The sequence below is a fragment of the Sminthopsis crassicaudata genome, chromosome 1, assembly GCF_048593235.1.
Source record: "Sminthopsis crassicaudata isolate SCR6 chromosome 1, ASM4859323v1, whole genome shotgun sequence".
Taxonomy (NCBI): domain Eukaryota; kingdom Metazoa; phylum Chordata; class Mammalia; order Dasyuromorphia; family Dasyuridae; genus Sminthopsis; species Sminthopsis crassicaudata.
The window spans coordinates 202975174-203047262 of record NC_133617.1 but is presented as its reverse complement, the minus strand read 5'-3'; the positions used below and the strand labels follow the sequence as shown (position 1 = coordinate 203047262).

The 72089-nt window shown below is 33.8% G+C and overlaps 1 pseudogene; it reads right to left on the bottom strand.

The window, feature by feature from the left end:
* Nucleotides 1-1414: 1414 nt before the first annotated feature.
* On the bottom strand, nt 1415-1588 carry LOC141552414 (U2 spliceosomal RNA; annotated as a pseudogene).
* Nucleotides 1589-72089: the final 70501 nt, after the last annotated feature.

Genomic DNA, 72089 nt, shown 5'->3' with positions numbered 1-72089 from the left:
GCAGAAATTAGATATGGATCTACACTTAACACCATATACCAAGATAAGATCAAAATGGGTCCATGATTTAGGCATAAAGAGGGAGATAATAAATAGATTAGAGGAACAGAGGATAATCTACCTCTCAGACTTGTGGAAGAGGAAGGAATTTATGACCAGAGAACTAGAGATCATTATTGATCACAAAATAGAAGATTTTGATTACATTAAACTAAAAAGTTTCTGTACAAATAATACTAATGCAAACAAGATTAGAAGGGAAGTAACAAATTGGGAAAATATTTTTAAAAACAAAGGTTCTGACAAAGGTCTCATTTCCAAAATATATAGAGAACTGACCCTAATTTATAAGAAACTGAACCATTCTCCAATTGATAAATGGTCAAAGGATATGAACAGACAATTCTCAGAGGAAGAAATTGAAACTATATCCACTCACATGAAAGAGTGTTCCAAATCACTACTGATCAGAGAAATGCAAATTAAGACAACTCTGAGATACCACTACACACCTGTCAGATTGGCTAAGATGACAGGAGCAAATAATGATAAATGTTGGAGGGGATGTGGGGAAACTGGGACACTAATACATTGCTGGTGGAGTTGTGAAGGAATCCAGCCATTCTGGAGAGCAATCTGGAATTATGCCCAAAAAGTTATCAAACTGTGCATACCCTTTGACCCAGCAGCGCTACTACTGGGTTATATCCCAAAGAAATACTAAAGAGCGGAAAGAGACATATATGTGCCAAAATGTTTGTGGCAGCTCTTTTTGTAGTAGCTAGAAAATGGAAGATGAATGGATGTCCATCAGTTGGAGAATGGTTGGGTAAATTGTGGTATATGAAGGTTATGGAATATTATTGCTCTGTAAGAAATGACCAGCAGGAGGAATACAGAGAGGCCTGGAGAGACTTAAATCAACTGATGCTGAGTGAAATGAGCAGAACCAGAAGTCACTGTACACTTCAATAACAATACTGTATGAGGATGTATTCTGATGGAAGTGGAAATCTTCAACATAAAGAAGATCCAACTCACTTCCAGTTGATCAATGATGGACAGAGGTAGCTACACCCAGAGAAGAAACACTGGGAAGTGAATGTAAATTGTTAGCACTAATATCTGTCTGCCCAGGTTGCATGTACCTTCGGAATCTAATGTTTATTGTGCAACAAGAAAATGATATTCACACACATGTATTGTATCTAGACTATATTGTAACACAACACATGTAAAATGTATGGGATTGCCTGTCATCGGGGGGAGGGAATAGAGGGAGGGGGGGATAATTTGGAAAAATGAATACAAGGGATAATATTACAAAATATATATATATATATATATAATTAAAAAAATATATCATTATATGTACTTACTACTGCAAAGTGTTCTTGTGAGAGAAAAAAACTATAAACTTTACATCACTCAATAAATAAAAAATGTTATTATTGATCCATATGGACTATATCTGGAGCAAGTTCATTAATCCATTTTAGAATATAACAGAGTCATAATTAACATGAGACTCGAATGATTAGATAAAAATGTACTACACTTGATCTTAGCCAAAAGGCCGAGAAGCGATGATTAGATAAAAATGTGAAGGAAATACAATATTTCTACTAATGGCCTTTGCCTGCTAATTTCTCTTCCATTAAAAATTGTGAGAAAATTAAAAAAAAAAAAAAAAACAAAACTAACATTCTGTAAAGTGCTGAAACTTTGAATAGATGCACTGGAATCAGACAACTGAGCACGTAAGCTTAATTACCTATTGGACAATACTCTATTATGTTTGGAAAATAGTCTTTCCCACTATTCTGTGCTGGCTCTATCTTTTGGTGTATACAGATAATTGTAGGAGAATTTAGGGGGTGGAGTAAGAGAAGCCAGAGTCACTTTGGCAGTGAACAAGGAGAAGGGAGGTTGTGGAGAGCTTGTGGAGATTGTGTACATCCCCTTGACTTCTCCCCCTAAAGACCAAGAATAAAGACCAAAGACTTTTGCTTATCCTGACTGGCTGATTCTAAGGCATCTAGGATGCTAACCCGGACTTCACAATATTCAATAAAAATATTCCTCTATCACATCTAAAACATTAGTTTTTTTGTTTTTTTTTAAATAAAAAAAAGTACACAAACATAAATATTTCAGTTACAGGAATTTCTTTTTTTACCCATTGAAGTAAAAATCTTCTCAATATAATATTTAAGGTCATTTACAAAATGACTTTAAATCTATACTCCATATTTTTCTCACTACTATACCATAAAGCAAAAGTAAATTATGCACTGTCTTCCAAGTATACTTCATACTTTGTTGCCTTTAAAACTTAACTTATACTAGTCTTGTTAACAAGAATGTCTACCATCTGTATCTCTCAAAACATTACTCATGACCTTGGATACAACTCTAATATTAATTCCTTCATTAATCCTTTGATTAATTGTAAGAATTATCACATAAATATATTTGTGCATATGTATATATGTGTATATATACATATATATATATATATACACATGTATGATGTTTGCATATATATGTCTATATGTATGTATATGTATATATATATGAATCATTCCCTGATTTTGAAAAGGAAAACTTACCACATCAAAACAGGTTAAAAGTCCAACTTCATACACTTACCAGCTGCATGACTTTGAGCAAGTCATTTAATTTTGCTTTGCCTGAGTTCTTCACCTATAAAATGACCAGGAGGAGGAAAAGGCAAACCATGCCTTTTGCATATATCTTTGCCAAGAAAACCCTAAAGTGGACTATAAAGAGTTGGACATGACTGAAATAATTCATCAACAGAGTATTCTCTATTCTTTTAAAATTCTTCCTAAAAAAAAGAGAAAAGGAAATTTATAATGAAGAAATTATCTACATATATATGAAAAGTTTTATCTTACTGGAATTGCACTTTTTTTCTTGAGATTAAATATTTCCTTGCATTTATTGATGAAACAAATAGTTTTTATGCAATTGTTCATTAATAAATGCTTATAGCATTATTTATATACTACAGTGGATATAAAGTTGTTTCAGATATCATGTAAGCCAGTGCTCTAAAACTGAAATAGAAATTGAGAATGGGGGAGGCATCACTGATCATGTGAAAAGTATGCCATATACCACTTACTGGGCATCTGGCTGTCACAATGTATATATAGAGTGCGAGGCCTGGAATCATGAAGACTCATCTTCCTGAGTTCAAATCTGGTCTCAGACACTTACTATCTATTTTGTCTCAGCTTCTTCATTGATAAAATGAACTGGAGAAGCTGAGACAAAACAGGTAGTACATGTCTGAGATCAGTTCTTCTGCCAAGAAAAATCCATATAGATCATGGAGTGTTTGTTACACAAGACTAAAAAAATTTGTGGGAAAAAAACACAAGCAATACATTGACAAGTTTAAAATATAATATTCTCTATAGTTTGTGCTATGTTTCAAAAAATGAGACTTGGAAGTAACAGCAAAACCGAGATCTGAACAAAAGTCCCTAGTCATCCAAGATTTGTTTGAGAATTTACAAAGATATTTCCAGAAGAAAAAAGAGTGTGTGTGTGTGTGTGTGTGTGTGTGTGTGTGTGTGTGTGTGTGTGTGTATCTTTGGGCATTTTAATTATTAGAGGATTTTTTTTTTTTTTTGCTTGCACCTTTTAACATTGTATCAACATCATTTTTTATATGTTCTAGAATTGATCCATTATCCCTTGTTTGTTCCCTGGAGTAAGTAGATTGAGCCTACTATTTCTATTTGATATTCTTTCAAATGCTTGGAGAGTTCAATCATGTCTCTTTACCTCACCCTATATCTAATCTTATTTTAACTAAACATACCTGATTCCATTATTCCATTTTTATATCACAAAGTCTCATCCTCATTGCCACCATGCTAATTTGAATGCCTTCTGGTTTCTCACATTCTTGACTCCATAGTTGGTTTTCTCTTTCCATTCTCCCAAATTAACTGCTATATTATTACAGTATGAATACATAAGACCCACACAAACATAACCACAATAAAGTGAAGCATGTGATAAATATTTTAAATGCAGGCTAAAAATGTTATAAGACTTGAAAGTGGGTGGCTTAAGTGACAAGGGAAATCATTATTAAACACATAAAATGCAGTCCATCTTTTTCTTTAATCTTTGTCTTCATTCAAAAAATTTAATTAACAAATATTTATCTTTACCACAGATAAATAACTGTAAGATACTAAGCAAAATAGGAAAACAAAATAATCTTAGTCATAAAAGAACTGTCAAAAGAAAATTTAAGTTTTGCCACCATTTGCCTAAGACTGTAATTGTATCCTCAGCTACAAGAACTTAGCTTTCATTGAATTTTGGTCCCAAAGGTATATGAAAAGTGCTCTGACTGCAAAATTTTAGCTTGAAACACAGCTAAATCCCTTAGTATTTACTAGTCAATTTATTGTTTGTCTTTTGTAGATCTTCCTCTTTTTACCTTGGTTCTTTCATGTGTAAATATCTACCTTCCTTTTCATTGCTTGTAAAAATTCCTCTTCCAATTTTTTCCATCCTGCATTTTATCATGTAAGTTTTTTTTTGGTACCATTAGAATTTGCTCCAACAAATTGTTAAAATTTACCTGTGTATCGATAAGTATAATTGGTATTAGGATCAATCAATGAATCTCTATTTTTTATATCAAAGCATCTCTTATCCTGAGAAGACAAAAATTACAAAAAAAAAAATAGAACATACAAAAAATGAAACAATGTAAAGAAAATTTTAGATAGAAAGATTCCTCATAATTGAACAGCTCAAAATGTTCTCATTATTTCATATTATATTCTTTGAAGTAAGCTAGGTGTTTTACAAGGAAAACTGAAGAGAGAGCACAAAGCAAGTAAGAATATTTGGAACTAGGTATGGAAGAGTTAACAAACACATTTGACTAGAAGAAAAAGTCTGTGAAGAAAAACAAACAGTATGAAATAAGTCTAGAAAATTAGGTAGGAATTGGAATGTGAATGTTCAACTCAAGGTTGAATTTATTTTATTAGTAAAATGAAAATATTCAAATAAAAATCAAAACCTAGAATATCTAATTTTCCATATCTTCCTTAATAATAAAAATTATACTTCAAGTACTGAAGGGAAATGATGAAAATTTCAAATAAGTAAAGGAAATGTGAATATTATATATGTATTTGTACAATTATAGATGTGTATGTATACATAAAACACTGTGCATGTATATATAGTCATATAATTATATGTGTTCATATTTCACTATGCATATAAATATATATATATATATACAAAGAGAAATATATATGTATGTGTGCATATATCTATATATGAGAGTATAAGAGAGGTATATATTTATATACATATATATGGAGAGAGAGAAAGAACGAGAGAGAGAGAGAGAGAGTGTGTGTGTGTGTGTGTGTGTGTGTGTGTGTGTGTGTGTGTGTATGTGTGTATCATGGAAAGTGTTGGTGAGGTATATCTCTTACTAGAAGTTCTTGCAATGCCAAAAAAATTTATGTGAAACATGTCAAGTTTGGCAAACTATATATTACAAATGCAATTCCTAACACTGATGCTTTCCAGCTCTTTGTTTCCATAATAAAGACAGATCAGTTAAATAGTGATCATGTAGTGCTTGGCAAGGATGAGTTTATTAAGACAAAACTCTCAAGCCCAAAGTGTCTATTGGAAAAAAATAAGATAGATGAGTTTGCTCAGCAATTTGTATAGGAAAAGATTACTTAAACGAATATTACATATTTGAATTTGTGACAAGCCATGTAATGATTGTGAGTAAAAAACAAGATTTACACAGAATCTTAGAAGAAGTAGTAAAATATTTCATCAAGGAAATCTATAATAGGAAGACAAAATGCAGTAGAGCCAAGAAGGCAGAACAAAGTCAGGAAGCTGCTCCAGAACTCCCAATTTCCCTTGACAATGCCATGAAACTAAGCCTCTGACCAGAATCTGAGGGAATTAAACCATTCTCTAGCTCAAGATAGATTGAAAAAACTTCAAGAAAAGTCATTTTCACAGGGGTGAAAAGGGTGTTCAGACCAGGTCAGATAGACTCTGAAAAAAAAGTCAGTGAGAAGGTCTTAATCACAGTAAATCAGCCCCTGAGACCTTCAGTCCTGCAACAGCAGAGGAACACAGTAGGGGAACAGGTTCCAGTCGCAGCTCAGAAGGCAAACTCTGGGAAACCAGGCTGTTTTCTGAACAGACAGACAAAACTATCCTCTGCAAACACAAGGCGGCTCTATGCTCAAAACCAATGCTCAGAGCTGCACAGGAAGCTTGGGAGAGTGCCCCTTTTACCACTTGAGCAGAGTTCCATGCTAAAAGTAAAAATGAAGAAATAGCAAACAAACAAACAAACAAACAAACAAAAAATTAAAAGGAACAAGAAGCAAAAAAGAACCATGACCATAGAAAGCTACTATGGTGACAGGATAGACCAAAACACAAACTCAGAAGAAGACAGAATGTCTATAGAAGAAATCTCAAAGAGTAAAATAAATTCTTCTCAAGCTCAGAGAGGCTTCTTGCAATTGTTCATAAAAGACTTCAAAAGACAAATAAGAGAAGTAGAAGAAAAAGTGAGAAAAGAAATGAGAGACTCAACAGTTTGGAAAAGGAAGGGGAAAACATCTCCCTAAAAAATAAAATAAACCAAAAGAAAAAAAGAGATATAAAAGATAACTGAAGAAAATAATACAATAAAAACTAGAACAGGGCAATTGGAAGCTAATGACTTTGTGAGACAGCAAGAATCAATCAAACTAAAAAGAATTTAAAAATGGAAGATATGTGAAATACCCCATTTACATAAAAGAAGACCTGGAATATAGGTGCAGAAGAGACAATTTAAAAACAATTGGCCTACATGAAAGATATAACCAAAAAAAAGAGCTTGAATAACATTCTATGAGAGGTAATTAAGGAAAATTGCCTTTATATTCTAGAACCAGAGGGGAAAAGATTAATTGGAAGACTCTATTGATCACCTCTGCAAAGAGATCCCACAAGTAAAACCCCAAGGAATATTGTTGTAAAACTCCAGAACTATAGTCTCAAGGAAAAATACTGTAATTTTCCAAACAAAAAACAATTCAAATATCAAGGAGCAACAGGTAGGATTACCCAAGATCTGGCATCTTCTGAAATTTAAAAAAAAAAAAAAAATCAGAGAACCTGGAATACCATATTCTAGAAGGCAAAGAACCTAGGGTTACAAACAAGAATTAACTAACCAGCAAGACAGAGTTTCATCTTCATCTTTTAGGGAAATTGATGGGGCTTCAATGAAGTAAGATACTTTAAAAAATTTCTATTGAAAAAAAAACAAAAAACAAAATAAACAGGGAATTTAACCTACAAACACAGAACTCAAGAGAACCTATAGAATGGTAGAGGGGAATATATATATACATATATATACACATACATATATATGTGTATATATATATATATATATATAAATATATGTGTATATATGTGTGTATATATATATATATATATATATATATATATATATATATATATATATATATATACCTAGATAGACATATATATGTGTGTGTGTGTGTGTGTGTGTGTGTGTATGTATATATATATATATATATATATATATATATATATATATATATATATATATATATATATATATATATATATATATATACCTAGATAGGAAGGCAATATCTGTAACTCTTTCAAATTGTATCAGACACTGGGGCAGATGAAGGGCGGTATCACTTGTTCTGAAGATGAACTTGAGAATGCACTCTGATGTGATGACTTCAAAGAAAAAGACATTAAGGTGTGGGGAAAAGTTTGTACTGGAAAAAGAGGAAAGGGGTTGTATGATGGGAAACTTTGTTCACATGAAGAAGTACAAAAGATCTGTTACAATTAAGAGAAAGAAGGGCAAGAGATGAGCATGCTCTGAAGCTTGATCTCATCGGTTTTATCTTTCAGAGGAAATAATTATTCAGTTGGGTATAGAAATGTATCTATCCCTATAATGAAGTAGGAGGAGAAAGAGGAAAAGACAAGGGAGGAACAGCTTAGAAGGGAGGGCAGAAAAAGTAGGGAAAAATAAGAAAAGGGAAGAAGAGTTGATAGACAATAAGGAAATGAGTAGAGTGGGTTTAAAAAAACAGTAGAAAGAGAAGGGGGTGGGGTGATGGAAGATAAGGTAATGGGTGGGGTAGGTAAAAAACATACAATTAAGGTCAGGGTGGAAAAGAGAAAACAAAAGTATATACAGGACCAAAAATAGGATGGTGGAACATACAGAACTTATTAATATGAATGGGATGAACTCTCCCATAAAACAGAAGCAAATAGAAGATAGATTTTTTCTTAATTCCCTCAGTATGTTGTTTAGAAGAAATACACTTGACACAGAGACACACATACAGAGTGAAAGTTAAAGCCTGGGACAGAATTTATTATGCTTCAGCTGAAGTAAAAAAATAAATAAAATAAAATAAAAAATCAGGGGTAGCAATTCTGATCTCAGATAAGGCAAAAGTAAAAATAGATCTTATTAAAATAGATAAAGAGGGAAAGTGCATCTTGATAATGAGTACCATAACTAATGAACTAGTTACAATACTAAATGTGTCTGCACCAAATACTAGAGTAGGCAACTTCTTAAAGAAGATTTTAAGCAAATTACAGGAAGAAATAGACTGCAAAGCTATTCTAGTGGGGGAACTCAGCCTTCCCCTCTTAGAATCAGAAAAATGTAAAAACAAAATACACAATTAAAAAAAAAAAAAAAAACTAGGGAGGTTAATAGGATCTTTGGAAATCTAGATATGATGGACCATTGGAGAAAACTGAATAGGGACAAAAAAGAATACATCTTTTCCTCAGAAGAAGAAATTAGCTGGTTACATAACAAGAATGAAGGATGATAAACAAACAGGTAGTTTGCCAGTTTTGTATTTTGGGTAGAAAGTAAGGTTTACAATGTGTTAAGTTAATGTCATATAATCAATATTGGAAAGGAAATGGAAAAGAATCACACTGGATAGGCAGACCAAGATGTGTTGAGAAAAGTATTGTTGGAAGCACTACCTGAATTGAATGATCACAGAACAATTTTGAATATTGAGATTTATTATAAGTAAATAATCTTTTCAACCTCAAGATGCCCTATAAATGTGAATTATTTATTATTACCTCTACAAAATCCTACTCAGATGACTCATTCTGCATTAGAAGTAAATATAATTTCTTAAAGGCTATGTCAGCTGAGCAAGTTGGAAAGGCCTTCACTAAGGTCCTGGCAGAAGACCAAGTCTTCTGACTTCTGACAAATTCAGCTAGCTAAAGAAATGCTTTTTTTTTCTTTTACCCCTACACTATTCTTTGGATAAAGAACTATATAACTTAATTTACAAATAAAAGACAAATAATATAAATATACAAATAATAATAAAAATGGTACTTTATGTTGTGAATCTCTTGATTCTAAAGTATCTATGACAGAGAGGCAGAAAATGTGATATAAACAATCATGCCAATTTTAAACTATCTTTAAATAAATCTAACTCTTGATACTCTTACAAGTGACATATTGTCCAATAATCAATTACTGGATATGCTACTGAAAGAACCAAAATTTATTGATTTGTATTCTCATTAGAAATGTATCCCCCCAAAAAATATGATTGAAAACAGACGAAATTATGAATCACAGGTTGTTCTGAGAGAGACTCATAAAGGTTTTAACTTTATCATCTATCCAATGGCAAAAAATAAACAATGGAACATATATTCATGGGATATATAATCATCACATATTTTGGAGTTCAGGATAATAAGTATTCTTATCACAAGTCTTCTATGAAAATGGTTACAATTTATTCATCAGCATTTTTTTTCTGAAGATGAAGAAATGGAGGAATCCCCCCCCTCAAAATTTAACAAGACCTTCTAAATTAAACTATCATGTATTATAGTATTTGGTGGTTATAATGCAAGCACAGATAGAGATCAAAATAGTGAAATGGAATCAAGGAGAACCAAGATTTTAACCTCATATCCACATATCATGAATTATTCCTTTGAGAAAGCAGGATAGGACTTGGACATATTATACACCAAATTTCATTAACCAAAAAAGTAAATATGCTAAGTTTTAATCAAGAGGATGTGAATCACTCCTTCTATGGGGTTTATTGCAAATTTGGAGGTCTGTGTCCATACACTCTTACCACTGGATTTTAGAGCAAAAATTCAAGTCATTACAAAGTAAAAGATTTAAAATGAGAAAAATATTTGTGCTGTGATTTAAATAACTTAAATTTGGCCTAAAGTTAAATAACTTACATAACTACTGACAATGAAAAATTGGATTTCCATTGAAGAAAAGACAAATGCTGTCTATGATTTTGTACATTCAACCAATTGTTAGAATGTGGTTGAAGTAGCCTAAAAAGTGATTGAGCAAACAATTAATGAACTTCCAAAATAGAGAAATATAAAAATAGTTAATGATTTTAAAATTTGTGAAGTTTGATTTTATTTTAATTTCATACCCTTCCAGTTGTGCTTCAGACTTTCCATTTTTCAGACTTCAGTATTATGCCCCAGCTGCCACCTCATCTTCAAATTTCCATCAGTGCCAAGGTCCTCTTCACTCTGGAATATCATTTTATTCTGCAGGGCACCCTTTCTCCCATTCTTCCTAATGCCCCTAATGCCAAAGGACAGCCTTTGGATAGTCAATCTTTGTTCCTCTTCCAACCTATGCTTATGGCATTGTTTTTTGTTTGTTTTGTTTTTTGTTTTTCCTTTCTCCAGGAAATCAATACCATTCTCCTGACCTTGTACCTTATTCACTACAACTCCCATCTCCATCTTTCCTATTGATTATGTTTTAGTTTCCTTTTTGAGTTGTCTTTTCCCATTCAGAACCTAGAGGCTGTTGAAATTGAGACTCCCCAGCCGGTTGATCTAGTGTTGGTGCTCTTCCGAATTGGTGATGTATTCTCTTCCCTTCTCTGCTATCTTAATCAGAATTCTCATTATTCTTTGTCTTTGATGTATTATTTGCTGTATTAGTTGTTATTGTAAGCAATCTATTCCATGCATTGTATAATTAAATCTTACTTTCACTTTAATTGAGTCTGAGAGCGTCGTTTATAGGAGCGAATCCAAACTTTTCTTTAAAATCACATAACAATCCCCTACTAGTATTGAACAATAATTATAATAACTACATTATTCTTATGAAGAAATATTAGCAGTCCTGTCCCAGAAGAGAAGATTTATTTAGCTTTGACTGACCTATACTAATATCAACATTGGTAGCTTTATTCCTTAAGACTCATGTATCAACAACGTGAAGAAGTGAGGGGAGGCACTGAAAGTCTTAGTTTAATTTTTCATGAAGTTGCATTACCTTTAACTTAAAATTTTTATGATGAAAAACATATAAAGTATTTATTTTGTGTGCAACTTGAATTTCTGTTAAGTCATTCACATTGTCATGGGGACATGGAATTCCAGAATGGCAACAACCAACACTCATTTCTTTTGCAAAAGATCAACTTAAGGGTGGTGTTAAAATATTATATTTCCTGAATTCATATCAGTCAATAACCATTTATTAAGTGCTTACCATGTACCAGACACTTTGCATACAGCATAATGAATCAGAATTGGATTGCAATAGGGCAACATGTTGCAGACTGGTCTAAAGTGTGCTTCTAGTCATTTATGTCTCTTTGTTGATGACAGAGGAACTGGCAGGTAACCATTTTGTAACTGCCAGTGGCCTCATGAAGTAAGAAAGTGAAGCTAGATATTTTTTTTTCTTTCTGCAATTGGATGTAATGCCTGCAGCTGTCTCATTTATGGTTTATCAATCATGTACAAGTTCCATGACAGTATAAATGGAAGTTTCTTTTCAATACACTTCCCATTCAATTTTACTCAGCAGGAGATTTTGCTATAAGGGGGCTTACTATTAGTATTTTTTTTTTTGTATGCAGTCTAGTCAGTAGCTACCTGAGTTCATGTCTAGATGGAATGAATAAGTGGAATGAAAAAGAAAAATAACACTTCTAGCCCTTCTTTTTGTATAATATGTATAATATGAAGGACATAGAAGCACACACACCAAAAAACAAACAAACAAACAAATACCTGCCAAATAAATCAAGTTTTTCTCTCTCCTGAACTCTAATCAGTTATCTCTATTTGCATACTGGCCATCCTGATGTCTCATCAATATATAAAACTCAACAGTCTTTAATTAGATTTGATCATTTTGTAGAACAAACCTCACTCTAATTCCCTAAAGTGTCTTCAATTCTATTCTGTTCTATTTTGTTGATTATTTTTTAACTTCAGAGCTAACTCAGATTCTTCATTTTCTCACATGTTCCTAGAATTTTCTAGTCCTAGTGCTTTAACATGTAACATTTCACTTATCCTTTACCTTTTTTCCAGCTAAAATTGTCACTATCTTATTTCAACCCTTCATCTATCTTCTCTCTTCTGCACTAATACAGCAATAGCATAATTTGTCTCCTTGCTTCATGATTCTTACCTTTCTAATATATATTTCCACAGATATTAAAATAATATCCCTAGGTAAAAAACATCATGATAGATTGGAAAGATTAAACTGAATTTGGAGTCAAAAGACTGAGGCCCAAACCACCATATTCCCAATTCTCCAGAATTGTAAAATGAAATTGTTGAACTAGTTAACTGCCAAGGACTTTTACATTTCAAATTCACTCTAAGATCTGAAAGAAATGATCTGTGTCAATATTCTGCCAAAAACATTATGATGTATCCTTATTACTTTTAATTTACAAGTCAGAAAAATGCTTTAAAACTTTTAACTTTAGGGGGAAGCTATAAACAAGCATGGAAAAATCTATAATATCAAATAAAGTTTCTGATAAAAGAGTTTTATGTAACATACATTAATAAAAATATTATGATTTTAAATATTTAATACAAATATAAGAAAAACAATTATTTTATGAATAAACCACTGATTAATAAATTGAATCAAATTGAATAATAATAAATTGAATAAATCTTTCTTGAGGTATTTATTAAGGATATAATTTGAAAGAAAAAATTTTTCTTGACAAAAATGGTGGTCTATATCCCATTTTTTTTCAAAAGGTAAATATAAGCTTTTGATCATTTGAACAACACACATAGAAAATGAAAAAATATTAAAACAAGTCAGAAGTGTCCCCAAAGTAGATGTTAATATTCCTTTATTGTATGCAAAATCTTATCCATCTTTGGAACAACATCAGGCTTCTATTGATTTACAAACTTTGCACACTGGTTTATTAAATTTCATAGAATGATCCTCACAGGAATTATGTGATATTCTTTAAGAAACAAAACACATGTTCTTTTATAAAAAATGCAAAATATACTCCTGGCATACAAATCAAACCTTAAAGTGAGAATTGAATTTTTACTGTAAGTTTCAGTTTTACAGATATATATAAATATATATTAATATATAAATATATAAATATATATATACATGTGCATGTCTCTATGTACACATATTATGGATAGACATCTATATGTGGTTTCAATTTATGTTCTCATCGCATACATGATACTTTAAAGCATTTAATATTTTATTCAATATTGTTACTAATACATTAGTAATAATCCTAAAAGAAACAAATAATCTGGCTATTTAGTAATAGGTAAAAAAATTCCAGTCTCATATCATTCCCCCAACCACTGTGTTTGTTCCAATCCCTGTGCTAATGAACAAAGCTGGAGATAATAATGAAGCCATGAGTTTAGAACCACTGCAAATTTATGTCACATGATCTCAATTGTGTTCTCACCTTAGCAAGGTGATTGCTTCAGAAGCTTCTTAATAGGCTATCTCACTTATCCCAGAAGCTTTTCCAAGTTTTATCACCTGTCTTCAAAATCCCATGGCTTCTCTTTATCAAATCATCTCAATTGAGAACTTTGCCTTATATTTCATTGAAAAAAAAAAATGAGGATATTAAACTAGATCTCAATCTTTTCACTGTCTCCTCCTCTCACATCTCTTATATGCTTATCTCTAGTAATTCCTGCTATATGTCTGCATCAAGTAAAGAACTGCCCTTTCTCCTTACCAAGGTAAATCTATCTACAAGCCCTAATGATCCCATTATTTCCTATCATTTGCAGCAGATCATTGTCCTTATGACCCCCTTTCTCACTATTCTCCTATCTCTCCATGACAATAGTTTTTCCTGTTGTATATAAACATATCACAGTTTCTCAATACTCAAAAAATGTTTACTTGTGCCATTTATTATTCCTCAGATTTTTCATATGTAAAGTCCTCGATAAAGCTGCCCTAATTTATGTTTCTTCTTTCTTTTCACTTTTCACTTTTTGCACTGTCTTCTGTCACTTCAAAGGTCCTTTTCCAAGGTACCAGTGATGTTTTTATTGCTCAATTAGCATTTTATTCATCTTCATACTTTTAACCCTTCTGCAGCCTTTGTACTACTGATCACCTTCTTCTCCCTAACATTCTCTTCTCTCTGGGTTTGTATGGTAGTTTTCCTTAATGGCTCTTCTCCGACTTAAATATCTCAGTCTTGTTCTCAATTTCTTTTTTCTGGATCTTAATCCATCTTATCTTCCATAAACAGCAGGAGATCACCTCCAAAGTATTGACTTGTGACCTCTTTTCTCTTCTCTGTATACTATTTTCTTTTTTTTTTTTTTTTTTTTTTAATTTTTTTTTATTATATATATATATATATATATTTTATAATATTATCCCTTGTATTCATTTTTCCAAATTACCCCCCCTCCCTTATTCCCTCCCCCCCGACGACAGGCAATACCATACATTTTACATGTGTTACAATATAGTCTAAGTACAATACATGTGTGTGAATATCATTTTCTTGTTGCACAATAAACATTAGAATCCGAAGGTACATGCAACCTGGGCAGACAGATATTAGTGCTAACAATTTACATTCACTTCCCAGTGTTTCTTCTCTGGGTGCAGCTACCTCTGTCCATCATTGATCAACTGGAAGTGAGTTGGATCTTCTTTATGTTGAAGATTTCCACTTCCATCAGAATACATCCTCATACAGTATCGTTGTTGAAGTATACAGTGATCTTCTGGTTCTGCTCATTTCACTCAGCATCAGTTGATTTAAGTCTCTCCAACCCTCTCTGTATTCCTCCTGCTGGTCATTTCTTACTGAGCAATAATATTCCATAACTTTCATATACCACAATTTACCCAACCATTCTCCAACTGATGGACATCCATTCATCTTCCAGTTTCTAGCTACAACAAAAAGAGCTGCCACAAACATTTTGGCACATATATGTCTCTTTCCGTTCTTTAGTATTTCTTTGGGATATAATCCCAGTAGTAGCGCTGCTGGGTCAAAGGGTATGCACAGTTTGATAACTTTTTGGGCATAATTCCAGATTGCTCTCCAGAATGGCTGGATTCTTTCACAACTCCACCAGCAATGTATTAGTGTCCCAATTTCCCCACATCCCCTCCAACATTTGTCATTATTTGTTCCTGTCATCTTAGCCAATCTGACAGGTGTGTAGTGGTATCTCAGAGTGGTCTTAATTTGCATTTCTCTGATCAGTAGTGATTTGGAACACTCTTTCATGTGAGTGGATATAGTTTCAATTTCTTCCTCTGAGAATTGTCTGTTCATATCCTTTGACCATTTATCAATTGGAGAATGGTTTGGTTTCTTATAAATTATGATCAGTTCTCTATATATTTTGGAAATGAGACCTTTGTCAGAACCTTTGTTTTTAAAAATATTTTCCCAATTTGTTACTTCCCTTCTAATCTTGTTTGCATTAGTATTATTTGTACAGAAACTTTTTAGTTTGATGTAATCAAAATCTTCTATTTTGTGATCAATAATGATCTCTAGTTCTCCTCTGGTCATAAATTCCTTCCTCCTCCACAAGTCTGAGAGGTAGATTATCCTCTGTTCCTCTAATCTATTTATTATCTCCCTCTTTATGCCTAAATCATGGACCCATTTTGATCTTATCTTGGTATATGGTGTTAAGTGTGGATCCATATCTAATTTCTGCCATACTAATTTCCAGTTTTCCCAACAGTTTTTTCCGAATAATGAATTTTTATCCCTAATGTTGGAATCTTTGGGTTTGTCAAAGATTAGATTGCTATAGATGTACCCTTTTTTGTCCTTTGTATCTAATCTGTTCCACTGATCTACCGGTCTATTTCTTAGCCAATACCAAATGGTTTTGGTGACTGCTGCTATATAATATAGCTTTAGATCAGGTACACTTAGACCACCTTCCTCTGAGTTTTTTTTCATTAGTTCCCTTGCAATTCTTGACCTTTTATTCTTCCATATGAATTTTGTTGTTATTTTTTCTAGGTCATTAAAATAGTTTCTTGGGAGTCTGATTGGTATAGCACTAAATAAATAGATTAGTTTGGGGAGTATTGTCATCTTTATTATATTCGCTCGGCCTATCCAAGAGCACTGAATGTCTTTCCAATTATTTAAATCTGATTTTATTTTTGTGGCAAGTGTTTTGTAATTTTTCTCATATAATTCTTGACTTTTCTTTGGTAGATGGATTCCCAAATATTTTATACTATCAACATTTGTTTGGAATGGAATTTCTCTTTGTATCTCTTGCTGTTGCATTTTGTTAGTGATATATAAAAATGCCGAGGATTTATGTGGATTTATTTTGTATCCTGCCACTTTGCTGAAATTTTGAATTATTTCTAGTAGCTTTTTAGCAGAGTCTTTGGGGTTCTCTAAGTATACCATCATGTCATCTGCAAAAAGTGATAGTTTAATTTCCTCATTTCCTACTCTAATTCCTTGAATCTCTTTCTCGGCTCTTATTGCCGAGGCTAGCGTTTCTAGTACTATATTGAATAGTAATGGTGATAGTGGGCAACCTTGTTTCACTCCTGATCTTACTGGGAAAGGTTGCAGTTTATTTCTATTGCATATTATGCTTACTGACGGTCTTAAATATATACTCCTGATTATTCTAAGGAATAATCCATTTATTCCTATACTCTCAAGAGTTTTTAGTAGGAATGGATGTTGGATTTTGTCAAATGCTTTTTCTGCATCTATTGAGATGATCATATGGTTCTTATTAATTTGATTATTAATATGGTCAATTATATTAATAGTTTTCCTAATATTAAACCAGCCCTGCATTCCTGGAATAAATCCTACTTGATCATAGTGTATTATCTTGGAGATGATTTTCTGAAGTCTTTTTGCTAATATCTTATTTAAGATTTTAGCATCAATATTCATTAAGGAGATTGGTCTATAATTTTCTTTCTCAGTTTTCGATCTACCAGGTTTAGGTATCAGTACCATGTCTGTGTCATAAAAGGAATTTGGTAGGACTCCTTCATCCCCTATTTTTTCAAATAATTTATATAACATTGGGGCTAATTGTTCTTTAAATGTTTGGTAGAATTCACATGTGAATCCATCTGGCCCTGGGGATTTTTTCCTGGGGAGTTGATTAATAGCTTGTTCTATTTCTTTTTCTGAAATGGGACTATTTAAGCAATTTATCTCCTCCTCTGTTAATCTAGGGAGCCTATATTTTTGGAGGAAGTCATCCATTTCACTTAAGTTATCAAATTTATTGGCATAAAGTTGGGCAAAGTAACTCCTTATTATTTCTCTAATTTCCTCTTCATTGGTGGAAAGATCCCCCTTTTCATTTGTAAGACTATCAATTTGATTTTCCTCTTTCTTTTTTTTGATCAAATTTACCAAAGGTTTATCTATTTTATTGGCTTTTTCATAAAACCAACTCTTGGTTTTATTTATTAATTCAATAGTTTTTTTACTTTCAATTTTATTGATTTCTCCTTTTAATTTTTGTATTTCGAGTTTAATTTTTGGTTGGGGGTTTATAATTTGGTCTTTTTCTAGCCTTTTAAGTTGTAAGCCCAATTCGTTAATCTTCTCTTTCTCAATTTTCTTCAAATAAGCCTCTAAAGATATAAAATTTCCCCTTATTACCGCTTTAGCTGCATCCCAAAGATTTTGATATGATGTCTCATCATTATCATTGTCTTGGGTGAAATTGTTAATTGTTTCTATAATTTGCTCTTTCACCCAGTCATTCTTTAAGATGAGATTATTCAGTTTCCAATTACTTTTTGGTCTATTTACCCCTAACTTTTTACTGAATGTAGCTTTTATTGCATTGTGATCTGAGAAGAAGGCATTTATTATTTCTGCCTTCCTACATTTAATTTTGAGATCTTTATGTCCTAGTATATGGTCAATTTTTGTATAGGATCCATGAACTGCTGAGAAGAAAGTATATTCCTTCCTATTGCCATTCAGTTTTCTCCAAAGGTCTATCATACCTAGTTTTTCTAATGTTCTATTTACTTTTTTAATTTCTTTCTTGTTTGTTTTGTGGTTTGATTTGTCTAAATCTGAGAGTGCAAGGTTGAGATCTCCCACTATTATAGTTTTACTGTCTATTTCTTCTTGCAGTTCTCTTAACTTTTCCTTTAGAAAGTTAGATGCTATACCACTTGGTGCATATATGTTTAGTATTGATATGGCTTCATTATTTATGCTACCTTTCAGCAGGATATAGTTTCCTTCCTTATCTTTTTTAACGAGATCTACTTCTGCTTTTGCTTGATCTGAGATAAGGATAGCTACCCCTGCTTTTTTGGCTTTACCTGAAGCATAATAGGCTCTGTTCCAACTTTTTACCTTTACTCTGTATGTATCTCCCTGCTTTAAGTGTGTTTCCTGTAGGCAACATATTGTAGGGTTCTGCTTTTTGATCCAATCTACTATCCGTCTCCGTTTGATGGCATCGTTCATCCCATTTACATTTACAGTTAAAATTACTAATTCTGTATTTCCTGCCATCGTATTATCCCCAGCTTATGCTTTTTTCCCTTGACCCCCCTGATCCCCCTCCCCGATATTTAATTTACAGACCCCCCTTGTGACGCGCAACCCTCCCTCTTTTTATTTTTTTTTTTTTTTAGGATCCCTCCCCCCTCCCTCCAAGTCCCTTCACTTATTCCCCTTTTCCTTTTCCCTTTTCCTCTCCCCCCTTTTAATGAGGTGAGAGAAAATTCTCTGAAAAACAAATATGTTAATTATTTACTCTTTGAGCCTCTTCTGATGAGAGTAAGATTCACACAATGATTCTCCCCCTCACTAAGTTCCCTCAGATATGGTGTATTTTCTATGTCTCTTCCTGGGATGTAGTTTCCCTCTTTTTATCACTCCTTCCCCTTTTTCTGAACCGACCTCCTTCCCTTTACTACACCCCCCTTTTTTTCTTTTATATCAGTAAAATCAAATTATCCTTGAGTATTTTTTATATACCCACAACAGGGTTACAGTTCTCAAGGGTTCTGTGTACCTTTTTCTGTTTCTCTTCAGTCTTGTGGATGTAGATCAAATTTTTTGTTTAAGTCTGGTTTTTTTCTTAGAAACATATAGAATTCCTCTGTTTCATTGAATGACCATCTTCTTCCGTGGAAAAAGATGCTAAACTTAGCTGGGTAGTTCATTCTTGGTTGCAGTCCTTGATCTTTTGCCTTACGGAATATCAGGTTCCAGGCCCTTCTATCTTTTAATGTGGAGGCAGCCAGATCTTGGGTGACCCTTATTGTGGCACCTTGGTATTTAAATTGTTTTTTTCTAGCTGCTTGCAGGATTTTCTCCTTTGTGTGGTAATTCTGCAGCTTAGCCACAATATTCCGTGGTGTTCTTTTTTTAGGGTCTATTTCAGAAGGAGTTCGATGAATTCTTTCCACATCTACTTTCCCTTCTGTTTCTATTATCTCTGGACAGTTCTCTTTGATAATTTCCTGTAAAATAGAATCTAGGCTCTTTTTTTGGTCATAGTTTTCTGGAAGTCCAATAATCCGCAGATTATCTCTCCTAGATCTATTTTCCAGGTCTATAGATTTTCCCAGTAAGTATTTGACGTTGTTCTCCAGCTTCTCATTTTTTTTGTTTTGTTTGACTGATTCTTGGGTTCTCTGTGAATCATTCATTTCTATTTGTTCCATCCTGACTTTTAAGGAGTTATTTTCTTCTTTCACAGTTTTTAGTTCTTTTTGTAAATGCCCAATTTCGTTTTTAAATGAATTATTTTGCTCTATTGAATTTTTTTCCATTTCCCTAATTTTTTTTTTTGAGAATTATTTTCTTTTTCCAATTCAGAAATTCTATTTTCTTGAGACTTTTTTATCTTTTCCAATTCAGAAATCCTACTTTCCTGTGTTTTTTTAACCTTTTCTAATTCACTAATTTTGTTTCCCTGCATCTCCTGTTAATTCTTTATTTTTTCCAACTCCAATTTCAGGACATTGTTATTCTCTATCATAACTTCCCTTTCCTTGCCCCATTTTTCTTCGATCTCCCTCAATTTCTTAAGAGCTTCTTCTAGGAGAGAGTTATGTGATGGGGGGCAGGAATCGTTCCCCTTTAGGTTGTTATCTTCTGAAACTTTGCTGTTAACTTCCTCGGGGTTGGGTACCCGCTCTTTCTCTGTATAGAAGGAATCTATAGTTTTTCTAGCTTTTTTGCTCATACTTAAAAAATGTTTTGGGGTCTGTCCCTGGGGTAGGAAATTATTTACTTCTTTACCAGCTTCCTCCCAGACCGGATGGATGCAGCGGCCCCTGCGCCCGCGCTAAGAGAGAGCTCCGGGAGAGAGTTCCCCACCCCCTCCCTGGAAGTGCCTCAGAGGTGATTAGCACTGCTGTGCTTCGAGGGCGTAGAATAGTGAAGACTGCAGGAAGCCCAGGCTATGTGTCCGGGTGGGGAGTGGATGTCTGCAGCAGGTGACGTGAGAAGCCCCTGCGCTCAAACTGGAAGTGTCTGCCAGAAACCGCGGTCCCTAGTTCAAAGGTTCCGCTTCTCTGGGACTTCCTGGAGCTGAGTTCCACTCCCTCCAGCTAAGCTAGGCAGTGTGTGTTGCCTTGGGCCGTATCCACCCACTTGTCAGTCTCTTAACTATTCTCAGGAGGTAGCTGAGGCCACACCCCCTGGTGCTGAGTCTGCCGAGTCACCCCCAGGGGGTGGGGGGGGGGATATCTAATCTGAGTTTTAAAATATTTTGGCTTTCTCTTCTGAACTGCTAAATAATTAGCAGAGAAGAGCTAACAGCCTGTGCCAGATTCCTTTACCTCAGTGGCTTCTCTGATCCCAGAGCCCCTCCCAGCGCAATGGGCGCAGTGTGCCCCTACCCCACCGTCTGTGCTGGTCTTTCTTATTCCTCCCCTGAGAACTGACCTTTCCTGTTGAAACTCCAGATTCTCTTCAGCTGGTAAGTCGTGCTTCCAGTCCTTGTGGTATCTATCAGTCCTGAGCTAATTTTGAGACTTAATTTATCTAATTGGTTGTGAGGGAGTGAGGACGTTCACTGAGTCGTGTGTTTCTTCTCCGCCATCTTGGCTCCGCCCCCTTACTATTTTCTTTAGTGATCTTATCAACTCACATTGATTCAATTATCATCTCTATGTAAATAATTTTCAGTTCTATTTATCCATCCCAAAATACCTTCCTTATCTCCAAACTGACATTTATAACTTTCTGTGTAATATCTCAAATTTGTTGCTACATAAACAGCATAATTTCCACATGTTTAAAACCAAAATCAGTGTATTTTTGTTTGTTTGTTTGTTTTCCCCTAGAATCCTCTCTTCTTTTTAACTTCTTATTTATGGTCAAAGTCATCTACTATTTTCTAATAGATCAAGTTTATAATCTCTGTGTCATTTTCCACTCCTCACTCTCCCTCAACACCCATATTTAATATGCTATCAATTCCTATGCATATTACCTTTATAACATCTCTCCTATATACAGCCTTCTCACTTAGGAAACTGCTACCACAGTAGTACAAGTTCTCATCACCTTATGCTTGGACTATTTATATAGCATTCTTATTTGCTCCCTACGTCATATCTCTCCCTGCTCCATTTCATCCTCCACTCAGTTGTCAGAGTTTGACCATTTAATTCCCCTAATCAATAAATTACAGTGGTTTTCTATCATTTTTAGGATCAAATATAGAATTCTCTGTTTTAAAATTATTTTATATCTTCCCCCTTCCTATATTCTAATATTCTTATACTTTTACACTTTTCACACTGTCAATAAGTTAGGTATACCAACTGCTTCGATGTTCTGTCCACATGACTCATCACTTAATTAATTTTACTAACTTTCCCCATATTTAGAATTGTCTCCCTCCTTGTCTTCATTTCCTAGATCCCCTGACTTCCTTTAATTCTCAGCTAAAATCCCCCTTTTTGCTTGTGCTCCTTCATACTAGAGCCTATCCTCTGTGGTTTTCTTTATTTTATCCAGTGTATAACTTGTTGTACATAGTTGTTTGCATTTTATCTCTCACATTATATTTTGATCTCTTTGAGGGCAGGAACCATTTTTGCTTTTCTCTGAATCATCAATGCTAAGCACAATACCTGCTTGTAACATAATAGGAATGAAAGTTTGTTGACTTGATAGCAGAATCACATTATGGGGAAAGATTTCCAATGGCTACAGAGTAGTCCTAACTTTACATACATTTCAAATATGTTAGTTAAAGAGCTTTATACTTTATCTGCCAACTAAAAGCTTAACTCCAAAAGATTGATTAGTATTTTGTTGCTTGGGTAACAGACTGAATCTAGGCAAACTGAAAAACTAGTCAAATAAAGCAAATAATTGGAATTGACACTAAAAAATATACTCTTATTGAAATGTATTTCATAAATCAAGAAATTCTCACCAGTCATTTTTTTATAAAGAAAACTTTGTGTAACTACCAAAGCTATAAGATTGGTGCTTTGCTTAATACGATCTAAATCTGTCTATGTCTCCTCAAAACTTTATATGGTTAAATTGTTGCAGTGAACAATTCTTCCTGACTCCATTTTGATGTATCCTTGGCAGAGATACAGGAATGATTTGCCATTTCCTTCTATAGATCATTTTACAGATGAGAAACTGAGAAAAACAGGATTAAGTAACTTGCCCAGGTTCTCAAGACTGGGATTATTAGTTTCCGATTACTTTTTGGTCTATTTATCTCTAACTTTTTGTTGAAGGTAGTTTTTATTGAAAAAAAAGCATTTACTATTTCTGCATTCCTGCATTTAATTTTGAGGTCTTTACCTCCTAATATATGGTCAATTTTTGTATAGGTTCTATGAACTGCTGTGAAGAAAGTATACTCCTTTCTGTCACCATTCAGTTTTCTCCAAAGATCTATCATATCTAATTTTTCTAGTATTCTATTTACCTCTTTAATTTATTTCTTATTTGTTTTGTGATTTGATTTATCTAATTCTGAGAGTGCAGGGTTGAGATCTCCCACATTATAGTTTTGCTGTCTATTTCTTCTTGCAACTCTCTTAACTTCTCCTTTAGGAAATTAAATGCTATACCACTTGGTGCATATATGTTTAGTATTGATATTGCTTCCTTATCTATGCTACCCTTTAGCAAGATATAGTTTCCTTCCTTACCTCTTTTAATTAGATCAATTTTTGCTTTTGCTTGATCTGAGATAAGGATGGCTATCCCTGCTTTTTTTTTTTAATTTCACCTGAAGCATAGTAGATTCTGCTCCAGACTTTTACCTTTACTCTTTATGTATCTCCCTGCTTCAAATGTGTTTCCTGTAAACAAGATATTGTAGGGTTCTGACTTTTGATCCAGTTTGCTATCTACCTCCGGAAAGTAGATAATTTGGATTAGAACTTAATCAAAAGATCAATTTACATTGATATCTACCTTCAGATTGATAATGAAGGATATGCTAGTAAATCTTTATTAATTGGGTCTCTGAAGGTTGAACCAAGATTGTAAGTTTTTGCCAGAAGTGTCCCCCAGACTCCTCCAAATACCTTTAAATCATGACTCTAAATAATTTTTACAGCATTGGAATGCACAGAAAGATAGAGTGAAACAATTTTCCAGCAGGAGAGATTTCTTGCATCATGGGAATCTGCAGCTCAATATCAGTGTTTGGCTCAGACCTCAGGAAGCCAAGAAGTGGCAGTGACCTCCAGACCTCTTAGCCCACAGAGGTTACTTAAAGAAAAAACATAATAATGTACTAGGATGTAAATGTAGCCTCACCTCAGCACCAAGCTATTGAATTAACAACAGAAGCAGGCATGCTGCATTAGGAGCAGCAACCAGGTTTTTAGTAGCTTCTGGAGATCTGGGATCACAGATAGGGGGAGCCAGACAGCTTTGTCAGAAGGAGATTGCAGGAGTCTTTTTGCTGAAATGGTGGCAGAACTCTGTTGCTTTGCCCATACTAAGCTTTGGGTAGCAATGCTGGCTTACAGTACAGGTTCCCTAGAAAGATATCTGAAAACAACTGCACAAAACCCCTGAAGCTTGGAGCATTGTGCCCTCTACTCTGGAAACAGAGCTTTTTTTTTTTTTTTTTTTTTTTTTTAATTAAAGAGTTAAAAGTAAAGTAATAGGCTGGTGAGATGAGTAAACCACAGAAAAGCATTCTGACCATAGATAGTTACCATAGTGATAAGGAAAATCAAAATACATACTCAGAAAATGATAATAAAGTCAAAGCTCCTAAATCCAAAGCCTCAAAGAAAATTAAGAATTGATCCCAGGCTACGGGAGAACTCAAAAGGAATTCTTAAAACCAAGTAAAAGAGAGAGCAAATTTGATAAAATAATTGAGAGTAATGCAAAAAAAGAAGGAAAACAAAAGAAACTATATGAATAAAAATATTTATAGCAGCTCTTTTCTCAGGGCAAAAAAAATGGAAATTGAGGGGATGCTCTACAACTGGTAAATTGCTGAGTAAATTATGGTATGAAATTATGAAAGAATAGTGTTATTCTATGAGCAATGATGAGTAGGATGTTATCAGAAAAACCTGGAAAGAGTTTCATGAACTCAAGCAGAGTGATGCATATTCTGTAGATAATAATAAAAAAAGTTATAGGATGATTCGCTGTGAAAGACTTTCAGAATATACTTTCAGAAATACAAAGAGCCAAGAATACTTTAAAGGAGTTTTGATGAAAAATTCTAGTTATACCCAGAAAAAGAACTAATTCTATCTGAATACATACTGAAACATACCTTTTTTGAACTTTTTTTTTTCCTTGAAGATTTTTATTGGGGTGGATCTATGTTTTCTTTTGCAACCTGTCTACCATGAAAATGTTCTGCACAACTTGACATTGGACCTCTCAATGGGAGAGGAGTGTGGGAAGCAAGGAGAAAAATCTGGAATTCAAAATTTTAAAATTAATATAAAAAGGATTTTATATGTAACTAAAATAAAAATATTTAAGGAAAAAAATGGCTCTCTAGAGGAAAAATGTACATGTATGATATAATTTTGAATTTTATCTACATTATTAAAATCATCCTCCACACTTTCCTAAGTCTAGACAATCAGCAAAACAATAAAACACTAGCTTATGGTGTTTATTTATTTCTGAAGTATAAAGGCTCAGATTGAAAATTATTTATTAAGCCGTTTTATTTTCAAAACATAAGTATGGATAATGTTTCAGCATAGACCCTTGAAAACCTTGTATTCCAAATTTCCCCTCCTTTCCTCTATCCCTGCTTCTAGATGGCAAGTAATCCAATGTATATGTTAAAGATGGTAAAATATATCACACTGAAAATTATTTCTTGAAAGCTAATTTGAACTGTCTTTAGTATATATATATATATATATATATATATATATATATATATATAGAGAGAGAGAGAGAGAGAGAGAGAGAGAGAGAGAGAGTTCAATGAAAGTGCACTTATTGTGACAATTGAAACCTATTAAACGCTGTCCCATGTGAAGTAATACATATCTTGACTTAATTTTCACCATGAAGATGTCACCATAATATATACTAAGATAGTAGTAAAACTATCACTTATCATAAAACCAGTAGAAAATTTAAGACGTTAGACTCCTTTCATATTCTTGGCATTACTAGTCTGAAAAATCACATCTGAATCTGAAAAAGATGTGATTTTTGAATCCTAAATTTGACAGTAACAAGATTGTAAGATGGGAAACTTCACCTCTCTGTGCATTATTTTCCTCAACTAAAACTAAGAAAGATGGACTTGATCTCTAAGGCCTCTTAGAACTCTACCCTATGAGCTCATAATCCTATTAATTCATTAAATGATTTTGGTAGTTAACATTCTAACAGTCATAGTAATGACAAGATAAGTGTTACATATACCACCTTCTATTAAAGGAATAGAAAATTAAATCTTTTTTTCATTCCTTATATCTTACTCATGTTTTAACTTTTTATGATTCTCCTAAGTCTTTTGTTTAAATAACATATCTTCTATTCAATTTTAGTCTTATCAGTAGGAATTTTTTAAGGTACCTTATTTTTATTAGATATGTATCTTCTTCCTGTATAATTAGTTTTAGTTTTGTTCACTAAATGACTCATGATTGTAATCCTAATGACTGTGACTTCCAAAATAACATATCCAAAACTTTCAAGTACTTTGTGTGTGTCTATGTGTATGTGTGTATGTGTGTGTGAGATGGGACTCTATTCTATCTGAATTATTGCTTTCTGTTTTCTTGGAATGTTTTCTTTTTGTTCTCAGAAGTCTAGGTTATTGCTGCCCATTTTTAGGAGTTTTCATTTTGCTATTTCTTTTAAAAGGTATACGGTGGGAGGGAAAGGGGCTATGCAAAGACAGCATGGTGGAAATTACTTGACTGCCCAATTTCCCTTGGAAACAATGTTAAATCAAGAATCTCAACAGATTCTGGAGTAACATAAACCACAAAAAAATAGAGTAAAATATTTTTTAGGATTAATATAACTAAGAATTACTCCAGGAAATTTTTGTCTCAGTTGATTAAAAAAGGTAATACAGACCAATGTAGATAGTGTCCAGACAAGTCAGCAGAAATTTCGAAACTATAGTAGAGATTAAAAACTGAGTTTCTTAGATTCTTGTTCAGTAGACCAGTGCACAATAGGTTACTTGTGAGGTCTCCAGACTCACAAAAAAAAGAAAGAAAAAAGAAAAAGAAAAGAAAAGAAAGAGAGAAAAAAAGTGAATTGATAACTACAGAACGCTGGAACATAGGTACTTCAGGAGCAAAACACTCTAGCACGATGAGCAAGCCACAAGCAACTGAGGCCCTAGTGCAGAAAGGTAGCCATCTGACTCCCAGGGCTCATCACTAGAAAATTGAGATGTGTTCACTGTACCCAAAGAGCACAGTTAAATATTTTTAAAATGAGTCAAAAAACAAAAAGAACATGGACCATAGAAAGTTACTACCAAAAGAGGAAAGATCAAAGCACACATTTAGAAGAGGAAAACAATATTAAGATGCTTACATGTGAAGCATCAAAAATGAAAATAAATTGTGCTCAGGCACAAAAAATTATCTTTGAAAAGCTCAAAAATGATTTTAAAAATCATGTAAGAAATAAAGAAGACAAGATGGGAAAAAAATTAGATTTAGGCAGGTAAATTACAAAAAAAAGAATATACACTTTGAAAAGGAAGCATAAAAATTAACTGAAGAATTAAAAAATTCAATTGGCTAAATGAAAAAGCAGGTAACTGGAAAAAAAAATTCCTTAAAATTATAATTGAAAGTTAATGAGTCAACAAAATGAATCAAACAAAGAATCAAACAAAAATTTTAAATGAAAATATTAAAAATATATCTATATATAAAATACTGTAGAGGGCCAGAACTCTGGAAAATATACTTGCAACAAGGATACTTACAATAAGGTGTTGACTCACTGAAATTGATGGGATAATGATTCTTTAGTATACATATGTTTAACTTATCATGGTGATGTAATAGTTCTCTAGTTCACACATATTTTGTATGCTGTAATGATATAATTATAATAGGGTATTTCAGGGCTGAGAGGACTGTAAATGAGACATTTCATCTTTGACCATCATCCTAGTAGCTCTCCTGCTTCTTGCATTGTTCCACTAAGATTAAGACTGGATCAGACTATGAAAGACAGAGACTGTGAAGGAGACAGACTATGAAGGAGACAATAAAGACTTTAGATTATATTTCTGTCCATCCTTGTGGTGACTATTCTGCTGAGACCAAAGCCTGTCCAAAGGACCTCCAGAAAACTAGCCCAGACGTTATATTTTGGTGCCCAACATGGGGCCGTCCTATGTTCACTATCTATGTAAATGGCATACCATTAAAAGTATTGGTAGACATGGGTGTAGATCATGCAGTCATTAGAGGTAACAACTGGCCATTGTAGGATCAATAGCAGCTGAAATTAGTGCTACCCCTTTGAGATGGATATTTTAAGGTAAAACAGGAGTTTTTGCTTCTTTTGTAGTAAATAAAATCCCCATCAATCTATGGGGAAGAGACATCTTACAACAGTTAGGACTTCAAATAAGTATTTCAGCTTTTTATACAGGGCTGCTGTTGAAGGCCTGCCTACACTCTCACCTATTCCCATTCAATGGAAACTGATACATCAGTGTGAGTAGACTGGTAGCCTTTAACAAGAAAAAAATTCAGGCCTTATTAGATATAGTACAAGAACAACTTGACCAATGACACTTACAACCTTCTCTAAGTCCTTGGAATTCCCCTGTATTTGTTGTAAAAAAGAAACTGGAAAATGGAGGATGTTGACTTATTTAAGAAAAGTAAATGAACAGATGGAAACTATGGGAACTCTTCAGCCTGGATTTCCATCTATTGAATTGCCTAGAGAATGGTCTCTTTGGGTTATAAACATTAAGGATTTATTCTATTACATCCCTCTAGATAAGGAGGATATGAAAAGATTTGCTTTTTCACTAGCCAGCATTAATTTAGCTGAGCCATATAAAAGATATGAATGAACAGTTTTGCCACAGGGAACGAAAAATAGCCCTACTATGACTATGTGTCAAAGGTATGTTGCTGCTGCTCTTATTCCAATAAGAAAAGCATTTTCAAAAGCTATGTTGTTACATTAATGGGTGATATATTGGGGTGTGCAACTGAAGAGCAAATATTAGAAGCATGTCTACAAAAGACCATAGAAACACTAAGGAGCTACAAATTGTATACAGCTCCAGAAAAAATTTAAATGGACACTCCTTTTCAATATTTAGGATATGAAGTATATCTTAAAGTGCTTACAGTACAAAAGCTTTCTTTAAGAACAGTGAAGTTGAACATCTTAAATGACTTTCGGGAATTGATAGGGGATATCCAATGAATGCATTCAGTATTAGGTTTAACTACCTTTCAATTAGAGACATTACATCACCATGCTAAGTACTAAGTATGTGTATAGTAAAGTAACATCATCTTATCAATTCCATTGAGTTAACACCTTGTTGTAAATATCCTTGTTTCCAGTATACTTCTCCAGAGTTTCTGCCTCTACAAAATACCTCATTAGAAAAACAACTTACCTAGAAAATGGATGCAGGATAGATAATATATGAGTTATTGGACTACCTCTAAACCATATTAAAAAACAAACAGGGGGCGGAGCCAAGATAGCAGAGAAGATATATGCGATTCTTTAAGCTCCTTTCTTCCCTCACTGCCAACTAGAGAAAATCAGCCTCAGAAATAGTGCTGGACTGATAGAATCCACAAAGACTGGAAGCACGACTTACCAGCTGAAGAGAATCTGGAGTTTCAACAGGAAAGGTCAGCTCCCAGGGGAGGAAGAAGAAAGGCCAGCACAGATGGCTGGGTGCTGGCACACTGCACCGATCACACTGGGGAGGGCTCTGGGATCAGAGAAGCCACTGAGATAGAGGAATCTGACACAGGCTGTTAGCTCTTCTCTGCTTATAATACAGCAGTTCAGAAGAGAAATCAAGCCACTTTAAAATTTTAAAACCATATTAGATCTTCCCTGATCCTGGGGGTGACTCAGCAGATCTAGGCACTGTGGGTGTGGCCGACATAGGCAAACCAGGCTTTCACCTGGGGGTAGTAAAGAGATTGAAAAGTGGGCAGGGTGGTAACTCATAGTGCCTGGCTCTGCTGGAGGCTGTGGAACTCAGCCCCGGAAGTCCCAGAGAAGCTGAACCTTTGAACTAGGGACCACAGTTTCTACAGACACTTCCAGTTTGAGCGCAGGGACTTTTCACGTCACCTGCTGCTGACATCCGCACCCCATCAGGAAGCATAGGCTGGGTTTTGTGTCGCCTTTACTGTTCAGTCTCAAACATAAGGGAAGCCACTAGAACACAGCGCCCTCAAAGCACAGCAGTGCTAGTCACCTCTGAGGCACCTCCAGGGAAGGGGTGGGGAACTCTCTCCCAGAGCTCTCATACCAAAATCTGTGGGATACAGCTAAAGCAGTAATAAGGGGAAATTTTATATCTTTAGAAGATTATTTGAAGAAAATAGAGAAAGAGAAGATTGACGAATTGGGTTTGCAACTTAAAAAGCTAGAAAAAGACCAAATTAAAAACCCCCAACCAAAAATTAAACTTGAAATACAAAAATTAAAAGGAGAAATCAATAATATTGAAAGTAAAAAAACTATTGAATTAATAAATAAAACCAAGAGTTGGTTTTATGAAAAAGCCAATAAAATGGATAAACCTTTGGTAAATCTGATCAGGAAAAAAGAAAGAGGAAAATCAAATTGTTAGTCTTACAAATGAAAAGTGGGATTTTCCACCAATGAAGAGGAAATTAGAGAAATAATAAGGAGTTACTTTGCCCAACTTTATGCCAATAAATTTGATAACTTAAGTGAAATGGATTACTTCCTCCAAAAATATAGGTTTCCTAGATTAACAGAGGAGGAAATAAATTGCTTAAATAGTCCCATTTCAGAAAAAGAAATAGAACAAGCTATTAATCAACTCCCCAGGAAAAAATCCCCAGGACCAGATGGATTTACATGTGAATTCTACCAAACATTTAAAGAACAATTAGCCCCAATGCTATATAAACTATGTGAAAAAATAGGGGATGAAGGAGTCGTACCAAACTCCGTTTATGACACAGACATGGTACTGATCTAAACCAGGTCGATCAAAAACTGAGAAAGAAAATTATAGACCAATTTCCTTAATGAATATTGATGCTAAAATCTTAAATAAGATATTAGCAAAAAGACTTCAGAAAATTAGCCCCAGGATAATACACTATGATCAAGTAGGATTTATACCAGGAATGCAGGGCTGGTTTAATATTAAAAAAACCATTAGTATAATTGACCATATTAATAATCAAATTAATAAAAACCATATGATCATCTCAATAGATGCAGAAAAAGCATTTGACAAAATCCAACATCCATTCCTACTAAAAACGCTTGAGAGTATAGGAATGAATGGACTATTCCTTAGAATAATCAGGAGCATATATTTAAGACCGTCAGTAAGCATAATATGCAATAGAAATAAACTGCAACCTTTCCCAGTAAGATCAGGAGTGAAACAAGGTTGCCCACTATCACCATTACTATTCAATAGAGTACTAGAAACGCTAGCCTCGGCAATAAGAGCCGAGAAAGAGATTCAAGGAATTAGAGTAGGAAATGAGGTAATCAAACTATCACTCTTTGCAGATGACATGATGGTATACTTAGAGAACCCCAAAGACTGCTAAAAAGCTATTAGAAATAATTCAGAATTTTAGCAAAGTGGCAGGATACAAAATAAATCCACATAAATCCTCAGCATTTTTATATATCACCAACAAAATGCAACAGCAAGAGATACAAAGAGAAATTCCATTCCAAACAAATGTCGAGAGTATAAAGTATTTGGGAATCCATCTACCAAAGAATAGTCAGGAATTATATGGGAAAAATTACAAAACACTTGCCAAAAAAATAAAGTCAGATTTAAATAATTGGAAAGACATTCAGTGCTCTTGGATAGGCCGAGCGAATATAATAAAGATGACAATACTCCCCAAACTAATCTATTTATTTAGTGCTATACTAATCAGACTCCCAAGAAACTATTTTAATGACCTAGAAAAAATAACAACAAAATTCATATGGAAGAATAAAAGGTCGAGAATTGCAAGGGAACTAATGAAAAAAAAAAAGTCAGAGGAAGGTGGTCTAAGTGTACCTGATCTAAAGCTATATTATATAGCAGCAGTCACCAAAACCATTTGATACTGGCTAAAAAATAGAACGGTAGATCAGTGGAACATATTAGATACAAAGGACAAACAAGGGTACATCTATAGCAATCTAATCTTTGACAAACCCAGAGATACCAACATTAGGGACAAAAATTCATTATTCAGAAAAAAATTGTTGGGAAAACTGGAAATTAGTATGGCAGAAATTAGATATGGATCCACACTTAACACCATATACCAAGATAAGATCAAAATGGGTCCATGATTTAGGCATAAAGAGGGAGATAATAAATAGATTAGAGGAACAGAGAATAGTCTACCTCTCAGACTTGTGGAGGAGGAAGGAATTTATGACCAGAGGAGAATTAGAGATCATTAATGATCACAAAATAGAAGATTTTGATTACATCAAACTTAAAAGTTTCTGTACAAACAATACTAATGCAAACAAGATTAGAAGGGGAGTAACAAATTGGGAAAATATTTTTAAAAGTAAAGGTTCTGACAAAGGTCTCATTTCCAAAATATATAGAGAACTGACCCTAATTTATAGGAAACCAAACCATTCTCCAATTTATAAATGGTCAAGGGATATGAACAGACAATTCTCAGATAAAGAAATTGAAACTATTTCCACTCATATGAAAGAGTGTTCCAAATCACTATTGATCAGAGAAATGCAAATTAAGACAACTCTAAGATACCACTACACACCTGTCAGATTGGCTAAGATGACAGGAACAAATAAGGATGAATGTTGGAGGGGATGTGGGAAAACTGGGACACTGATACATTGTTGGTGGAGTTGTGAAAGAATCCAGTCATTCTGGAGAGCAATTTGGAACTATGCCCAAAAAGTTGTCAAACTGTGCATACCCTTTGACCCAGCATTGCTGTTATTGGGATTATATCCCAAAGAAATACTAAAGTGTGGAAAGGAACCTGTGTGTGCCAAAATGTTTGTGGCAGCTCTTTTTGTTGTAGCTAGAAAGTGGAAGTTGAATGGATGTCCATCAATTGGAGAATGGTTGGGTAAATTGTGGTATATGAAGGTTATGGAATATTATTGCTCTGTAAGAAATGACCAGCAGGAGGAATACAGAGAGGCTTGGAGAGACTTAAATCAACTGTTGCTGAGTGAAATGAGCAGAACCAGAAGATCGCTGTACACTTCAATGCTGTATGAAGAGGTATTCTGATGGAAGTGGATATCTTCAACATAAAGAAGATCCAACTCACTTCCAGTTGATCAATGATGGACAGAAATAACTACACCCAGAGAAGGAAAACTGGGAAGTGAATGTAAATTGTTAGCACTACTGTTTATCTGCCCAGGTTACTTATACTTTCAGAAGCTAATACTTAATGTGCAACAAGAAAATGGTATTTACACACATATATTGTATCTAGGTTATATTGTAACACATGTAAAATGTATGGGATTACCTGTCATCGGGGGGAGGGAGTGGAGGGAGGGAGGGAGGGGATAATATGGAAAAATGAATTTAAAAAAAAAACACAAAACAGATCCTGGACACAATTTTTTAAGAAAGTATCAAGGTAAACTGCCCTAATCTTATGGAACCAGAGGGTAAAATAGTCATTGAAAGAATCATCTCATCAACTCCTGAGATCCCAAATTGAAAACTCCAAGTCAAATTTCAAAATTATTAGGTCGAAGAGAAAACATTTCTGACAGCTAGAATGTAATAATTCAAATACCAATTAGTCACAGTTAGGATTACACAGGACTAAACACCTTCTCCATTGAAAATATATCAATGTTGAATATGATATCCTAGAAGTTAGATGAACTTGAATAATAACCAAGAATCAACTACCCAGGAAAATACGTCATAATCTTTCAGGGAAAATATGGGTGTTCAATGAAATAGGAGACATTAAAATCTTCTTGCAGAAAGGACCAGAGGTGAACATAAAATTCAGTCTTCAAATGCAAGATTCAAGAGAAATATAAACAGGTGAACAAGAATGAAAAAAATAACATTTTGTTCAATAAACTGCTTATATCTTTATATAAGAAGATGATACTTGTTACTCTTGAGAACTATATCTCTATCAGAGTAATTAGAATAAATGTCCATAGAGTGTGTGGGTATAAGTTGAGTTTGATGGCTTGATAAAGAAAAAAAGATGTACTTGAAGAAAAGGAAAGGTTTAGAGGCAGGGCAGAGAAGGTTACATCATATGAAGAGATGGGGAAAGATCTATTATAGCAGAAAGAATTAAGGAAAGAGGTGAACATTATTTGAAACTTATTCTCATCAAATTTGGCTCAAAAAGGTAGTGAAATACACAGTCAGTTTGGTGTATAAATTTATCTTGCCCTGTAGGAAAGTAGAAGGAGCAAAGAAAAAGAAAATTGGAGGTAGGCTGATAGAAGGGAAGGCAGAATGAAAAAGAGGAAAGAAAGGGAAGCACTAGAAGGAAGAGCAGAGTAAGGGAGGTGGTGATCAGAAATAACATAGTGAGGAAATACCGGTAAAAGGAGTGACAAGAGTATAAATATGTGGCAAACAAGGAGGAAAATATACAATTAGTAAACATCATTGTGAATGTGAAAGGTGTGAACCCGCCAAGCAAAATCCTAACAAATGTAGTTTACAAGAAACACATTTGAAGCAGAGAGACACACAAAGAATAAAGGTACAAGGGTCGAGCATAATCTATTATGCTTCATCTGAAGTTAAAAAAGCAGAGATAGCAATACTGATCTCAAACAAAGCAAAAACAAAAATAGATCTAATTAAAAGAGAAGAGAAAGGAAATTACACTGAGATAAACAGTTGTGTAGACAATGAAGTAATATTGAGGCCATGTGGACATCAATGCTTATTGATGGGGATAAGAAATAGGTTAGAAAAAGAAAAAAAACAAAAAACAACAACAACAAAAAAAAAAACAAAAAAAAAAAAAAAAAAAAAAAAAAACAGACAACCAAATTATACTCGTGGGGAAACTCAACGTTCCTTTCCCACAACCAGATAAATCCAAAAAAAAAAAAAAAAAAAAAAAAGATTTTTAAAGGGAAAATACAATAAATCTCTGTTGAAAATTCAATGGGCATATAAAGTTGTATACCCTTGTCTCAGTGGTACATGACACCTACATAAAAATCAACCAGGTATTAAGGATAAAATCCTCAGTCAAATTCAGAAAGGTATAAATATTAAATGCATGTTTTTCAAATAATATTATAGCAAAAATTACAAATTCTAAAAGAATACAGAAAGATCGAGTAGAAAGGTTTTAGAATTAAAATCTGGTCTTAAAGAAGGAGAGAGTCAAAGCACAAAGCATAGTAACAATCAATAATTTGAACAGGAAAATGACAACAATGAGACAACATACTAAAAACATAAGGGAAGCAGCCAAAGCACTTTTTTAAGGAAAATGTATACCTCTAAATGCTCACATGAATAAAATAGAGAAAAGAGAAATTAGGAATGCAACTAAGAAAGATTAAAAAAGGACAAATTAAAATCTGCTTTTAATTTCCTAATTATAGATAGATAGAGCTAGATATAATTAAATAAGAAAGTAGTAAAAGTGAAAGTAATGACTTGAACTACTAAGTAAAGGTAAGAGCTGATTTTAGCAAAAACTCAATAAAATTAATAAAACTTTTGGTTCATTTGATTTAAAAAAACAAAGCCAATATCATTAAAAATGAAAAGGGTAAATTCACCAGCAATAATTATAAGTTATTTTGTCCAAATGTTTGATAAAAAACAACAAAAAACAAACAAACAAACAAACACCTGACAATCTAAGTCAAATGGATGAACATTTGCAAGGGTAGAAATTGCCCAGATTTACAGAAGAAATGAAATTAGCCCCATTTTAGAGAAAGAAAGTGAGCAAATCTTCTATAAACTACACCCCCGCCAAAAAAATCCCAAGCCACATGGATATATAAGTGAATTTTATCAAACCTCTAAAGAGGTTTGAGTCCAATACTTTATAAATTATTTGGAAAAATCAGTGTAGTACTACCTAAGTCCTTTTATGATGCAAATATGGTGTTGATAACTAAACCACAAAAAAAAAAAAAAAATGAAGACAATTATAGATAAATTTCATTAATGAATATTGATATAAAACTTTTAAATAAAATACTATCAAAGAGATTACATAAACTTATCAACAGAATAATACACTATGACCAAGGGGATTTATACCAGGAATCCAGGTATGCTTTAAATATTTAGAAAATTCTCAACATAATGAAGCATATTAATAATAAAACAAACAGAAATCATATTGGTGTCTTCAATAGAAAAAGCTTTTTTTTTTTTTTTTTTTTTTTTAATTTAGCACCCACTCCTATTAAGAACACAAGAGCACAGGAATAAATTTACTTTTACTTAAAAGGATAAAACAGTATCTTTCTAAAATCAGCAGTAAGCATGATATGTAATGTTGATAAACTAGAAGCATCCCCAATAATAAAATATAACTGTGTTAGATAAATGGAACCATCCAATGAAATTGTTACCTAAAAACTCTCTCATCTTCAATAGGCTTATACACTTTCTTCGTGAATCATTAAGACATCAAATAATCAGATGAAAATTAGCAAGTTTACCAACCATTCACTGCTTCTCTCTATTCAGAGTCAAACATGTAGTATAGCTGATCATTGTCTCCTATGGAAAGTTGATTAATTTAGGGTTATATAACAGCAACCTTAATTTACAAAATATCTCATAGTGACTGATTTCTGTGAATTTACTTTCCTTAATTTAGTAGTTCATAATTTAATGATAATATTTTAGAGCCTAGCTCAAATGAAGCTGTCAATTATTTAATTTTGACACAAATATAAGATACAAAACCACTTCAGTTGTTAATTTTATTTTTTTTTAAAGTATTTCATTTTTCCCTAGTAACGTGTCAAGAAAAATTGTTAGCATTCATTTTGCAAGATTTTAAATTACATTTTTTTTCTTTTATCCTCCTTTTCTTCCCCTCTTTTGAAGATTGTATAGGTATATAATTTGGTATAATTTATACATGTTCTATCATGCATAACACATTTCCATATTACTCACAGTTGTGAAAAAATTAAGAGAAAAAAAAAAAGAATCAAGTGGAAAACATGTTTTGATCTGCATTCAGAACCTATCAATGCTTTATCTGGTTTGGATAGTATTTTCCTTCCTGAATCCTTTGTACTTGTGTTGGATCATTGTATTTCTGAGAAGAGATGATTGGATCATAATTGATAATTACACAATGTTGCTGATAATCATACACAGTATTCTTCTGGTTCTGCTTATTTCACTTTGTATTACTTTGCATATGTTTTTTCTGAAATACGCCTTTATTGCACAATAGTATTCCATTACATTCAAATGCACAATTCATTTAGTAATTCCCCAATTAAAGGACATGTCCTCAATTTCAAATTCTTTGCCACTTAAAAAGGGTTGCTGTAAATATTTTTGCACACATGGTTCATTCCCCCCCCTTGTTATGGTATTTTGGAGATAAAGACTTAGTAGTGCCCCTGTTGGTTATAAAGTTATGCATAGTTTGGTTTCCACTTAAGCAAAACTCTCCAAAATAGCTGCATTTGTGTGTCAGTTTTCCAGCATACTCTCCAATATTTATGGCTTTTCTTTTTGTCATATTGGCCAGAGCAATACTTGTGAGGTGGGATCTCACAGCTGTTTTAATTTAGATTTCTCTAATAAAAGGTGATTTAGAGTACTGACATATCCCTATCAATAGCCTTGATTTCTTTATCAGAAAATTTCCTATTTTGATTTCTGATGAGACTAAGTTTCACTCACTCCCCCTTTATCTTTTCCTCTTTCTCTCCAGTGTAAACATTTTTCTTGCATACTTTATGTGTTAAAATTCTATTTCTCCCTTTACTCTTCTCATAGTACATTCTTCTCTCAACCCAAAAGTTCATATTTTTAGATATCATCCCTTTACATTCAACAACCCAGTGCTCTTTATTTATATATACTCCTTCTAACTGCCCCAATAATGAGGAAGTTCTTATGGGTTACAAATATCAGCTACCCAAATAAGAATATCAACAGTTTAACTTTATTAAATTCCTTATGATTTCCCTTTCTTATTTATCTTTTTATGCTTCTCTAGAGTCCTGCATTTGATTGTCAAATTTTCTATTCAACTCTGTTTTGTAAGGTTTTTTTTTTTTTTTTCCATTTTTATTTAATGTCAATTTTTCCCCTGAAAGATTACGGGTTGTTTTTTTTTCGTTTGTTTTTTATTAGGTGATTCTTGGTTGTGATGCTAGTTCCTTTGTTCTCTGAAATATATTATTGCTAGTCCTCAACATCTTTTATGTAGAAGCATCTATATATTGTGTCGTCCTGACTGTGGCTCCACAATACTTGAATTGTTTCTTTCTGACTGCTTTCTATATTTCTTCTTTGACCCAGAAGCTGTGGGATTTCACTTTAAAATTCCTGGGACTTTTCATTTTGTGATATCTTTTAGAAGGTGATTAATCAATTATTGCCATTTTTATTTTACTCTCTGCTTTTAGAATATAAGTACAATTTTCCATGACAGTTCCTTGAAAAATAATTTCTAGTCTGGTTTTTTTTTTTTTTGTTTTTGGCATATAGGCCAATAAATTTTTGATTATCTTTACTGAATCTATTTTCCAGGTCAGTTATTTTTTCAATGAGATGTGTCACATTGTGTTCTCTTTTTTTCATTCTTGGGTTTCTTATGGTTTCTTGATTTCTTATGTAATCATTAGCTTTCATTTACTCAACTGTAATAGTGAGAGATTATTTTCTTCAGTGAACTTTTGTTTCTTTTTCTCCATTTGGCCAGTTCTACTTTTTAAGGCATTCTTTTGCTCAATGGCTTTTTTTGTATCTATTTTACCACTTGGCTCAGTCTATTTTTAAAGTGTCATTTTGTTCATTATTTTTTGTGACTCCTTTATCAAGTTGTTGAATTGTTTTTGTTTTTCTTTTTGTTTATCATGATTTTTCTTGCCTTGCTCTAATTTATCTTCCCAATTTTCCTGTTACTTCCTTTACTTGCCACCTGGTTTGGAGTATTGGAAAAGCAACAGAGTCCTACCTCAGTGGTAGCATGAAGACCCCTATAACTTTCTTCTGATCAGTTGTTTATATATACTCCTCTTATTATCTATGAGCTGACAGCTTCTGTGGAGGAGGGGGAAGAATAGAAGGAGAGTGAGGATGATGATGATAATGATGATGATGATGATGATGATGATGATGATGATGATGATGATTCAATGGCTCCCAAGTTCTCCTGGTATGTGGGGTAAGGGCTTAGCTGGTATGGCCACTCTTACTCCACTCTTACTCAACAATGCCAAACTTTTCCCACAGACCTTCCTAGATGTTTTTGGTATCTATGGACTGAGAGGTCTGAAATCTTTACTACTACTTCTATTGATTCTAGGCTTCTAGAGGATGCCTGCTCACTAAGGCTGTGTGCTTGGAGTTCTGGTCTCTGCAAGATGCTTATTTGCTTAGGTTATGTGGTGGTTCTCTGAGCTGGAGTCCCCTGGCTCCCCTACTATGCCATGTTGTGTGTGTGTGTTTGTGTGTGTGTATGTGTCCACATTTTATGGATGTCCCCATAGATAAAGAGGTTACTGCAGATTGCCAAAGCTAGCTCACAGTTTGGAAAGCTCCAAACAAAAGTGTGGGAAAGAAGAAATACTACGTTACCTTCCAAACCAAAGGTCTAGAAAGCCATTCTGCTCACTTCACTTTTATATGTCTGTGAAACCGGAACAGACTACAAATACCATAACAGAAAATTGAACTGCTTATAATTGAAATGTTTTAGGAAGATTCTGAAGATTACCTGACAAGATAAGGAGTTGGACACTGAGGTTCTCTTTTGAGATCAACTGGCAAAAATTCAAATTCTACTGTAAAGATCACAACTGCAATGACCTGGCCATGTTACTTAAATGTCAAAGATTATAGATAAGGGATAGATAGATGCAGGTGGTAGAGTATCAGCTCTGAAGTCAGGAGAACCTGAGTTCAAATCTGGCCCCAATCATTTGCTAACTATGTAACTCTGGGCAGATAGTTTAACCCTGTTTGCCTCAGTTCCTCATCTTTAAAATGGAATGGAGAAGGAAATGGCCGAACACTTCAGTAGCTTTGCCATGAAAACCCCAAATGAAGTAACAGTCTCATACAACTAATTGACAAAATTATATTTTAAAGAGATTTTGTACAAGGTACTTCCTTATATGTTGAAGTGATACAAGGATATTTTAAATGCCTCTTTGAATATTTGTAGTATCAACTGTGAGACATGGAAGGTACTGACACAATGCCACTCAGCATGACCATACCAAAAAAGGCACTGTGTTATAGGAGCACAACTGAATTACAGTGGTATAAAGGAAACATGAGATGTACAAATGTAGACATTTCAATCTGAAATATTCAAACAGACTATTTGTGCCCACACTATAGCATAACTTTTCAAGCTCATGTTGGACTAAACAACAACAGATGAACATGCTGAACCTTGATACCATGACATCATTGGTCATACTCAAATAGGAATGTCAAACAGCAAAATACTGTGAGTTAATTAAGAGATGGACTTTGATGAATATCATCACCAATCATTTATTTTTGATGCTTTAAAGAAACTTTTATGAATGAGAACACCCTATCCAGTGACTTAGTTTTCAACCTATCTATTCCTCATCACCAGTGCTATTTTTCCATCATCTCCCATAAATAATATTCAGAGGGTCTGCCTAATTGGCTAGAAACTTTCCTATAGTTCTCTTTACATTTCAGAAATGGATCATTTAGTCTACTCCTTGGTTATCATTCAATTTAATGTCCTTGGTATCCTACCTTCATTTTCAGTCATTATTTCTTATCACCTCTTTTACTCATTTCTCTTATGTAATTCTTGGTGATGTCTAAGATTCATATTCATTTTTATCCATATTATACTTTAACCAAGTATCAGTTTTATTCTGCAGAGATTGTCATGTACCTAGACTCAAAGCTGTGAAACTTAAAAATATTTGTGTTAAAAAATGGAACTTTGTTTTAGAGGAAAGAATTAGGTCATTTTGTATCCCAAAGGCAATCCAACAGTATTGCTTTTTTCTGTAAAATTTTAGATCCAGTTTGTCCTAGCTTATGGTCCATATGATGTGCCTTCTCTCTCCCTCTCTCCTCTTCTCTCCCCCGCCCCTCCCTCTTTTTCCCCTCCCTCTTCTCTCTCTCTCTCATTCTCTCTCTCTCTCTCTCTCTCTCTCTCTCTCTCTCTCTCTCTCTCTCTCTCTCCTTTCTCCCTCTCCCTCCCTCCCTTCTTCTCTTTCTCCCCCTTTCTCCTCCTCTCCCTCTCCACCTCTCTCTCCCTTCTCTCTCCCCCTCCCTCTTATTTCCTTCTCTCACCTCTCTCTCTCTCTCTCTCTCTCTCTCTCTCTCTCTCTCTCTCTCTCTCTCTCTCTCTCTCTCTCTCTCTTCTCTCTCTCTCCCTCTCTCTCCCTCTCTTTCATCTATCTATATGTATATGGATAGAATATCTATGTGTGTATACACACACATATATGTATGGATGTGTAGTAAACTGTGATTTTTTGATCTTCCACCCAATCATTTAATGTACTTGGAAACTTTAATAATCAATTTAATGAATTTTGCTTCCCTTATCCTTTATAATTAGGTTAAATTTTCCTAAGTAGTTATTGAAACATGAACATTTAGCAAATTTTTTCGCTTCTCTGTTGGAAATCTGTTCTGCTGGAAATCTAAGAGGATATCGAAAAATTTTGTAAGGTATATATTTTCTTTTAGAATTTGCTTTAAAATGAATAATTAGGGAATTTCTGAATTTAAAAACATTTAAGAAACATTGGATTTTTAACTTCTTTATAACATCTTGTTTGGTGGTGCCTTGTGTGGGAAGAAATTTAATACATTGAACCATATACTTGACTGCTTTTTTGAGAAGTGAGAAAATGAAGGCCTACTCATGACTGAAAAATACAAGGATTATTTTTTTAACTTTAGCTTTCTGAGGTTAAAAAGATAGCAACTTTCAAAACCAATAAATATTTATTTTATTTTTTTATTTTCATGAATATATTTGTTTTTTATTAAATTTTTCTAATAGCAGAAAGATATTTTGATACATGCCTTCCTTAAATTGCTTCTTAGAGTACTTATTTTGCATATCTTTTCATTTTAAAGTAATGTCAATTCTCTTGGCATTTGCGAAATGATTATAGGGAATTTTAATACATTTGTATTTAGATATATTAGTAGTTATTAAAATAATACTTTATATGATACATCATCTTGTTCACAATTGATTAATACAAAACAGATGCTTAGTGAGGACTTAAATTAGGTAACCTGTATAGATAATAATTGAAAAAAATCTCTCATTCAAAATACATAAAGTGTGAATAATCATAAGTATACTTATGGAAGAAAAGTAGGCATGTTTTATACAATTATATGGTTTGTGTCATAGCTAATTTCCATATATTTAATTTCTTAAATGTTTTGTATTTGAGATGAAATAAAATCAATGTGTGAGATTACCGAATACTATAATATTTTTATGTTTATTCAAAGGTCTACTGGCTTCTTAGGAATAATTTCATAAAAATATTTCATAAAATATACTTTTATTTCAGTTACAAAATTTGAGTTACATCATCCTTCATGTACCCAATTAAATCAAAAAGTTTCCTTCTCAAATGCCCTCTCCTGAACTCCTGTTCACTGAAATAAAAAGTTAAAGAATACTAAGTGGCACATTTAGTTAAGACTTTAAGAAAACAAATCCAGCTTTGGAAAAAGCTATTCAGAATTATAATGAAGTATTTATGTAATCTTATTTAAAAACTTTCTTTACAGTTTAAGATGTCATCCCAAAAAGGTGACTATTCAGTAAAAGACCTTTAAAGCAAATATGACATTCACACAGGTGTTTTAGCTTAGAACATGAAAATGTGTGGTTTTTAATGCACCCTTGTTGGGAAATGGCTAGGCTCAAAGAGCAAATACCAGAATTATATTAAAGGATTATTGTGGTTTTCTTGAAGCATGCAAAGCAAAACAGTCTTTGTATACTGAGCTCAATTCTCAGAATAATATGTCCCTGTCCTTGAAGGATAAAGCTGAGGACACTTCACTGAGTTAAATGTGCTGGAGAAAAGCAATTTAAAGTAATCCAGAAGTTGAATCTAAAATAATCCCAGAGCCTGAGAGTGTTAAAATTAAAAGGAATGTTCTAAACAGCCTAGAATGCATATGTGGAAGTAAAAGCTATAGAAATAAAATGTATTCAATATGGTTTGAACTACAGGAATTAAAATTCAGTTTTAGAAATTACATAAATGCATGAAAAATTAAATGGCAATGTAAAGTTTAAGTCATAATAAACTCAAAGACATAATAAATGTCATGAGGCATCACATGATTAGAAAAGGAAAAAAAATGTAGCATGAATTTGAGGAGTTAGAAATCAGTGTCAACCAGAATGATTTGATAAAACAGTGGAGGAGAAGAGAGTTCAGTAGGTTTCAAGAAAAGTTAAGATTTGAATAGGTCAGAGTACATCAGTTTGAGAAATAGAATTAGACTCAGGGAAGACTCAGTTAAAGTGTTTATGCATTAATAAGTAGGGAATCTGTTGGTTGAAAGGAGGAGTTTATATGGAATAATAAAATAGTAAAATCCCCAAATTACATTTGGACTAGGTTTTGGAAGACCTTGGAATAAAGAATGTTGGTAATATGGTAAAATGAAAGATGATATTTCCCCTACACACATAAAATAAATACTTAAAAATTCCCCAAATATGATGAAATTCAAAAATGATTTTGAGAGAGGAAAAAGTCCTCAAAATTTTTTTCAGTGGTTAATTTTTCTATATGCTGCTATAAACCTATAACACATTGAAACCAAAAGATTGCAAACAAAATTATGGTTAATGTTACAATATTTGTAGCAAGATTCTTTGGGGTATCAAATAATTAGAAATTATTTTTCTACAATTGACGTCAGCATAATCTGTATTTAGCCACTCAATTCACATGGTTCTGAAGGAAAACATAAGGCTGGTGACTGCACAGCTTTCCGTCACACAAATCCAATTCACTTGCATGTTATGACATCATCTTCCTGATGTCATGGTCATATTTTTAAAAAAAATAAAGAATAAAAAACAGCTGTGAGTTGAAGATGCCCTATGGAAGACTGGAACCACAGTTAATTGCCTTCCTTCCTTTGTTCCTTCCTTCCTTCTTTCCTCAAGCAAAGTGAAGTGAGCAGAACCAAGGACATTTTACACAATAAAATAAATATTTTATAAGAAAGACTTGTGAATGACTTAGCTATCCTCAATAGTTCAATGATCTAAGACAACTCCTATCTGCCTACAAAGAATTGATTACTGTCTGAATACAAACTACAATATATTATTTTTCTCTTCCTTCCTCCTTCTGTCCTTTTCTCCCTCTCTCTGTTCTTTCCTTCCTTTCTTCCTTGATATCTTGGGGTTCACAGGCTGGATTTCTTTCTTGAGGACCATATGTTAAACTCAAATCATTCTAGTTCTCATTCATTGGCCAACAAAAGTCCTGAGCCAGGCATACTTGGTATTTATTTTGGCCCCAATTGTCCCAGAGTGAATAGCAATTGTTGATGTTTTGGCTAGAAACCCTGAGGTTCTTCCCTTTCCAGATTTGTTCCTCTTTATGGACTTGATCTAAAAGTTCATTCTTTGCCTCATTTTTTTTCTTACATAGCCTTAATCACTGAACAGGAATTGACTTAGTCAAACTAAGACCTGTCAAAGACTCTGGTTTAAAAAGATAAAAATCTCCCATTGCATCCCGGACCATCACCAGTAGTCCTGATCTATATCTGGCCACTAGATCAAAATTGTTCTAAAGGAGAAAGTAAGACTGATAATCTGGCACAGTCCTTCCTCACTCAAATTTAATTCACTTCCCTGTCATTGCATTGTCTCACTAATGTCATGATTGTCTTTGTGAACAAAGATCAAACAACAATAGCACCCCTTCCATATATTATGATTAATTTGTATAACTTAAATCTCTACTCTCTCTCTTGCCTTCTAGTCTTTGTACCAGCTATCCCATGGTAAAAATGCTCTCCTTGCTCATCACTGCTTTTTAGTTTAATTACTTTCTTGAAGATTCAGCTCCTACCTTCCATAGGAGATTCTTTCCAGTTTGGGCCCCACTGCTAATACTTTCTATTCTGATTACCTTCAACCTACTTTACATATGTCCCAAATTGACCTAGATACCTGTTTGCCTTTCTCATTAGAATGTGTGCTCTGTCAGTGCATCAACTGTTCCTTCCTTTCTTTCTATCCCATTTTTAGTATACTGATTGGCACATATCACAGACTAAATGTTTGCTGACTAAATAGCTAGCATTTTTATAGAACTTGAAGGTTTGAAATACTTTTCAAAAGCATTTTTTGCTATCTCATTGAATTTTCATCATAACTGAAATAGGTAATATCATAATTTCCATATTACAGATGAAGAAAATGAAATTGGGGTAGATTAAGGGATTTGTCCATCATTATATAGCTACTAATTTAGTTATCTTAGGTAGGATTCACCCTCAGATCTTCTTGATTACAAATTCAATATTCTTTTTACTGTATTACCTACCTACCAACTAGAAATAAAATGAATACTTATTATTTGCAAAATTATTTGAAAAACTGTGATATATTGTCACAAGGAATAGCAATGTTCAGCAAAAAAATAAATAAATTTGCAGAATCCAGGAAATTACATCAGTGTTTTCAAGAACTAATCCAGAGTGAAGTAAGTCATATAAAAATAACAATATATGCATGTGACATTAAATACAGGGATTTGAATTTCCATTTGCCAATATCAAGTATAGCTCTGTATATTTGATTCAGGTCTTTTTAAATACCTGGAGCAAAGATGTATAGGGCTGAAACAAATGACTATGAAAAATTCAGTTACCTTAATATGACATTCAGGATACACAGAAGTAATATGTTAGTGAAAGGACAGTATCAATGTTTAAACAAAGATTACTAATATTTCATGTTTTGCTACTTGTTCCCTATGTCTGGAATGACTTCCTTTAGGTCCCAAATAACATTCAACCTTCTACATTCCCAAACTCCTCTTAATTCAACTGTTTTCTCTATAATAATTATCTTCTATTTAACCTGTATATAGTTTGATTATAATATAATTATATTATAATCAAACTATATTATTTATTTGATTATAATTTGATTATAATCAAACTATATAGAACTTAACAAATTAAGTGATTAATATTTAATTAAGTGATTAAACTGTTTATTAATTGATTGGTTTTCACTGAATTAAAAATCCTAGTGTGACTACAAGAAAACTGAAATGCAACCTACTGTAATGAATTTTACTTAACAAAAAATTTAAAAGGTGATTGTTAAGAGTCATTGTAAAATTCCCTTGACCTGATTATTTCCTTTTCAAGGCTAGGACTCCTTTCCTGGACCAAGAATGAGATGGTAAACACAGGCAGTTTCTGAATGTAAAACCTATTTTAAAATATAAAACCTCAGCATATTCTTTTCTACGTTTTAAAACTTTACTCACATTGCCCTCCATCTCTTTATTATCATTGACATCTTCTTTTCTAATTGTAAAACAATTAATCTGTCTTGCTGGGGTCAGTGGGTGGGTTGGAAATGCTCTGAAGTTTCATTGAAGCAAATTCAAAAGAATGTTTACCAAAACTTTGCAGAAGATTTTAGCATTTATAGAAATATTCAATCCTCAATCCAGGGATTCACAATAGAAAAACATTTTTTTTTTATTTTAGTTACTTTAATTTAGATGTGTAAAATTTCCTCAGGTGAAAAAGTATTGCAAGTGGCAAAAAAAGAAAGAAAGAAAGAAAGAAACCTAGTTTAATGGTTTTCTTACCTTTCATTCTTTCTATAACTTCCAGAACCTAGTCATAGTCCAGTAATGTAAAGCAGAGGAAGGAACTTTCCTAAAGCTTAGAGAGTCTTTCATAGAAGTTCACATTCCAGAGGGGAACCAAGATGGTGGAGAGAAGTCAGGAAGTTGTCTGAACTCTTACCAGTTTCCTTCAGAAACAATGTTAAAATAAGCTTATGAATGGATTCTGAAGTGACAGAAACCACAAAATGATGGAGTAAAACAATTTTCCAACTTAACATAAATTAAAAGAATTTTAGAAAACGCCTGTCTCACTTGTCTAGTCTTAGCACAGAAAAGCAATTATGGCCCCTCTCTTTTGGTTCAACAGACAAGTCTCATAGGAGAGTAGCTATGAGGCCTTAAGCCCCAGCACAGAAGGTAAATTGTGAATCTTGAAACTCCAGTCTAATAAGCTAAAATAGACCAGGCTATCACATCACAAAGGGCAAAGAGGTAGCATCCCAGATCCTAAATTAGAAAGGCAGTAATTAGGCCCCTGTATACCAGTGAAAGAAGCTTGGAACAGTGCCCAAGATGCCCATAGTAGAGCTCAACTTTAAAAGCCATAAAATAAGCTAAAAAATAGTAAGAAGTCCTGAACTTGGAAATCTACTATGGCAACAGCGAAGAACAAAACACAAACAGAAAAAGACAGCAATGGTCTATATGTAAAATATATATGTAAATATATATGTAAAACATATATGGCCTATATATAAAACCTTACAGAATAATATGAATTGGTCTCAAATTCATAAATAAAGAGCTCAGAAAGAATTTCAAAAATCAAGTAAAAGAGGTAAAAGAAAAATTAGTGGGAAAATGAGAGTTTTGCAAGAAAGAGTCAACAGTAAAGAAAAAGAAAGCATAAAAATTGCCTAAAGACAACAACTCCTATAAAAGTACATTTGGACAAATTTTCCGTTTGGAAATGGAGGTAAAAGAAACTTCAAGAAAACAATTCATTAAAAATTAGAAGATGTTTTTGTTGTAGCTAGAAACTGGAGGATGAATGGATGTCCATCAGTTGGAGAATGGTTGGGTAAATTGTGGTATATGAAGGTTATGGAATATTATTGCTCGGTAAGAAATGACCAGCAGGAGGAATATAGAGAGGCCTGGAGAGACTTAAATCAACTGATGCTGAGTGAAATGAGCAGAACCAGAAGATCACTGTACACTTCAACAACAATACTGTATGAGGATGTATTCTGATGGAAGTGGAAATCTTCAACATAAAGAAGATCCAACTCACTTCCAGTTGATCAATGATGGACAGAGGTAGCTGCACCCAGAGAAGAAACACTGGGAGGGGAATGAAAATTGTTAGCACTAATATCTGTCTGCCCAGGTTGCATGTACCTTCGGATTCTAATGTTTATTGTGCAACAAGAAAATGATATTCGCACACATGTATTGTACCTAGACTATATTGTAACACATGTAAAATGTATGGTATTGCCTGTCGTCGGGGGGAGGGAATAGAGGGAGGGGGGGTAAATTGGAAAAATGAATACAAGGGATAATATTATAAAATATATATATATATATATATATATAATAAAAAAAAATTAGAAGATGGCAAGTGAGGACCAATGATTTTATGAGAAATCAAAATAAGTCAAACAAAATCAAAAGAAGAAAATATAAATTATATCATTGGAAAAAACAACCAACTTGAAAAATACATCCAGGACAGACTGTCTATTATTGAAAACCATAATCAAAACAAAACAAAAAACAAAAACCAACCTTGACAACATCTTTTAACAAACTATCAAGGAAAACTGTCCTGATATCCTAGAATTAGAAGGTAAATTAACCATTGAATGAATACACCAATAGTCTCCTGAAAGAGATCCTAAAATGAAAACTTCAAGGAATATAGTAGAAAAAATCCAGAATTATCAGGTAAAGAAGTAAATAATGCAGGCAGCCAGAAAGAGACAATTCAAATATTAAGGAATCACAGTCAGTAATCCCCAGGAATTAACAAATTATACATTATAGAATGTGAGGACATGAATTATGAGGATCAAAAGTCAAACAAATTTGAATAAGGATCAAGGATTGTTGGAATACATGGAAGCCATTTGACACTAGCTGCTGGAGATCCAACCTAATCCTGCAGAATGGATCTCCTCTTGAGAGAGGATGATACAAGGATACTGAGAGGCAGTTGTTGTTCTTGTCTGACTTCTCTGATTGAGAGGCCGTTACATTTTCTGACCTTCCTCCTATTCTTTCTGCCTCCAATTTATCTCATTCCTAGTCAGCAACACCTGTGTCAGCAAAGGTTCCACTCCAGTGCAAGTATGGAGAATATCCACCAGAACTATAAGGCCCATTAAATCATTTGCACAATCAAGTACAGATGATGAGTTTGAAAGACAGATACAACAACTTCTCATGAATCTTGTATGGCCCATAAATGATTCTGTATGTATTCTTGGCAAGAAAAAAAGGTTCCCCACTCCTGCTCTAGGGAATTGCAGAAAAACTCAGGGCACCTCTGAAAGGAAATTTCAGCACCAAAAATTAGAAGTCTAGAAGAAAGAAGCATGGTTAGAGAGATACTAGCAATTTGTGTCCCTAATACAACACCATAAAACCATGCTATGTATTCCATGTATAGCATAACATTAAAGCAAAATGACTATTTACAAAATGGTTATTCTTTTGGCAAATAGACAAGAAATATGTAAAGATACCTAAGTTACTCTCATGATAATATAATTACACCATTTGGCATATTTTCCTCTTCAATTTCTTTTTGACTTATTTAGGTATGTTTCTGTGTGTATGTATATATGTGTGAATTGATTATTAAATTATGAAATGGAGCAGGCATGCCCAAAGAGTAAAATCTATTTCCTCAGCTCTATATAAGCACAACATATAAGGTGTTGATAATTTTGGCATGATAATACTGAAGTTTTACTGACAGTATAGACTCAGTAAATATGTGGATATGGACAAGTATTGAATGTGAATAAGATAGAGGTGTTATTTTTGTAGGGTTTTTTGAAGAAATAGAATTCTTATTTGTGCCACTTTGTGATTAGCTCTTTAATCCAAATCATACTTAACTTAATTGGTAAAACTTCAGTATTGTCATCCCAAAATTATCAACACCTTTTATGTTTTGCTTGTATAGAGCTGAGGAAATAGATTTTATCAAGGAAATATATATCATAGGCCAAACAAGTAGCACCACAGTAGTTGCTCCTAATTTGGCAGCACATGTTACTAGGATAGGAATTTTAGTTAATATATGATAAATTTGGAATTTATCCTTCTTGGACCTTTGAGTTTTCCTTTTATAACAATAATTTCTTCTAAAACTTGCTTACTATATTAGCTATAAAGATGTGAGGATGGTCTACATTTTTATATATTTATTTATATGTTTGAATGCAATTTGAATGCACATATGACTTTCTCAAGCCTTGTGGGAACCTAGAGATCAGAAAGCACTGAGTTCAACACTTGCCTTTTGCACATTCCTGGAATACAACCTTGTGGATATTATTTAATCACTGAATATTTCAATAAATTGAACATGAGACAGTGAATTATAGGGGAAATGCTACTCTGCCCTGGTTGAGGGAGTTTCCTAACCAAATAATCCCCTACATAAAATAAATCACAGCTCTGAATCACATCCCCCTACCAAAACAAAATGAAGCAAAAAACTCCAAAATCTCTCTAAGGGCATTTTCTATGTTTTGTATTTAGAATTTAAGAGTTAGAATGCACTTTGAAAGCCATATATTTAATACCATAAGAAACAGGATTTCCCTCTCTAACCCATGCAAGGAGTTGCTATTCAACTTTTGTGTGAAGATACTGAATAAGTAAAGGGTAACCCGTTGCCTTCTGACCCATCCATTTCACTTTAGGCTACCTTCTTGTGGTAGAACTTGTTTTTTTTCCTTTAGTGATGTCAAATATCTCTCCATTTGCTCTGTATTCTGCTTTTTCTAATCTGTTTCTTAACAAGTTGAGGAATGGGAAGGTTAAATAATATGATGCAGCAAAAATTCACCTTCAGACAATAGTCTCATTTTGACATATTTAACTGTTTCCCACTCCTGTGCAGATACAGAGTTCTCTTTGATTCTGATTTCATTCATCCCTACCCAGACCCTTGGATGCCTCTGGAAACTGAACCAGAGGGATAAACATTTTAAATGGTTTAAGGAAAGAGATAAAAATATCTAAAGTTCATCAATGTTACATATATATATATACACACACATATATATACGTACATTTATAGATATGGATGTGTGTATATAAATGTACATGTATGTAAGGTAAAAATCATGCACATATAATACACACACACACACACACACACACACACACACACATATATATATATATATGTATAAGTACTGTATATATATATATATATATATATATATATGTGTGTGTGTGTGTGTGTGTGTGTGTGTGTGTGTGTGTGTGTGTGTATTATTTATAACAAAGTCTTAAGCTGAATATGAAATGTTGCTTAATTTTCTAATTTCCCTGAATAGTACACAGCTGAGCTCCTTTGAAGGTAAGACTTTCAGAAGCCAAAGCCTGAAATTTTTCTTGATAGTAAAAGACTCCATGGATTTCACAACACATTCAAATTATAGTAGTAACAAGCATAATATCTCCTTGGGCATGCTTAATTAGGAGCCTGCTTTTCTACTGAGATACTTAAATCTCCAAATAAGTGATGTATTGTATCTATTTTGCTAGCCATCTCACATTAACAATAGAATTATAGTAGCCTTAAATACTCATTGAGCACATAATAGAGGGGATCACTTACTCTTCCATGGTTTAATATATTTCCTCTAAATAGCCTCCCTATAAAAAGGCATTTAAAAATTCTTCATAGTCCTTTTAAAATAATAATAAATTTAGCACAAAGTGATCAATGACAAAGTACACTAGTTATGACAAGCAATAACTATGACCTTCAATAGTCAGTGGCTCTTAGTTGTAATATTAAATAGATAAGACTCATAAAATCATAAAATCTGGTAGTATCATTCATCAAATTGCTGGCTGAAAATATAGTGACATCTTTTGAAAGATTCATTTTATTTTTATACACCTAATCCTTACATACAATCAACTGTATCCTTCAGTATAAAAACAGGCAAAGTAATATTGCATATTGTAGCTTACATTCCTGTGCCCAAAATATAGGATAAGTGCAACCTTTTTTTTTTCAAAACATCTTTTGAATTATCACCTTATAACTGATGAAATTATATGATTTTTAAAATTCAAAGATTATACAAATTCTTATTTTGCAAGCCTAATTATTGTATAAAGATTACCTTGTTAGTAATTATAGTAGGTACCAATTTCCTATGCTTATTTATCTAGCTCAAATCCTCCTTAAAGTATGTCCATGGCCACACAATAGAGATAGAGGCCAGATTTGATATCTGGCTTGGAAAAATTAGGTTCTTCATTGATTTCATGCCTGCGAATGAAACCTTTCCTCCCTTGGGAAAGAGGAAAGTAAGTTCCAGATGTCTAAAATGGAATCCCAGGCCAGGAAGTTGATAGGGAAAGAAGATAGTTCCTAATCATGGAGAAGAATTGGCTAGAGACTATGAAAGAATTAGAAGAAAAAACTTCATCAAAAAAACATAATCCCAATCAATTGTGTGTCTTGGTACAATGAGGGACAGAAGGCAACTTTCATTCAATGTGGTTGCTGTTGCTGTTGTTTGGAGGAGCAGGTCCTAGATCTGTAACTTCTTTGGTACAGAAACTTTAGGTTTGGGAAATATGTTTACTGATGAATTTCAGCAAATATTCTGTAATTCAGAATAGGTTGTCTAGGGCCATAGAAGTTAGTACTTAGGAAGCATTCATACTTGACATGCTGACCACTAATGCCTCTCCTTCCAAATCCAAAATCTACTTTTCCTTCGGGACTTTTTCAGTTTTTCCCTTCCCATATTTCCCTTTTTGGAGCATTCACTAACTGTTGGACTTCCATTCAGTTTCCAGTTTCTAGAAACTACAAAAAGGGCTGCCACAAACATTTTGCACATGTGTTTCCCTTCCCCTGTCATCCCCTTTCTTCTTCCCTCCCATCTTCTTAGAAAGTCAGCTCCTTGCGGGCAAAGACATTTTCTTTTTGCTTTGATTTTTTGTTTGTTTGTTTGTTTACTTATGTTTGTACTTCAACTCTAATACAAGGCTTGAAATATGATAAATACATAATGAGGGGCAGCTAGGTGGAGCAGTGGATAGAGCACCAGCCTTGAATTCAGGAGGACCTGAGTTCAAATGTGGTCTCAGACACTTAAGACTTCCTAGCTGTGTGACCCTGGACAAGTCACTTAACCCAGCCTCAGGGGAAAAAATACATAATGAAGATATTTAATATCTAAAAAATTACAAAGTTTCTTGATGGTCACTATGCTACTAGGATTGAATAAGTCATTACTGGAAATAGAATTGGAGATTAAGAGAGTTCAGAATTCCAAGAGTCATGCTCTTGTTACAAACATTAAAATAATTTCCTCTGCCTTTTAACTGTTTTTATTAAAGTTTTAATGCTGCTTATATCCTATTTTTCTGTATTATCTTATTTCTACATCATTGTTTATATCCTTCATTAACATTCCATTTTTATTTTTTAGTAAGGCTTTTATTTACATACATATGCATGAGTAATTTTTAAGCATTGACCCTTGCAAAACTTTTGTGTCCCAAATATTTCCCTTCTTCACCTCAACCCCACCTCTAGATGGCAGGTAGGCCAATCAATACATGTAAAATATGTCAAAATATATGTTAAATCAAATATATGTATTTATATTTATATAGTTATTTTCTTGCACAAGAAAAATCAAATCTAGAAAGAAAAAGAAACCTAAGAAGGAAAACAAAATGCAAGCAAACATCAATAAAAAGCATGAAAATGCTATGTTATGGTCCACACCCAGTTCTCACAGGCCTCTCTTTGGGTGTAGATGGCTTTCTTCATCACTGAACAACTGGAAATTGTTTGAATCATCTCATTGTTGAAGAGTACCATGTTCATCAGATTTGATCATTGTATAGTCTAGTTGTCATCATGTATAATGAGTTGCTGGTTTTGCTCATTTCACTTAGCATCATTTCATGTGAGTCTCTCCAGGCCTCTCTGAAATCATCTTGCTGGTCATTTCTTACAGAAAATTAGTATTCCATAGCATTCATATAATATAATTTATTCAGCCATTCTCCAATTGATGGACTTCCACTCAGTTTCCAGTTTCTCACAACTACAAAAAGGGCTGCCACAAACATTTTGCACATGTGTGTCCCTTTCCCTCCTTTAAGATGTATTTGGGGTATAAGCCCAGTAGTAACACTGCTGAGTCAAAGGGTATACACAGTTTGATAACTTTTTGAACATAGTTCCAAATTGCTCTCCTGAATGGTTGGATCCTGTTATGTCCTGTCGTCTCTCAATTGTAATCCTTCTCTGGGAGGAGGTTTCTTTTCTGTAAAATCTTTTTCTCTGTGAGCAGGTTTCTTGGGAGACTTTTGGAGCCTTTCCCTCCAAAAGTGTGGGATTGCTGGATTTGTGAATCCACAGGACAGTCTTCTCTTTGACTCAATCTAGACTGCCTCCTTGCCCAACTTCCCTCCTCTTTTATCCTCCCAGTGAATGGGCTTGTGGGAACTCCTTCAACCAATGAACTTGCTCCTTTTAAAAGTTATGTAAACTCCTTAAAGGTGTGAACTAAAGATGTGAACTAGAGAATTGTTAAGTACCAACTTAGCACTTAATAAGAACCTAACAGGAACCCTTTACAATTTCACCAACAATGTATCACTGTTCAACTTTTGCTACATACCCTCCAACATTTGTCATTAGTTTTTTCCACTCAACCAGTCTGAGAGATGCAGAGTGGCATCTCAAAGTTGTCTTAATGTGCATTTCTCTGATCAATAGTGATTTGGAGCACCTTTTCATATGACTAGAAATAGCTTCAGTTTCTTCATCTGGAAATTGTTCATCTCCTTATACCATTTATCAACTAAAGAATGGCTTGAATTCTAATAAATTTGAGTCAATGATATATATATATATATATATATATATATATTTAGAAATGAAGCCTTCATCAGAAACTTTGAATGTAAAACTGTTTTCCCAGTTTATTGTTTCCCTAACTAAGCTTGTCTGCATAAGTTTGATTTGTACAAAAACGTTTGCTTATATCAAGTTTTCTATTTTGTGATCAATAATGATCTCTAGTTCTTGTTTGGTCACAAATTCCTTCCTCCTCCACAAGTATGAGAGGTGAACTATTCTATGTTCTTCTAATTTATTTATAATCTCATTCTTTGTGCCTAGATCATGAATCAATTAGAACCTTATCTGGGTATATGTTGTTAGGCATGGGTCAGGGCCTAGTTTCTGCCATATTAGTTTCCTACTTTCCCAATAGTTTTTGCCAAATATTGAATTCTTATTGCAAAAGCTGGGGTCTTTGGGTTTGTCAAACACTACTTTACTTTAGTCATTGACTATTTTGGTCTACAAACCTAACATATTCCATTGATCAACTATGTTTCTTAGCCAGTACTGATTTTTTTTTTTAATGATCACTACTTTATAATATAGTTTTGGATTTGGTACAGCTAGGCCACCTTCATTTGTTTTTGTTTTTTTTCATTAATTCCCTTGAAATTCTTGACCTTTGGTTCTTCTAGATAAATTTTCTTGTTATTTTTTCTAGGTCAGTAAAATAGCTTCTTGAGAATTTTGTTTGGTATGGCACTAAATAAATAGATTAGTTTAGGTAGTATTTGTCAATATTATATTTGCTCAACCTATCCAAGAGGGCTTGATATTTTTCTAATTGTTTAGATCTGACTTTTTTTGTGTGAAAAGTGTTTTGTAGTTTTGCTTATATAGCTCCTGACTTTCACTTGGCACATAGATTCACAAATATTTTATAATATCGACAGTTATTTTAAATGTAATTTTTCTTTATGTCTCTTGTTTCTGGATGTTGTTAGTGATTGTATCCTGACATTTGTTAAAATTGTGGATTATTTCTGATAATTTTAGTCGATTTTCTAGACTTCTTTAAGTACACCATTATATCATCTGCAGAGTGATAATTTGGTTTCCTTATTATCTATTCTAATTCCTTTCATCTCTTTTTCTTCTCATTGCCAAAGCTAGCATTTTTAATAAAATATTGAATAGTAATGGTGATAGTGGGCAAACTTGTTTCACCCTTGATCTTATTGGGAATTGTTTCAGGTTATTACTACTACATATGAAGCTTGCTAAAGGTTTGAAATAGATGCTACTGAGTGTTTTAAGGGAAAGTCAATTATCCCTATACTCTCTAGTGTTTTTAATAGAAATGGATGTTGTATTTTATCAAATGCTTTTTCTGTATCTATTGAGATAATCATGTGTTTTATGGGGTAATTTGGTTATTGGTGTAGTCAATTATGCTTACAGTTTTCCCAATATTGAAACAGCCCTGCATTCCTTGTACAAATCCTACTTGGTCATGATGTTTTACCCTGGGGATGATTTTCTGTAATCTCTTTGCTAATATTTCATTTAAGATTTTTTGCATCAATATTCATTAGGAAGATTAGTCTATAATTTTCTTTCTCTGTTTTCATACTACCTGGTTTAGGTATTAGTATCGTGTCTATGTCATAAAAGGAATTTGGTAGGAGTCCTTCATTCCCTATTTATTCAAATAGTTTATACAACATTGAACTTAATTATTCTTTAAATGTTTGGTAGAATTCACACATAAATCCATCTTGTCCTGTGGATTTTTTTCTTAGGGAGTTGATTAATAGCTTGATCTATTTCTTTTTCCAAAGGGGGTCTATTTAAATAATTTACTTCCTTTTCTGTTAATCTGGACAATATATAAGTTTATAGATATTCCTCCATTTCACCTATGTTATCAAATTTATTGCCATAAAATTGGGTAAAGTAACTCCTAATTATTGCTCTAATTTCCTCTTCATTGGTGGAAATTTCGCCCTTTTCATTTTTGAGACTAACAATTTGATTTTCTTCTTTCTTTTTTCTAATCAAATTAACGAAAGGTTTATATATTTTGTTGTTTTATCCCTAAAACCAACTTTTAGTTTTATTTATTAATTCAATAGTTTTTTTTCAATTTTATGAATATCTCCTATTTTTAGAATTTCAAGTTTGGTATTTGATTAGGGGGTTTTAATTTGTTCTTTTTCTAGTTTTTGTTTTTTCTTAGTTGAAAGCCCAATTCCTTGATTTTTTTCTTTCCCTATTTTATGCAAGTAATCCTCTAGTAGAGATGTAAAATTTCCCCTTATTATCTCTTTGGCTCCATCCCACAAATTTTGGTATGTTGTTTCATTATTTTCATTCTCTTGGATGAAACTATTGATTATTTCTTCAATTTCCTGTTTCACCCATTCATTCTTTAGGATGACATTATTTAGTTTCCAATTACTTTTTGGTCTATTTTTCCTGGCCTTACATTGCATGTGATTTTTATTGCATCATGATCTGTAAAAACTGCATTTACTATTTCGGACTTCCTGCATTTGATTTTGAGGTTTTTATGTCATAACACGTGGTCAATTTTTGTATAAGTTACATGAACTGTTGAGAAAAAAAAAAAAAAAAAAAGTAAACTCCTATCTCCATTTAATTTTCTCCAAAGATCTATCATACTTATTTTTTCTAACATTTTATTTACTTCCTTAACTTCTTTCTTATTTATTCTGTGGTTTGATTTATCTAGTTCTGAGAAAGTAAGGTTGAGTTCCCCAAGTAGTATACTTTTGCTGTCTATTTTTCATGCATCTCTCTTAATTTGTCCTCTAGGGATTTCCATACTATACTACTTGATACATATTTAGTACTGATACTGCTTCAGTATCTATGGTACCCTTTAGTAAGATATAGCTTCCTTCATTTTCTCTTTTAATTGGATATATCTTTGCTTTTACTTGATCTTAGATCAGGATTGCTACTCCTGCTTTTTTTTTTTTTTTTTTTTTTTTTTTTTTACTTCACCTGAAGCCTAAGAGATTCTGCTCTAGCCCTTTACATTCTCTATTTATATATAACTATGCTTTAAATGTGTTTCTTGAAAGCCACATATTGTAGCATTATGGTTTTTAATCCAGTCTGCTATCCACTTCTGTTTTATGGAGGAGTTCATCACATTCACATTCTGTTAAAATAATTAATTCTGCATTTCCTGCCATCTTATTTACCCTAAGTTATGCTTTTCTTTTTCCTCCTCCCCAATATTTTTCTTTTGATGACCAACTTCTTCAAATAGTCCTCCCCCTTTTTTCTTTCCTCTAATTCTTCTGTTTTCCCTTCTATTAGTCTTTCCTTTTCTTTTCTCTTTTCCTCCTACTTCCCTATAAGGTGAAACAAGTTTCTTTATGATACCAAATATGTTTGATATTCTCTCTTAGAGACAAATCTAATGAGATTTGCTCATTCCCTTCCCTTTATTCCCTCAATTATAATAGGTTTTCTTTGCCTCTTTTTGAGATGTAATTTCCTTTATTTTTCCTCCTTTTTCCTCTTCCAGTATGATCCACTTTCCACCTCTTGTTTCTTGTTCATATTATCATAATAAAATCAAATTATACCCATATTCTCTGTATACTTATAACAGAAATATAGTTCTCAAGAGTTCTTTCCTTTTTACCTTTTTATACTTCTCTTGAGTTCTGTATTTGGAGATCAATTTTTTTTTCTTCAGTTCTTAGAAATATGTGAAATTCACATATATAATTGAATGTCCATCTTCTTCCTCGAAATATAATGCTCATTTTAGCTGGATAGCTTATTCTTAGATGTAATCTCAGTTCCTTTGCTTTTCAGAATTTCAGATTCCAGGCCCCTTGATCCTTTAAAGTCCTGGGTAATCCTAATTGTGGCTCCTTAGTATTTAACATGTTTCTTTCTTTCTGCTTGCAATATCTTTTCCTTGGTGTGATAGTTCTTGAATTTAGTTATGATATCCCTTGGGAATTTAATATTGGGATCTCTTTCAGGAGTGATCGGGGATTTTTTCAGTGGCTACTTTCTGATTCCAAAATATCAGGGCAGGTTTTTTTTTTGTTTTTGTTTTTGTTTTTGTTTTTTTATGATCTCTTGTAAGATAATATCTATGTTGTTGTTGTTGTTGTTGTTGTTTTTTATCAGGCCTTTCAGAAAGCTCAATAATCCTTAGATTGTCTCTCCTAGATCTATTTTCCAGGTCAGTTGTTTTTCCTAGGAGATATTTCATATTTTCTTCTATTTTTTCATTTTTTTTTTTCACTAATTCTTGAAGTTTTATTGAGTCATTCACTTACATTTGTCAAATTCTAATTTGTATCGTATTATTTTCTTTTGTTACCTTTTTTGGCTCCTTTTGTAATTGTACAATTACTTTTTTTTTTTTAGTTTATTGCAATATTTTTCAATTTTTTCCATTCCTTCTTGCAATGATCTCATTTCATTTCCTATACATTTTTAGAAGAAACCTTTTGAAATGAGGACCAGCTCATGCCTCTCTTTGAGGCTTCTTCTGGAGTTGCTTTGCCTTTAGAAACCTCAGGATTTGAGGTTTGTTCTTCTCTCTCTCCATAAAAGCTGTCTATGGCGAGAGTTCTTTTTTGTTGTTGTTTTTTATTCATTTTTGTAAAGGCTTGAAGTCTGTTCAATGGAAAGCAGCTTCAGCTGCTTTCATTTGCTCTGGGGCAGTACTGCTGATTGCTTTCCAGTGTTGGCTAATGGTGGCTAAGTTCAGGATTCTTACGGGGCTCACAAAAGGCAAATCTGCCAACCCACCTGATTGTAATCAGGACAGAGTGACCTAAGAGGCTCACAGAATATTTTCACATGCATGGAAGCTACAACATTCTGACTCTCCATTCCAGCTTCTTACTCCATTTTCCCTATGCTTTGGTCTGGGTCACACAGACTGTTCCCCTGTCCAATTAAAACAGACTTGTTCTGAAGTTCTTTCAAAATATCTTCTTCTAAATATGTGTTGTAGTCCAAATATTTGTGGATTCTTAGACTTCAAACCAGTTTAGAGATTTAATTTGTTGTTGATCTGAGAGAAGGAAAGAGGAGATTATAGCAGGTTGTGTTTGCTCTCCCTCATCTTGGCTCCTCAATCCCCTTATTAACTTTCCCCAAAACTATAGAATTTATGGAGTAATGATCACATGCTATTATTTCAACTAGTCTCCATTTCCTTTTATATCCATCCTTTGCAATTTATGACATCAGCCTTATTAAATAAATCAGCAAGCATTAAACACCTACTATATGTCAGGTACTATGCTAATCAGAAAAGACACAAGTACAAGCAATGAAACAGTTTTCACTGTCATGAGCTATTAAAGAATTTTTTGACCCAGAGATCCTAAAACCTTTCCACCTTAATCTTTTGACTGAAAATAAAAAAAAAAAAAAATAAGAAAGAAAATTAGAAGATTTTAAAAAAAAATGTTTTTCCAAACCATCCTCCAATTGATAATTGGTGAAGGGATATGAACAGACAATTCTCAGATGATGAAATTGAAACTATTTCCACTCATATGAAAGAATGTTCCAAATCACTACTGATCAGAGAAATGCAAATTAAGACAACTCTGAGATACCACTACACACCTGTCAGATTGGCTAAGATGACAGGAACAAATAATGATGAATGTTGGAGGGGATGTGGGAAAACTGGGACACTGATACATTGTTGGTGGAGTTGTGAAAGAATCCAGCCATTCTGGAGAGAAATTTGGAACTATGCCCAAAAAGTTATCAAACTGTGCATACCCTTTGACCCAGCATTGCTGTTATTGGGATTATATCCCAAAGAAATACTAAAGAGCAGAAAGGGACCTGTGTGTGCCAAAATGTTTGTGGCAGCTCTTTTTGTTGTAGCTAGAAAGTGGAAGTTGAATGGATGTCCATCAATTGGAGAATGGTTAGGTAAATTGTGGTATATGAAGGTTATGGAATATTATTGCTCTGTAAGAAATGACCAGCAGGAGGAATACAGAGAGGCTTGGAGAGACTTAAATCAACTGTTGCTGAGTGAAATGAGCAGAACCAGAAGATCACTATACACTTCAACAACAATACTGTATGAGGTTTGTATTCTGATGGAAGTGGAAATCTAAAACATAAAGAAGATCCAACTCACTTCCAGTTGATCAATGATGGACAGAAATAACTACACCCAGAGATGGAACACTGGGAGGTGAATGTAAATTGTTAGCACTACTGTCTATCTACCCAGGTTACTTATACCTTCGGAAGCTAATAATTAATGTGCAACAAGAAAATAGTATTTACACACATATATTGTATCCAGGTTATATTGTAACACATGTAAAATGTATGGGATTACCTGTCATCGGGGGGAGGGAGTGGAGGGAGGGAGGGGATAATTTGGAAAAATGAATTAAAAAAAAAAAAAAAAAAAGGTTTTTAAGTACCACCACTTGGTTGGCTTCTGCTAGACAAGTAACCCAAATGGAGAAATGTGATTACAATTAAAGTATGTTTAATGTATTTAGAATGACATTTCCTTGCAAAAAGATAAGTCCAAATAGCCTACTTTATTTGCTTTGCTATGTAATAGGGGCAGGTTATGAGGAACAGGTATAAGAAAGTTAAACATAGGGTAAATTTGTAAAGCCATACTGGTGCCATTCTACCTGGAGTAAAAAAAAAAAAAAAAATTATACATGTAAGTAATATAGAAGATGAACCCCTAAGGGGAATTAAAACATATTAATTAAAATCAATTGCTTAAAAACAGCTTAGAGAAAAAAGAACTAATTATTAGGAGAATCAAGAAAGACTTCATTAGAAGAAGAACTGAATCATGAAAAGAAAGAAATAAAGAGTGGAAGGAAAGCAGGGAGGAAGGAAGATAGGAAGAAAGAAATAGATGGGGGAACAGAGAGGAGGAAAGAGAAGCAGGGGAGGAAAAGAGAGTAGAAGGAAGGAAAGAAAGGAAAGGAAAGAAAAGAAAAAGACGAAGCTGGAGGTAAGGGAACTAATTCTAGTCAGAGAAATGACCAATGTAAAAGGCATGTAGAAGAAAGATCAAGGGCCTTATATAAAAATCAGAGAGAAGGTAAGCTTGGCTAGATGTCTGAGAGAAGGATAAAAAGGAAATAAAGCCCCAAAAGCCCTAGAAATTCTGAAACCAAGTTGTTAAATATTTAAAATTAAACTTAAAGAAGGAATTCCTAATCGACTCTAGATACAAAAGTTGTTTACTTTTTTCTTCAAAAGTATTATATTTAGATCTGCATTTAAGGAAAAACACATATTAATGCCTTGAATTTTTAATAACTGCCCTATTTATTCCTTACAAGCTTGAAGGACAACATAATTGCTCTATTTTGATTTGAAAAACAGGAGTTTTCTTCTGATGCTGTCTTGAAGCACGAGATTCTACATGTAGTACATGAACCTAGTACATGAATCAAAATATCTCAACATTTAGAAATTTCACTAAGATTAATAGGCATTTCAAAGAATGGACTATCATTTTAGGGCCAGATTAGCCATTTGGAGACCCCTCCTTTGAATATTAGCCATCAAATAAAATATTCTTTGATTTTTTTTTTCTTTTGCTCCACTTCTCCCTTGATCACAACATTTGCTCATCTGCAAGATGTGGAAATTATTGGATCTTCATCTTTAAAAAACTATACCTAAGATTGAATAAATCAGAGGTCTTATAAAGTGTTAAAAGTAAGCCTGACTTAAAACATTGCCTAGAGAAAGAGAACTTGTATAATAAATGGGATACTGATGAAGGAAAGCTATGCTAGTACCTCCTATCAATTCAATTATATTTTTTGCCAAACACACCTTGTTTGGTAGAGAATAAAAATATTTTAAACAAAATTGACTATAAAATTGGTACTGCTTAATTATACTATTTTTTTACATTCTTGTTGTATTAACTTGACATTCATAACTAGTAGAAATAACCAAGTCAAACATGTGTCAAACTTATTATTTTAAAGAAGTATGATAATACAGATGAGGAGATCACAGAACCTTACACACTGCTATCTTTCTTTAACCCAAAGAGAAAAACTACCTAAAGGAAAAAGTAGTAGCAATATACCTTCAATTCTCAGTTAAATTAAATTCCTCTTCTGATTTTTGCATAATACCCAAAATAAATTATTATGCCTTTTATACCTCCAAGTATTTTCTAGACCATGACTTATTTCTGGAAGAAATATCATATTCACCTTCAGTATTGAAATTAGTTATATCCTTTTCTTCTTCTTAAAGCCCAGATCATTTACTAACACATTCACTAAATGTTATTTGATCTCCTCAACTAAAAATCATCTCTCTTTCCTCTGATTTTTAGATCTCAGAATCTAAAGAATTTTAATTGACTTTCTGATGTGATCAACCAGCAGAAATGCAATCACATGGCAGAAGGGGATTACGTGATCAGCCAACAGAAAAGCAATCAGATAGCAGAAATGGGGAAAATGCAGGTGTTTTAAACAAACAGGGCAGTGTCGAGTACCAACAGCTTCAATGTAATTGCCAGATGATGAGAAGAGATTTGGAAAGTGATAAATAGAAGGAAATTAGATAGGTTAACTGCTTGGGGGAGAGGGTTTGCTTGTATTTCTTCAGATGGAGAAATAATCAGATGGATGCCAACGAGTCATATTTGCCTTTTCCATCAGAGAGAGACAGAAAAAGAGAGAAAAAACTCAAAGCAAAGGAGAAGATCTAAGAAATATCTGTCACTGAAAGAGCATGGCTGATGATAAAGATTGTTAAAGAACTTCAAAACCAGCAGGAATCATTGGATTCCCTAACACAAGATGAGACTATTGTAGAACTTTAAAACTAGCAGGAATTATTGGATTCCTGGCACATGAACTAATGGACAATGGATTCCTTTTGGACTATTTCTAGGACTTATGGATATGATCCTCATGTGTTATGTTACTATGTGCTTGTGTAATTATGTGTAATATCTCCCATATTGATGGATTTATGTATACCTGTTTCAAGGTCATCACCACCCTATGTTCTAAATCAAAAGAAAAAGGGAGATATTAGGATTCTTACAAGGTACATATGCACTTAGTTCACACCGTTAAAGGCATTCAAACCTTTAAAATGTAGTGTCCTGTTTCTCTAGATTATAATCGTTCTCTTGGGAGCAGGATTCTTGGGGAGCTTCTGGAGGCAGCATTACTTTCAGTTCAGTTCAATATTCCCAAAATGCAGCCAGGAGTTAAAGTCCTTTACTGTCTCTTTCCAAATTGGTCCACACATGAGATTCACACCTTTAAGAAAGCATACTTTTAAGGAGCTCCCACAAGCCCAGGGAGTACCCACAAGCCCAATCTCTGGGAGGATATAAGGAGCCAGGATTCAGTGGGGAGAGTCAGAGTCTGAATTGAGTGAAGGAGAGGACTTTCCAGAAGAAGTTCAGGGAAGCTCGAGGAGATTCAGAGAGCCAGGATTACAGTGGAGAGATGTGCAAGTCCAGGCGATTCACAAGTCTAAAGGAAAAGCCTGTTCATGGACTTCAGGGAGATTCACAACTAGGACTGATTTCTGGGAAACCCACAATCCCACACTTTTGGAGGCAGAATAAGATTTCATTCCAATTTCAACTTTCATGCTGGCTGGAGACACTTGGACAAGAGCTAGTGGGAACCAAAGAGAGAGGCCTCTAAGAAAGCTAGCCAAGCTTTGGAGAAAAGAGAAAATAAAGGATCTGGAGATAAGATTTGAAAAGAGACAGTAAAGGACTTTACTCCTGGATGCATTTTGGGGCGATGAAACTGAACTGAAGCCAAGGCTGCCTCCAGAAGCCTCCCAAGGAACCTGCTCCAAGAGAATGACTACAATTTAGAGACAACAGAACATTACAACTTTCCTTCACCCATCATATTATAACTTAAATTATATTTACTTATGGGCATGACATCAACTCCCTACAAGCTTATAGATAGGAGGAACTGTATTGGTTTTCATCTTCATATCTCCAGAACCTATCACAGGGCTAAATACACAGGTAATATTTTATAGATATTTGTTAAATGGATTTTGTTTGAATGGAAGCCAAAAGATCCTAACTTGGCTTCAGAGAGATGCCCACCATGGCCACCTAAACACTAGAAATGATGTAAATATTATTAGATCTTTAATTTTCTTTTTATTTAATTGAAGACCTTGATTAATAAAGAAAATCTTGACCATGTAAGACATATTAGCCTGAAAAGATATAAAAACCATTGAAAGCAAAAATAAATTGCTTTTTAAGGTGCTAACCATGTTTTCCATCTAATCCACATAGACCCAAGCATTTTATGGGAATTTAGTGAGTACGAAACTATAAAATCATTCATCTAACTACTGTGTTAGCACTTTCACTATGGGCAACCTTTAAAGAAAACACAAAGAACAGGAAATTAGAAAATTATAATGTACCAATTGCACTTGAACTTTTTTTTTGACAATTCTACATATATGTAGATATCAAAGGAAAGAAAGAAATGAAAGAGAAGATGAAGCTAGTTAGTATAGTAGATAGAGCACCAGTCCTGAAATCAGGAGGGCCTGAGTTCAATTTTGAATCCAGACTTACTGGCTGAATGACCCTGGGGAAGTGACTTAACCGTGATTGCCTCAGGTAAAAAATCCTACCAAAAAGGGGATGAAAGAGGAATTTGGAAATTTTTGACTTTATAAAATAAAAGGAAGAAGAAAGTAGATAATTTCTAAAATATTTTACTGGTCTAAATTCTATGAAGCTATGAAATTATAAAGAAAAAGAAAAGCACCACCTGATTCAAGTCAGACTCTATAAGTTTCATATTTATCAATTAAATTATTTTTTGAAATATATTTATCTGGTGATTTTCAAATGTTTTATTGGATAATATGAATTTTTCAGCATGTGATGGAAATTCTCATATATTTCAAAAATATTTTCTTAGGACTATAGTCACTATAAGTATGCAAAGATAAGTTAACATTAGAAACCTGAAACCAACACTTTAAATATAGGTAAAAATTGAGAGAAAAGGAATAGTGTATCAGAATTTATAATAATAGTAACATGTCCCCCTCAGATATTAGACTACTACTTCTCTTTTTTAAAAAATCAACATAACAAAAACAACAAAAGCAAAACTGAGACTCTATTCCTAATACATGATTTCTTCAAGGGACTAAGGATTAAGTTATTGATAAAGTTTCTAGATACCCAGACTATAATGATTAACTCAAGAGAAATAAGGACTTCTCATATTGTTGCATATCACAATGCCTGTCATCAGCACAACCAACATATTCTGATTTAGACATATTTCCCTATAGGAAATATTCTTCACCTTTTTGTGATGGTTATGTACCCCTTTGGCAGACTGAGAAAACCTATGTATCTCATCCTAGAATTTTGTCTCAAATTTTCTAAAATAAAAATACACAAGATGACAAAGGAAATCAAATCTATTTTGATACAATAGCTAATTAATAATTTATTAATTATTTTTAAATATCATTATAAACTCAAGGTTAGGAATCCTTGTATAATAGAGCAAAGGGGACTATGTCTGACTGAACCACTGCTTTATCATTTCTAAGTATGTTTTTAATGCTGTAGTTCAGCAAATCTACTTATATTATTTTTTAAAAGTATGATCTTTAATATTTACATACCATATCCATTTTGAATTCATTGCAAAATACAGTGTAAGATATTTATTTTTGAAGATGGCTGTGTGGAGGACAGCTGCTTGAGCTCCGCATTTTCTCCAAGGACTTACTTCATGACAAACCTCAGAGTTAATGCTTGACCGGAAAAGAAACCCACAAATAATCACCAACAGAAGACATCCTTGAAATTCACCAGAAAAGGTCTGTGTTTGCTTGGGGGAGGGTGGTACAGACTGGGCACACACGGTGGGCAGGCAGCAAGATCAAAACAGGCAGCTCACACAGCTCAGACCTGAGGGGGAAGGGATACCATCTCTTCCATTTCTACAAAAAGACTTTTACTCCAATGTGGATGTTCCATCTTGGCAGCAAGCCAGGAGCAGCATAGAAGGTGTAATTACTGGAGGTGAAAAATGAACCCCCGGAAAGCTAGCATCTCTCAGGAACTGGCCACTCCCAACCCCACCTGGAGTGATCAGCACGTGCTCAGAGCCTCAGAGTGCAGACACAGCACAGCAATCGCTGTCCTGTTAGTGCCTCATTGCTGTCTCCTGCAGTCTATAGAGTAAGCCCAGTAACACCATCCAGCCCCATCCCCCCCAGAAACAAACCAATTGTTTCTCTTGTCAATTTCTTTTCTTTGAGTCCTGCTCGACAAAATGAACAAACAATTCAAAAGGGCTCTAACCATTGACAGCTTCTGTATGGAGAGAGAGTAGACTTCAAATACTGAAGGGACTAAAAGCAGATTGTCTCCAGAGGAATCCCCTGAGGGGCATATGATCTGCTCATCTATACAAAAGAATCTCATAGAGGAAATCAAAAAGGCTCTCACGAGAGAACTAAAAGAGAAATGGGAAAAAGGAAAGGTAAGCTTGGCAAGAGAGTCTGGAGAAGTCATTCCATGCATTTAAAGACAGAGTGGATAAAGAAACAACTCATTGAGAAATAAAATTAGTGAGCTGGAAAAAGAAAACAGATCTCTAAAAAATAAAATGGATGAAATGGGAAAAAATTCCATAAAAGAAAAAAAAAAAAACTCACTTAAAAACTGAATTGGGCAATTACAAAAAGATATAAAAAAGTTGAGTGAAGAAAATACATCATTGAAAATTAGACTCAAACAAGTAGAAATGAATGACTCAAGGAGAAACCAAGAAGTAGTCAAGCAAAACCAGAAAAACAAAACAATTGAAAAGAATGTCAAGTACCTTATTGGAAAGACAACAGACCTGGAAAACAGATCCAGGAGAGACAATTTGAGAATAATTGGACTACCTGAAAAATGTGATGAAAAAAAGAGCCTGGACACTATTTTCCAGGAAATTATCAAAGAGAACTGCCCAGACATTTTGGAAACAAAGGGTAAAAGAGACACTGAAAAAATTCATCAATCACCTACTGAAAGGGACCCTAAAATCAAAACGCCAAGAAATATACTGGCCAAGTTCAAGAACCATCAGATGAAGGAAAAAATACAGGAAGCTGCTAGAAAAAAGCAACTCAGATATGGAGGAGCCAAAGTAAGGATAACCCAGGATCTAGCAGCGTCCACATTAAAAGAACAAAGGGACTAGAATATGATATTCCAAAAGGCTAGGTAACTTGGTATGCAGCCAAGAATAACTTACCCAGCAAAAATGAGCATCATTTTCTAGGGAAGAAGATAGACATTTAACAAAAGAAATGAATTCCATCTATTATTGATGAAAAAGCCCTACACAAAATGTTTGATCTTCAAATACAGAACTCAAGAGATTTCTAAAAAGGTGAAAAGAAATCTTGAGAACTATATTTCTGCCATAAAGATATGTAAAGAACACATGTATAATATGTCCTAAGGACCTAGAGGTGGAAAGGAAATTATATCATAAAAAGGGTAAATTGGTGGTACTACATCTCATGAAGAGGCAAAGGTAACCTATTATATCTGAGAGAAAGAAAGGAGAGAGATGAACATAGTGTGTATCAATAGACATATTCAATTTATGGTGAAACTTCTTCCACTTCATTGAAAAGTGAGAAGGAAGGAGTAAGCTAAGGGGAAGGCAATACAGAAATAGTGAGAAAAAGAGGTAAAATAAGAAGAGGAACTTTAAAGTGGGGGAGAGATACTAACAAGGGAGGGCTGTGAAAAGCAAATGGTGTTCACAAGTTTAATACTAGGTAGGGGGGTAAGAGGGAAGGAAAAGATAAAAGTATAAGCAGTGGTTAACAGCATGGCAAGCAATATAGAATTAGTCATTCTAACCATAAATGTGAATGGGGTAAACTCTCCCATAAAGAGGAAGCAGTTAGCAGACTGGATTAAAAGCCAAAATCCTATTATATGTTGTTTACAGGAAACACACCTGAAACAGGGTGACACATTCAAACTAAAAGTAAAAGGGTAGAGCAGAATCTACTATGCTTCAGGCAAAACCAAAAAAGCAGGGGTAGCCATCCTTATCTCAGATCAAGCAAAAACAAAAATTGATCTAATTAAAAGAGATAAGGAAGGGCATTATATCCTGCTAAAGGGTAGCATAGATAATGAAGCACTATCAATATTAAACATATATGCACCAAGTGGTTCAGCATCTAAATTCTTAAAAGACAAATTAAGAGAGCTGTAAGAATAAATAGACAGCAAAACTATAATAGTGGGAGATCTCAACCTTGAACTCTCAGAATTAGATAAATCAAACCACAAAATAAATAAGAAAGAAGTCAAAGAGGTAAATAGAATACTAGAAAAGTTTGATATGATAGATCTTTGGCAAAAGTTAAATGGGGACAGAGAGGAGTATGCCTTCTTCTCCGCAGTTCATGGAACCTATACAAAAATTGACCATATATTAGGACATAAAGACCTCAAAATTGAATGGAGTAAAGCATATCTAGCAAATGCATCCTTTTAACACCACAATGCAATTAAAATTACATTTAAGAAAAAGCCAGGGGAAAATAGACCAAAAAATAATTGGAAATGAAATAATCTTATACTAAAGAATGATTGGGTAAAACAGCAAATCATAGACATAATAATTTCACCCAAGAAAATTACAATAATGAGAAATCATACCAAAAAGTGTGGGATACAGCCAAAACAGTAATAAGGGGATATTTTATACCTCTAGAGGCCTACTTGCATAAAATAGAGAAAGAGAGGCCAACAAATTGGGCTTACAACTAAAATTGCTAGAAAAGGAACAAATTTTAAAACCCCAGATGGGGGGCGGAGCCAAGATGGCGGAGAAGAAACACACGACTCAGTGAACGTCCTCACTCCCTCACAACCAATTAGATAAATTAAGTCTCAGAATTAGCTCAGGACTGATAGATACCACAAGGACTGGAAGCACGACTTACCAGCTGAAGAGAATCTGGAGTTTCAACAGGAAAGGTCAGTTCTCAGGGGAGGAATAAGAAAGACCAGCACAGACGGTGGGGTAGGGGCACACTGCGCCCATTGCGCTGGGAAGGGCTCTGGGATCAGAGAAGCCACTGAGGTAAAGGAATCTGGCACAGGCTGTTAGCTCTTCTCTGCTAATTATTTAGCAGTTCAGAAGAGAAAGCCAAAATATTTTAAAACTCAAATTAGATTTTCCCCGATCTTGGGGGTGACTCAGCAGACTCGGCACCAGGGGGTGTGGCCTCAGCTACCTCCTGAGAATAGTTAAGAGACTGACAAGTGGGTGGATACGGCCCAAGGCAACACACACTGCCTAGCTTAGCTGGAGGGAGTGGAACTCAGCTCCAGGAAGTCCCAGAGAAGCGGAACCTTTTTACTAGGGACCGCAGTTTCTGGCAGACACTTCCAGTTTGAGCACAGGGGCTTCTCACGTCACCTGCTGCAGACATCCACTCCCCAACCGGACACATAGGCTGGGCTTCGTGCTGTCTTCACTATTCTACGCCCTCGAAGCACAGTAGTGCTAATCACCTCTGAGGCACTTCCAGGGAGGGGGTGGGGAACTCTCTCCCAGAGCTCTCTCTTAGCTCAGGCGCAGGGGCCGCTGCATCCATCCAGTCTGGGAGGAAGCTGGTAAAGAAGTAAATAATTTCCTACCCCAGGGACAGACCCCAAAACATTTTTTTAAATATGAGCAAAAAAGCTAGAAAAACTATAGATTCCTTCTATACAGAGAAAGAGCGGGTATCCAACCCCGAGGAAGTTGACAACAGAGAATCAGCAGATGACAACCTAAAGGGGAACGATTCCTGCCCCCCATCACATAACTCTCTCTTAGAAGAAGCTCTTAAAAAATTGAGGGAGATCGAAGAAAAATGGGGAAAGGAAAGGGAAGCTATGAAATTGGAGTTGGAAAAAATAAAGAATTCACAGGAGATGCAGGGAAACAAAATTAGTGAATTAGAAAAGGTTAAAAAAACACAGGAAAGTAGGATTTCTGAATTGGAAAAGATAAAAAAGTCTCAAGAAAATAGAATTTCTGAATTGGAAAAAGAAAATAATTCTCAAAAAAAAAATTAGGGAAATGGAAAAAAATTCAATAGAGCAAAATAATTCATTTAAAAACGAAATTGGGCATTTACAAAAAGAACTAAAAACTGTGAAAGAAGAAAATAACTCCTTAAAAGTCAGGATGGAACAAATAGAAATGAATGATTCACAGAGAACCCAAGAATCAGTCAAACAAAACAAAAAAAAATGAGAAGCTGGAGAACAACATCAAATACTTACTGGGAAAATCTATAGACCTGGAAAATAGATCTAGGAGAGATAATCTGCGGATTATTGGACTTCCAGAAAACTATGACCAAAAAAAGAGCCTAGATTCTATTTTACAGGAAATTATCAAAGAGAACTGTCCAGAGATAATAGAAACAGAAGGGAAAGTAGATGTGGAAAGAATTCATCGAACTCCTTCTGAAATAGACCCTAAAAAAAGAACACCACGGAATATTGTGGCTAAGCTGCAGAATTACCACACAAAGGAGAAAATCCTGCAAGCAGCTAGAAAAAAACAATTTAAATACCAAGGTGCCACAATAAGGGTCACCCAAGATCTGGCTGCCTCCACATTAAAAGATAGAAGGGCCTGGAACCTGATATTCCATAAGGCAAAAGATCAAGGACTGCAACCAAGAAAGAACTACCCAGCTAAGTTTAGCATCTTTTTCCATGG